General features: G+C 42.4%; 1 protein-coding gene across 1 annotated transcript; it reads left to right on the forward strand.

The window, feature by feature from the left end:
• The first annotated feature begins 8,689 nt into the window (after positions 1-8,689).
• LOC143982405 (pancreatic secretory granule membrane major glycoprotein GP2-like) lies at positions 8,690-25,886 on the forward strand. The gene is made up of 11 exons (XM_077481076.1): positions 8,690-8,836; positions 12,339-12,359; positions 13,531-13,719; positions 13,837-13,938; positions 16,925-17,145; positions 18,390-18,544; positions 18,672-18,914; positions 21,285-21,441; positions 21,583-21,646; positions 22,453-22,482; positions 25,465-25,886. Exons 1-11 carry the CDS (start codon positions 8,788-8,790, stop codon positions 25,524-25,526), a joined length of 1,293 nt encoding a protein of 430 aa, XP_077337202.1. The 5' UTR covers positions 8,690-8,787; the 3' UTR covers positions 25,527-25,886.
• Positions 25,887-72,089: the final 46,203 nt, after the last annotated feature.

Below are 72,089 nucleotides of genomic sequence, written 5' to 3' on the forward strand. Positions count from 1 at the left end.
CTTATTTAAGAACTGTCAAACAGCAGTGCAGGCATTTGGCTGTTAGCCGTCCTTAAGGGCGGATCTTTTTTTTTCTGGGTCCAGTGGTGCGGAAGGCATCGTGATTGATGATCGATCTACATCGGGAGACATTGTTTTTTATTTTTTTAATAAAGGAATTTTCAAAAACTCTTTTTGGTGAATCGGTAGGGGTACAATGTACCCCATACTCATTCACATAGGGAGGGGTCTGGGATCTGAGTGCACCCTTGTTGGCTTCCAGATTCCAATAAGCCCCCTGCCCACAGACCCCCACAACCATAGCTCAGGGTTGGTGGGAAGAGGCCCTTGTCACCATCAACATGGGGACAAGGTGCTTTGGGGTGGGGGGTGCAGAGCTCTCTCGTCCCCCCTTTCATGACCTACTGGGCTGCATGCTTGGATAAGGGTTTGGTAAGTATTTTGGGGGGCCCCAGTGCCATTTTTTAATTTTGGCAAAACTGAAAAAAAACAAAAAAAAAACGGCATAGGGTTCCCCCAATCCACACCAGGTCCTTTGGGTCTGGCATAGATTTTAATGGGAATCCCATGACATTTTTTTTGTACATTTTTGTATTGCCGGCAATTTTATTGCTGGAAATTGAAATGTCTTTTCTTTTTCCTTTATAATTGTCAGTTTTGCTGCAGCAGGTTCTATACACGGTACAGATGTGCCAATTTACAGGCAGACTAATGGGGCCCCCAGACACTATATTAAACCACTTAAGGACCAGGCCTAGTTAAAAAAAAAAAATTGTTTTGCTAGAAAATTGCTTACAACCCCCCAAACATTATATATTTTTTTCAGACACCCTAGAGAATGAAATGGAGGTCATTGCAATATTTTATGTCCCACCGTATTTGCACAGCGGGAGCACAGCAAAAAAAATCGTATTTATTTTTATTTTTACACTGTCCCTTTAACAAAAAAATTTTGGATCACTTTTATTCCTATTACAAGGAATGTAAACATACCTTGTAATAGAAAAAAAACATGACAGGACCTCTTTAATGTGAGATCTGGGGTCAAAAAGACCTCAGATCTCACATTTACACTTAAATGCAATAATTTTTTTTTTAAAAATTCCCCATTAAGGCTGTTGGGCAGAAGTGACGTTTGATGTCGCTTCCGTCATTCAACGTCATTCAGTCGAGTGGGGGCCATCATTCCCTCACTTGACTCACAGCCTCTGAGAGGAAAGGATCGTATTGTCTCTGCTGCTACTGGCAGCTCAGTTAAGCGGCAGAGACGGCGGTAACGCGGTAGGAGGGGGTGGGCACCTTTTGCGGCGCCGATAAAAGTGATCTTGCGAGGAATCCGCTGCGGAGACCATTTTTATCTTAAAGAGGACTGCCTGCCATTTTGGAAAATACTGGGGTTATGGCAGCTACATGCGGCCGTATTCTAGACCAAAATACCAACCTACAGCTATGGTGGGTTGCGGGAAGTGGTTAAAGGAATTTTTCATTTTTATTGTTTCACTTTAACCTTTAATTAAAATCACTGCTCCTGTAAAAACGATTTTTTAAAATAAGTTTTTGCATTGATACATTTACCCCAGTTCAGTACCTGGGTCCCCATACCCTTTTTTGGGAAATAACTTGCATACAGTGGTGTGAAAAACTGTTTGCCCCCTTCCTCATTTCCTGTTCCTTTGCATGTTTGTCACACTTAAGTGTTTCGGAACATCAAACCAATTTAAACAATAGTCAAGGACAACACAAGTAAACACAAAATGCAATTTGTAAATTAAGGTGTTTCTTATTAAAGGTGAAAAAAAATCCAAACCATCATGGCCCTGTGTGAAAAAGTGATTGCCCCCCTTGTTAAAACATACTATAACTGTGGTTGTCCACACCTGAGTTCAATTTCTCTAGCCACACCCAGGCCTGATTATTGCCACACCTGTTCACAATCAAGGCATCACTTAAATAGGAGCTGCTTGACACAGTAAGGTCCACCAGAAGATCCTTAAAAGCTACACTTCATGCCGAGACCCAAAGAAATTCAGGAACAATTGAGAAAGAAAGTAATTGAGATCTATCAGTCTGGAAAGGGTTATAAAGCCATTTCCAAAGCTTTGGGAATCCAGCGAACCACAGTGAGAGCCATTATCCACAAATGGCGAAGACATGGAACAGTGGTGAACCTTCCCAGGAGTGGCCGGCCGCCCAAAATTACCCCAAGAGCGCAGCGACGACTCATCCAAGAGGTCACAAAAGACCCCACAACAACTTCCAAGGAACTGCAGGCCTCACTTGCCTCAGTTAAGGTCAGCGTTCATGCCTCCACCATCAGGAAAAGACTGGGCAAAAATGGCCTGCATGGCAGAGTTCCAAGGAGAAAACCACTGCTGAGCAAAAACAACATCAAAGCTCGTCTCAATTTCTCCACAACACATCTTGATGATCCCCAAGACTTTTGGGACAACATTCTGTGGACCGATGAGACAAAAGTGGAACTCTTTGGAAGGTGTGTGTCCAAGTATATCTGGCGTAGAAGGAACACTGCATTTCATAAAAAGAACATTATACCAACAGTAAAATATGGTGGTGGTAGTGTGATGGTCTGGGGCTGTTTTGCTGCTTCAGGACCTGGAAGACTTGCCGTGATAAAAGGAACTATGAATTCTGCTGTCTACCAAGAGATCCTGAAGGAGAATGTCCGACCATCTGTTCGTGTACTCAAGCTGAAACGAACTTGGGTTCTGCAGCAGGACAATGATCCTAAACACACCAGCAAGTCCACCACCGAATGGCTGAAGAAAAACAAAATGAAGACTTTGGACTGGCCTAGCCAAAGTCCTGACCTGAATCCTATTGAGATGTTGTGGTATGACCTTAAAAAGGCCGTTCATGCTCGAAAACCCTCTAATGTAACTGAATTAGAACAATTCTGCAAAGATGAGTGGGCCAAAATTCCTCCAGGACACTGTAAAAGCCTCATTGCACGTTATCGCAAACGCTTGGTTGCAGTTGTTGCTGCTAAGGGTGGCCCAACCAGTTATTAGGTTTAGGGGGCAATCACTTTTTCACACAGGGCCATGATGGTTTGGATTTTTTTTCACCTTTAATAATAAACACCTTCATTTACAAATTGCATTTTGTGTTTACTTGTGTTGTCCTTGACTATTGTTTAAATTGGTTTGATGTTCCGAAACACTTAAGTGTGACAAACATGCAAAGGAACAGGAAATGAGGAAGAGGGCAAACACTTTTTCACACCACTGTATAAGCCTTCAAAATGGGGACTTTGGATGCCATAGACTTCTGGGCCCAAACTTTTGCTATGTTTAATGCCGCATACACACGACCGGACTTTCTGGCAAAAAAAGTCTGACGGTCTTCCTGACGGACTTTCGACTGAGTTATAACGGACTTCCGAGCGAACGGACTTGCCGATATCTGTGATTTGACACAGCAGATCACGTGATAAAGAGCCTACATCATAGGCTCTTTACCTAGATCAGAGATGCAGCGTGTCAGACTGACACACCACACCTCCGATCGCCATGCTGCGTGCTCCCATGGGCGCACTCTTGCGGCTTATCCTATTGGATGCCATATGACGTCCAGTCAGGATAATACAACCACTTTCCTGCCGTCATTTTGCTATATGGTGGGCAGGAAGTGGTTAAGGTCAGCATAAAAAACAAGCATGGCGGTGGCCAGCACCAGCCTGCTTGTGTGGGATTATGTCACAAATAGTGGCTCCACCCAATGCGTTTCCCCTTAACAGGCTTCAACTGGGAAAGAAGACTCCTTTCCCAGTTGAAGCCTGTTGCAGGGAAAAGTGTCAGCTGGAGCCACTATTTGTGATGTCATCCCTCATGAGCAGGCTGGTGCTGACCGCTGCCGTCTTTATTTTTTATGCTGACCTTAAGCTCCCTATTTGTAAGTATATACTTAATACTTTAATAAACGTTTTAAACGTATTACACTCTCCGCAAATACTAGGAGCACTGCTACCGGATTTTGTATGAATTGGCTTCTTTGGAGTCAATACCATCATCACCTGTGAATCTGATTTCTTCCCCAGCCTGACCACTGAGTTTCTTGGAATTTAAACAAGCGTATATGTCTCTATTATCTGAGATCCCCTATTTCTGAATTGGGTGATTATATTGCTAACTCTTTTTTTAAGAGTTCATTTTTTGGACTTATGTATGGACATTTTTTCCTTGAAAGACATTTGTTTGTGTTCATTAATCATGTAATCATGTATACTCACTTGTTTGTGAAATATTTTGTATACGTTTATTTAACTATGGTCAAGGCATTGAATTTTTCATTATTTATTTTTTTTGATTATTATAACATTTTTTTTTTTTTTATTTGGCATTACATTAGTGCACCTATTTTTAATGAATACACTTTGATACACTTCAGGACAAGCAGGTGTGAATTCATTACAGCTATTGCTGCTAGTTAACTGCACTGGATGACAAAAAGAGAAAAGTTGATAAAAGTGACAAAATAATAAAAACATCTTTAATTCAACATTGCAATGTGCTCCTAATATACCAGGGATGAATAACAGAAGAAGCCCTCTTCCTGCCTGGTTCACAAATGAAGTAGACTAGAAAGAGAACCAAATCTCTTGTTCTTGAGAAAAATGTGCAGCTAGAAGTGGTCGTGCACTGAGTGGTCTCCGCTGATTCAACCTCCACATTGGCTGTGCTGCCACTCACAACAGGTCAGGTAAACCCAAATAGAACTCTATAAAGAAAGGAACAGAGGGCACACCAGCCTAGCGCATTACCTTTGCGACAATTTATTGTTAAAAAAAGTATATAAAATTATACTCACAAACAAATGCATATATCAAGAAAAATAAAGATCACCTAGTACTCAACCCCAGTACGGTTCCGTGCATCAGAGGAGGCAGGGTCACCGGGTGGCCCCGCCCTCCGTTATATAAGACCTGTCAGAAGAAGAGAAGCATCGCACATTGGGAGCCTCCCATTGCGCAGAGCGGCCAGAGAACAAAGAAGAGACGCCATGGAGGAAAATGCCGGACGAGAGCATGAAGCAGAGGATCGGAGGAAGAAGCAGATGGAGGAAGAAACCGAAGGATGAAGAAAGGAAGAAGACCAGAAGAAAGAAGATGAAAGAAGATTTTAATAAATTATTTTAATTTTATACCCCCTTACCCTTTCACACAGGGGGGAGGCCCGGGATCTGGGGGTCCCCTTGTTAAAGGGGGCTTCCAGATTCCAATAAGCCCCCCGCCCGCAGACCCCCACAACCACCGGCCAGGGTTTTGGGGATGATGCCCTTGTCCTCATCAACATGGGGACAAGGTGCTTTGGGGGGGGACCACAAAGCATCCTCCCAATGTTAAGGGCATGTGGCCTGGTACGGGTCAGGATGGGGGGTGCTCTCTTGTGCCCCCTTTTTTCCTGCGCTCTGCCAGGTTGCTTGCTTGGATAAGGGTCTGGCATGGATTGTGAGGGGGACCCCACGCCATTTTTTTGGGGTGCGGGGTTCCCCTTGAAATCCATGCCAGATCTGAAGGGTCTGGTATGTATTTTGAGGGGGACCCCCACGCCATTTTTTGGGCACGGGGTTCCCCCTTAAAATCTATGCCAGACCTGAAAGGCCTCACGCATTTTTTTTTCTTCATTTTTTTTTCTTAATGCTAACCTGATGACCTGTGTGCAAATAGCCTTAAAAAACCCATAGACGTGAACCAGCGCAAAAAAAAGTCAAGTTGAGAGTTGCACCTGTTCAACTTATGTAAATGAACCTATGTGGCTTGACATTTACTAAGATTTTGCCGGCGCAGTGAACCAGAGCACTTGAACTGAAATGCCGATTGCGCATGCGCAGTGCATAAATTGACATAGCGCAGTTCCAAGTGTATTTGCAGGCGCAGCAGGCTTGCTTAGGCTGCTTTCACACTGGGGCGGTATTCAGGCATTACAGCGCTAAAAATAGCGCCTGTGTAACGCCTGAAAAAAACCGGCCCCTTTAACTCCAGTGTGAAAGCCGGAGGGCTTTTACACTGGAGCGATGCGCTGGCAGGACGGTGAAAAAAGTCCTGCTAGCCGCATCTTTGCAGCGGTGAAGGAGCGGTGTATTCACCGCTCCTAAACCGCTGCTACCCATTGAAATCAATGGGACACCGCGGCAATACCGCCGGCAAAGCGCCGCTGCAGCGGCGCTTTGCGGGCGGGTTTAACCCCTTTTCGGCCGCTAGCGGGGGTTAAAACCACCCCGCTAGCGCCCGCACACCGCCGCTAAAACGACGGTAAAGCGCCGCTAAAAATAGCGGCACTTTACCGCCGACGCCGCTCCCGCTGCAGTGTGAAAGCAGCCTTAGAGAAAGTAACTTTTCCATTCTATTTTGGGCATATTTGTTACTTAGACAGTCATATCTATACTTCCTCACATCACCCCACATCACTCCCATAATATTGGCACTTCCAGCTTCTTTTAATTCTGAGTTAAAGATACCATGCGCCAGGTCTATAGTGGCGCACAGATCACGGCCGCCCATGCACCAGCAGACTAATAGCAAATGGGGAATTGCGCTGTGTTACAGGCACAAATGCTTTGTGAACACGAAAACGGCCGCTGCGCGTCGGCGTGCACCGCAACTCATGTCGCAAATGCTTTGTAAATCAGCCCCAATGAGTCACTAATAATTTTGTAAGCAGATCACCTATTTTGTTGGGAAATTATAGTACCCATATCCTGGCTTAATGACATGGTTTTGGATTGTGGGAATTTGAAAAAGGGACCTACCTTGAAGTATTATCTTACTACTGCATTTTGCTTTTTGTGTGTTTGTGTTTTTAGGATTGTTTGGAAGTGTAACATCACGGTTAGTGATTACTAATATACATACATAATCTTTTAGATATAAAAGGGTAAATAGTTCATGCATCATAATTACCTGGATGGATAAAACAGAATTCTTTGTAGATCAGATATATATTTTCAAATATTCAGGATAATTAATGGGCTAGGTTTACTAAAAGAATAGAGACTGTTTACTGAGCTTAGCGAATAAAGTAAAGCTATGCAATTTCCCATGAGCATGACTGGAGATTAAAATTGACACGTTTTGTTTACTAAGCTAAATAAATGTAAAATTTATTTAGAATTACATTACAATTTAGATATAAAAAATACATTTAAAAAAGCAATCCAGGTGAGTTTTAAACTCTCCTGACTCAATCATCCATTGTTGCAGTATTAACATTTCCAAATTTTTGTTTGATGAAAAAAAAAAAATTATCACTTCTAAAGTGTTTCAATATTTTAAGTAAGATGTTATCTATAAATATGCCCCATTCATGCTGAAGGCTATTGTTTTATCCTGGTTGTTCAACACGTATTTTATTTTTCTCTTTACTAATTGTTCTGTGGTTTATCCTCTGCTTGGGGCATATTGTCTCTTAAGGAAACCTGGCCTCAGCCAAAAATATAAGCACTATAAAATGTTAAAATCCAATTCACATCTTACATTGCTCTTTAAAAATGCTTTTTTTAAATTTTGATTATAAATTGCTGTAAACCATCAGTCTTTGAAATAATTTCTGCATTCAGCCACAATTCCGCTAATGATCTGCCCGTTTTTCACTAATCTGTATGAACCATACTGAGTAAAATATGTAGACCATCATCACTGACATCTCCTGAAACTACTATTTGTCTGGACGTTAAAGTGCATGTTAAGACCTCTTCTTATATTTTTAGTTTTGGATTTCCCATTTATCAATTTTACATTACTTCATGTCCCATTGGCACAACTGTAAGTCAAAGGAAATCTATCCAAAAAGAGACCAACAGTAGTTCGCTACATTCAACTGGACTTGTTATAAATTGTTAAAGACATTTTGAAGCTTAACTAAGCTACTAAAATAATACCTAAAATGTATGCTGCAGATCCCCACCTGATATCTGGTAAGTATGTATTTTAATATAGGACACAGTTATATGCTATTCTTCAGCTCATCTATTAAATTACACGTATAATGTATGTATAAACTTTTACGAAAAAACACATACATTCTGTGTGTAACAGAATTTGTGACACCCCACTGATGACAAAAAGGTAGGTATGGCCCAGGTGTCATGCCAAAATCTGCTTAAAATCTTTGGTTAAAAAAAAAGCAAGGTTTGAAAATCAAAGTTCCAGCTTACACAACTACTGTATTTCCACACTTTAAAAAAAATCTACCCATCTTATTTTGATTTGAGAAATAGTTGGTAGAGCTGAATAAGTTTCATTCAATAAATTGGGATTTGACAAAATTTGCACACTTGCTAGTTAGACATTGATTTTTATTTATTTTTTTATGTCTATCTGGAGGGATATCAATGTTTGAATTCATCCAGGAGAAAATACAGTCAATTTATTAGTAATAATTCTATTACTGGAAGCCACATAAAGCCATATATAAGACTTTATTTTCAACTTCTTTATTTTAAGTGACATATCAGAATATCCATTTGTTGAATGACGGATACATCAACGTAACATTTCTGACCTCTATGTTACCTCATCGCTCCATACACTTCCTTTGAATTAATTTTGACGTACATGTTATTGTACGCTAACAAAACACACCACTCCTATTTTTAAAGTGTCCTTTTCTCCATAGAAATCCACTCTATTTAGATGTCAATCAGTACATGTATTGAATTGAAATTCCCTCCCACATGACACTATATATTTTCACAATATTAAGGCATGTTCTACTTGACTAGAACTGTTGTCCTAAGAGTGTCCCACCACCAGAAGAGACAACAGCCAACATGCTTGTCCTACATGTCTTATTGCTTGTAGCCGCTCTTATGCAGAAAGGTATGCTTTTTCAAACACTTTGTTATCTAATTTTATTCTGTACATTAGCTAGAGGATTGCAGTCCTCCAGCTGTTGATGAACTATATTTCCCAGCATGCTATATCAGCCGCTGACTTTCTGTTCCTCAACAATCAGAGGATACCAGACTTCATATGAAGGATTTGAACATAACTCTAGCTAACTAATTAAGCATTGGATTTGAGCTAGTTGTTGAGATCTCTATATCTAAATTTTGAATAGCTAATAATTCAGACTAAACAATTTATTTAAGTTACATTCCGTAGAATTATTGTGGTTCTTGGTAAAACCGATTGATCTAAAAATATGGCATAGCAAGCTTTATGCTAAATATGTCTTGCACATCAATGTAATGCTAAAATAGAAGCATCAACAGTCATTGTCACTGGGTGCACACATGCGCATTGTTATAAAGCGGAAAAATGTTGATGCTGACTTGCTGCAGGCTCCATCTTCATGCCTTTCTATGTGGCCAGAGTGCACCATCAAGTTAATGAAAGCTACAGTTAATACATATTTTCATTGCTTTACATGCTTGAAGTAATGAAAATAACTGTATCTCAAAGGTATATTTGTATTGAAATTTTAACTTTTTAAAAAGTTAATATTATTTTTATTATAATTGCTATGAGTAATATGAGTTATTTTATACACAGAATGGGTACACCATAGGTATATATAGATACTTATAAAGTTGTTAAATTAATAATGACACACGTTACCTATGCATGTTTATTAAGCTTTGTTTTAGTAACTGTGGTAAGCTCACCCTAAATGCATCCCCACTGATTGATGGCATGAGATATAAGTTTATCACTTTGACAGGGAGATGATTTCACCTTAAGGGGATTTATCACCTTAACAAGGCAACCTTAATATGAGACTCACCCTTAGCAAAGTCAGTAATACCCCCCCAGCAATGAGGTAAGTGGCCTCAATAATCTCCTCTTCATTGGTGGTCGCAGTGGTAGTAATGTCAAACCCTCCATTTGTGCTCAGTGGGAGGCTTAAGCTGTAATAGGACCACTCTCTTCCTTTCCCCACAGTATTGGTGGTCAGTGGCAGACTCACGCTGTAATAATAAACCCCCCAAAAAACAAAACAAATGTAGCATCCCCTCTGATCTGTTTAAAACTAGCAACAGGAAAAGTGCACATAGGCAGGGCAATATACAAAGCAGTATAAAAAGGGACCTCAACACATTTTTTAAACTAGCCATCAAAAAAAAAAAAAAAAAAGCACGTGTTTAGTTAGAATAAAAAATAAATTTTTGCTCGATACATTTCCAAACAGATGTGGAAGCCACATCAAGGTACCTCTAAAAAGTGTGGTCCCTAACTTTAAACTGATGCAAAAATAGACAGCAGGCTCACCTGAAGTCAGCTTACTTTAAAGGCAGCTATACATTTTCTGGATAGCTCAAAGGTATGCTGGGAACCCCTTTTGGATTGTTTTGTAATAAGAACTCCCAACATTGGTAGTCAGTGAAAGGCTCATGCTGTAATAAGAAAATTTCTCCCCCACAGCATTGGCGGTCAGTGTCAGGCTTAGGCTGCAATGATAACATTCCCAGCATTGGTGTTCAGTGGTTTACTTACCTGCTCATGTGCTGCAGTCCCTACCCCTTAGATGGAACTCTACTTCTGCTGTTGGGCAGAGGTCACTCCAGAGGTCACTCCACCTAACAGTTCCAACTTCTTTCAGTGAAGGGTGCTGGAATATAAAGAGCATTTCAGCACTCCATCAGTGCCACTCTTCATGCCACCAGGGCACCATCTAAAGCTTAGTGCTGACCACTGCCCCTGCCTCCTGGCTCTGTGTGCTAAAACAGAAAAAAACACCCATTATTCTTGCATGCCAACTTACAACTGTAACTGTCAGACAAGGTATCTTCACATCAAAACAATATCAACACAAATCTGCTACTCTATGACAATGATCATATTTCCATCATTCTAAAATAAAACTCAAGCCAACACTTTTTTGTTTTATATTGGATATGGTGGGTAAAGTACGAAACCTTTGTCAGCATTCTGTTAATTAGGGACATCCTGAAAGAAGTAACATAATTATTTCAAAACAGAAAACATGACCATCAGAACTTTAGTTTCCCCACTGATTAAAAGTATAGTTAAATCATTCAAACTACCGTTTTTAGCAGAGCAGAGATTTAGCACCTTGCACTTGTTTCAGTGGATTATATGAATTGTAAAACTAGTTAATCAGCTAGAAATATGTGTTGGTTGTTTTATTACTAGACACACTGAAAAGAGAATGGTCTTTACCCATAGTTTGCTTGAATCTGTTATATGAAATTAGAATAGTTTTTTTGATTTTCAGGTCCTGTGTTTTATCAAGTAGAATTAACAGTGGCAATTAAGAAGTATTGCATCTATTCAGGTTGCTGACATAGTTTGTGTTAAACCTAGTAAATTTTTTCTACAAGTTCAAATAAGCAAATATTAAACTTTTTATAAATTGGACACAAGTAGAATTCACAACTCAATTTTACATATTAATAATTATTTTTGAGTTAGTTATGTGTGAAATGGAACAATACAAAATGGAACAATACAAAAACCACAAAGAGCAACAAAGCACAAAGCTATGGACTTGAAAGAGATTAGAAAGTGTAGCTCTGCATTGTAGTGGTATATTTATAAGCAACAATCCATTGGAGTACAGACTGATGTGATGATGTCAGCGATCACAATGCCTTTTTTTTTTTTTGGTGAGCAGTGATCCATACAAAACCACTGTATTGGTTTCCGTCTCACCCTACCACACCCTGCACAGGTGCAATACTTGGTAGGTCAGCATTAATCCCAAGAAATCTCTTCTAAAGGTATAGCAAGAGTCAAATTGTCAAAGGTACTTAACATTTTTCATAGTTTTCAGTTTTTTTGATAGAACAATATTTGGAAATATGCAAAAATACAAAACCAGACTACTTATATATAATTAAATTAAGCAGGGCTGCAGTTTGCTCACCCTTTGTTATATAACGTTTAGACAATAGCGTCAAATGTTATTATCTATCTATCTATCTATATATATATATATATATATAGTAATATCATATACTTAATTTATCTACAGATATTATCTAAAAAGTATATATATATATATATATATATATATATGTATATATGGAGTGTTACATAGGATTTAAAAAAAAAACCCCTCTGGTTGTCAGAGAATAGACATGGAAAGTTGGATATTCGATGTCTTTTAAATTGGGCAAATATATAAATCATTTTTAAAGAGCACTAAACTCCATTATTCTATTATCTTTGGACTTAAAGTTGCAATAATTTATGATGATAGCAGTAGTTAATTTTAACATAGCCCACCTAATAGTTTAATATCTGGAAATAAAAATCTGATGTAGATAAACTGTTAACCATATACAATGTCAGGTAATGCTTATAAAAAATGTTATAAATGTTGTATTGATCTTAAGTTCTTTTTTCTTCCCTTTAGGAGAAGCTTACACATGCTACAGTAAGTATTCATTGTCCATATGTCCAATGCCTTTATATACACAATAGAGATATATCTGTAACCAAGCAGAAAGATAATGAAACTATATACTGTGTATCTTTGTTAACAAATAGTTGAAACATGACTTTCCTTTTGTACTGGCCACACTTGGGATGGCTCTTGCCCTTTCTTTGTGTGCTGGTGCTGGAGGGGGAGCTAAATCCCTGATTCTGAATCACATGTTATACTGAACACAGACATACCATATTAAGAAATGCTTAGAAAATAAGAATGTTAAACTAGATAGAAAGCATTTAAAGTGTAGTAATAATACAGACTGTTGCCCCCTTGGGCACATCAAATAGAGAAAAGCTTTGGTACATAATGTGCTAAGCAGTGGGCTAAAGAGGCATGGTTAAATAAAACACGAGCCTATTCACTATATACACTTATCCTTGCACCCATAAAATGTGCCTTCATTTCTGTACTACTAGGCAGACTCTCACAGACAAACATAAACAAGGCTGGATTTATAATGTTAGCATGCATTAGCATGCCTTGTGTAAAGCTGGCCATACATTATACTCTTTTCTTATTAAATTTATTTTAGACTTACCTTCAACTATGTAGTGCAAGGGCCGGCTTGATTGCATACAAATTTAAAGTGTTTAGGTTTGGCCTCATATTATGGTCCTGGTAAATCTGAAGGAAAATTATACAAGAATGTTGTATAATGTATGGCCATCCTAAAGACAGGCCATTTATTTGAATGGGATGCCTAATGCACCAAAACATGCCAAAAAGGTGCATTCACATTTTTTTCTAACATAGAGCACCACAATGCATGGTAGCGTATCACCATAAGTCGTGGTACACTGAAGAACAAGTGCATTGAAGTGCCATTAATAAAGAACATATTCACACTGACACCAGTATGAACACAGCCTTAAAGTTCATTTTAGGGACTAAATCAAGCAAAAAAAATTTTTTTTTAATAGACCGAGGAAAGGTTAGAACAAGAGTCAAGAGTTTTAATGGTTTCTGGATCTCTATTGTGGAGATTTTCCCTCACTTCCTTCATCAATGACAATTATAGGAATCAGAGGTGATATAGAGGAGAACACAATACTATTATGTGTAAAATATTGATTCTAAAGTAGTTAAACCCTGCTGCTTTTATTATTCTTTACAGCTGGTGCTGACCCAATCCTGTGTAGCGATGCTTCATGTGGTGGTGGATCTTGTACATTAGCCAATGGATGTGCATGTAATTCTGATGGAGCTACAACCTGTGTTCCGACAACTGAATGTGCCACCGTGGCCGATAATATTTGTTGCCCTACAGGCTATTATTGGTCACCATCAGACAACTGCTGTACAGGTAACTTGTGTTATTGAAAAAAAATATTATTTTTGGGTGCCTTCTCAGTAGAATCAACTATAGGAATCTGAAGTTCTACTTGTAGTAATTTTGACTTCTTTATTTTACCTATTACAGCCACTCTGATCTGCAACCCTGCTTGTACCAATGATAAGATTTGCACAAATGTCAGCTCTGTGGCCATATGCGACTGTAATACTACACTCTACAGTGGTCTGAGTAAGTCCCAGAAACTTAAAATATGGTATAATAACTGTTATTGTTGTTGTTAGGCCAATTGTTTTCACATTGTACAGGTTGTTATCACACATGAAACAAACTGCTGCATTAAAAGCTGAAACATGTTTTACTGACCTCTAGTTTAAATTAGTCGATTTGCTTTACTACTTTGGAACACTGGACATATAGGGGAAGATTTGGTAAAATTGGTGAACAAAGAATCTGGTGCATCTGTGCATAGTAACTAATCAGCTTCTAAGGTTTTAGCCCTTGTTCACATTGAATGCAGTTTTGAAATCGCGCAACTTCATCTGAAATTGCACAATTTAAAAGCCACATGTCAAGGCAACTTCAGAGACATATGTGCGGCTTCATGCACAGATATCTATGCAAGTTGCACCCGAAATCACCAAAAGTAGTGCAGGTACTACTTTTTCAAATTGATGCGGCACCGCAAAGTCAGTGTCACACTGATTTGAATGGTGCCATTGCTGACAGTAGGGCGTGACTTCTCATATGATTTGACCTGTCAAATCGCACAAGTCACTCCAATGTGAACAAGAGCTAACTGTCAAAGCTTAATTGAACAAGCAGAAGTTAGAAGCTGATTGGTTACTATGCACAGCTGTACCAGATTCCGTGAGCACCAGTTTTAGTAAATCTCCCCACAATGTTTATCAAAAGCTGAAGTTTGATCCCTTATTTTTTTACTTCCCTGGTATCATCTGCGTGTTTTGTTTCAATGCAGGTAAAATCTTTAAACTACTGTATGAATGGACTACCTTAATAAAGAGGGTTATTGTATAGTTATTACTACTGCAAAGTATCTATTTCATTATGTACTGAATTCAAAAACTTGATTTTGAGAATACTATTTTGGTTTCTTAATAGGTTTGATAGTCCTAAGCTTTTAAGTGTTTTATTTTTTTATAGTTTCTTATTCTAGGCCAGGGATCTCCAATGCTTTCATGGGTCACTTTGTATATTTTACAAACATTTGATGGCAGGAAAAAAACCTGCTTTATAAATGAATTAATACATTTTAAATAAACTAATAGGTACCCCCTTTACATTCAAAGAGTGCACAGCAGAATCCTCCCTTACATCCAGGAGCGCCCAGTAGAATACCCTTTATATGCAGGAGTTCCCATCAAAGCCCCCCTCCCATCCAGGAGTGCCCATCAAAGCCCCACTACATCTAGTCGTATCCACCAGAGCCCCCCCTTACATATAGGAGTGCCCATCAGTGCCCCACCCCTGCATCTAGTAGTACCCACCAGAGTCCCCTCTTACATATAGGAGTGCCCATCAGAGCCCCCCTGCATCTAGTAGTACCCACCAGAGTCCACCCTTACATCAAGGAGTGTCCATCAGAATGCCCCATTTACATCAAAGTGTGCACATCAGAGTCCCCCCTTACATTCAGGTGTGCCCATCAAAATCCTTCCAATACATAAAAGAGTGTTCATCAGAAACCCCCTTTACATCAAGGACTGCCCATCAGAATGTCTTCCTTACATCAAAGATTGTGCATTGGAATCCCCGTTACATCCAGGAGTACTCATTAAAACCCTCCTAATACATACTAGAGCGCCCATCAGAGTTCCCCCTTGCTGAACTGCAAACATATATAAATCAGTAAGTAAAGTAATTTACTCATGGATTTATATTTATATTTTAATGTAATTCACACTTAAAGGGGCAGCTGTCTCATTAATGCATGTAGGTTTACATGGTTGGCACCCTTTATAATTGGATTCTTGCAAACAGATATAGTAGACACAAATTAATGTAGCTATATGATTTTTTATTAATAATAAAAAAAACTATTTTCTTGTTTATTATAACTAGTATGAGTACCTGAATTCGACTTGGTTTCAACCTTTGGCAATTTCATGTACAGCAGCATTTAAGCAGCCCATCGATTATGCATTTTTTTCCCTTCCATCATGGTTGGAAGGAAAGAAAATTGCTTAATTACCCCCATCAACACAATCAGTGTTGATGACAGAATCCTTCCCACACTTTTGTTTTTCAGTTTTGGATAGTATGAGAAGGCTAAAACCACTGTATCTTTTTTAACAGGTAAAATACTGTCAGATATTTATTACTTTCTGGGTCTCCACTGGGGAGACTCACCTTATTTAAATGTGAGTGAAAATCTCAACTCTTGAATTGTCAAAAAATAAATAAAAAATAGAGGGGAATATATCAACGTCAAAGATCAAAGGCATTCTTTATGTGACAATGAACTTATTTTAGAGAGATTTTCTATTACTTCTGGTTGTGTTAATGAACCAGAAGTTTATTCTTCCCAATGAGACACAGATGCCAAATAGGAATTGCCAATGGTTTAACTCATTCCCCTACACTATCCAAAACTATTCAAAGGCCACTTTGTATTTCCCTAAAAGGTTTGGTAACTTGGGGTAATTAATTGTAAGAATAATAAAGAATATGTAAAGCCTCGCCTTGTAAAACAACCCATTCAGTTTAAAATAGAAATAAAAGGCAAAACATGTGTATAGGTATAAAACAATTCTAAACATAATTTTTCCCCGTTTTTTCTAAGTGATCACATAATCTCTGTTCTTAGTTGCATACGAGCTAGGAGTTAAGAAGCAGCACATTGGTCTTCCCAGTGAATGGCCATGCCATGGGGAGGGGGATTGTCAGGACAAGTCTGATCATTGGATGAGAGCAGGATGAGATTCCAGCATCGCTAGAGAACTGACCCCACTGTACTCTCCTGCCTAGTCTGGTCAATTTGTAATAGGAATGCAAAGGGACTGAAGGAACACCAGATATTTCACACAAAGGAAGCAATGCAAAGACAACAGGATAGTTTTTAAGGCAAGCCCATATCAGGAAAATGAAATGTTGGGTTTACATATTAAGATATCATTGAAGTAGACATGCTAAGTATGCATTGTCATACCCAACATTTGTAATAGTGAGCCGTCTTATATTTTCTGCTTTGGTTTAGACTCATCATCTCTGTCTCCAACAATAAATTGTGGATCAAGTGTCATATCAGTCTCCATTAGTGAATGCTTATTGGAGTCGCTTGGCTATGATTCCAATAGCCTCCAGTTAAACAACAACTCAGACTCCTGCACTAACACCTTCACACAGACCACCAACAACCAGACTATGGTGACAATCCAGGCTTTACCCCAGACAGGATGGTGTGGGAATGTCATGACTGTAAGTATATCTATAGAGATCTGTTTGTAAATATGTGATAGTATACTGACAATATAATATCAAACACAGATCAATAATCAGACAAGGTTAGTTCATTTTACACCATGTCAACATTCAGCTACAATGGCTGTTTGAATAAAGGACAGCTAGAATTGAAATTGACAACATATGTAGCCATTACCTACATTCGCATCCGAAATGCGGTGTTTTATGATTTGGCGATTTGAAGTGAGTATTTATTATAGGTACACCCAATATTTGGGTTAGTAGGTAGTGTACTCAGCAACTCAGTGTAATGCCCCGTACACACGATCGGACTTTCTGACAACAAAAGTGTGAAATTTTGTTCGAAGGTTGTTGGCTCCAACTTGTCTTACATACACACGGTCACAATTACGGCCAACAATTATGAACGTAGTGACGTACAAGACGTATAGCGAGCCAATAAAAAGGAAGTTTAATAGTCAGCATTGATTCCGAGCATGCGTGTTTGTACTTTGGACTTTTGTCCAATGGACTTGTGTACACACGATCAGAATATTCGACAACACACATTTGTTGGCGGAAAATTTGAGAGCATGCTAGCCAACATTTGTTGGCGGAAAGTCCAACAACAAATGTTCGATGGAGCATACACACGGTCGGACTTTCCACCAACAAGCTCACATCCAACATTTGTTGGCCAACTGGGTAAATGTTAAACTGCACACTTGTATTACTGTACACTTACTAGAAAGTATGTTACACATTGGATGCAATTTCAGAATGCTTCTACTTGATCTTAGAGAAGCACAATGCAAGTGGTGCTATTACATCCACAGAAGCCTTTTACAACCTGGGGGTGCCTTCAGGTTACTTCAGGGATGCCTTGGAAAAATGCCTAACAATTGTCCAAAAATTGTGTACAAGGTGTATCAAGTCTGCCTTTAAGTTAAACAAAGCCACAGGTTTTCATTGTGCACCATTACAGCCTTCCAGCCACAGCCGTCCTAACACTCAATGACGTCATCGGTTGATAAGAATAAGGATAAGGAGGACTGCATAGCATCCTTGTTTGACCTTCCCCTACCCCTCTGAAATGGGGTGCCTTGAGATTGTGCAGATTTTTAAAGTGCGCATTGACTGAAAACAGGTTGAGAAACACTGGTCTAATATAACTGAACATGTGATGTTATCAAGCACGTTGATCTTTCCATCTGCCAAAAAAGGATCCAGACATATTTCCAACATTTGTTGTTTTTCAGATGGACAGCTCAAAAGTTTATTATTCAAATGTCCTCCACATTGGAATTCAGAACAGACCTATAATTACCGTAAATCCTGTAAACCTCAGCTTTTCCTGTTCCTACAACTTGACGATACAGACAAGCTTGGCTGGCGGTTTTAACACTTCCACAAGGTACGAATACCTTTAAAACTATTACGTGCTAACATTTCACAGAAGAGGTCTAGAAATATTTTGGCCTCTTCCTGACATATACTGTATATACATTTTCATTTTTCTTCCTTCCTTTCTTGTCTGGTAGCACTGTCAACCTCACAGCAAGCGGGGTTGGCTCCGTGACCACTACAATGGCAGCCTACTGGGATGCACAATATACTCAACCTATACAAAACAGTGACACTGTACCTGTTGGATCAAGCGTCTATATTGGAGTAACTGCAAATGCTGGAGATGTCAACACATTTGTCCTAAGAACAGAGAGCTGCATTGCCACTCCTGATAATAATGTTGATAATGTCAATAAGGCAGTCATTTTGAGTGGAGGGTAGGTTGCGATTTCTATAATCATTTCTGTTTTTTTTTATTTTCATACTGTATTTCTGACTATCATATAGAGACAAAATCAATTGTATTAAAGTAAAACTCCAGGCAGTCATATACGCAAAGGAAATACAAATAAGTGAGCTGTATTAGCTGCCAAATTATTTGTATCTGTGTCCATCCAGTTCTTTCATTTATACATCTCAGAACACAGTTGTTGGGCAGAGCAGGAGACTTGATTTTTCTATGCTGCATTTAAATATAAAAGAAAACCTATTATATTGAAATTTACTGATTCTTAGATGTGGTGGCTGCATTAGTTTTCTTACTTTTATTTTCACCTGGTGATCCAGCCAGTGTGTCTGTTGTTTTTCAACAGAACAATTTGTCCTGCAGATGTAGCTTTTATAGGGTTAAGACAAACCATTTACTATTGACAGGCGTGCTTGCAATGGCCAACTTTTATTTATGTGAAACCTTTATCCCCAAAGAAACAAAACTGTTCTGTAACTGCTTATAATGTGTGAGCTAGAGTTTGGCTTCAATTTTTTAGTGTCTAATTCTGCTAGTACATCTAAAGCCCCATACACACTATCAGATTTTTGTCTTCAGATTTACCAAAACCATGCAGTGCAAGGGCCTGCCTGATTGTATACAGATTGAAACTCCTAAGGTTTGACCTCATATTATATGGTTTTGGTAAATCTGGAGACAAAAATCAGCAGAAAATCTGATAGTGTGTATGGGGCTTAACAGTCCCCTCCCCGCAGACTGACAACGATGCTGTCTAATTGTGCCTTCAATGCTCCTTCATTTAGAGTGGGAGCACTCTTATACAGGAGGTGTGTTACTGGCCAGATCACCATGTGAAAACAAAAAAAAAAGGCCTAAAAAAGAAAACTAATGCTGCCACCATATCTAAGGACTGGTAAATGGCAATATTTTAACAATTTTGGTTTTGGGTTTAGTACCACTTTGGGTAGAATTTACTAGTCTTGATTCTATCCTAACCATGGACTGCACAGTGAAAGGAGAAGCAGCAGATTGATAAGCTGAGCTCTCTTTCACTCAGCTCTGTCCTCATATCAGCATGTTCCTTGCACTGCAACACATCTATTGTCTCCTTGTGCTGCTTCTCCCTCCCCTGGTTTAAGCTTTGCTGTAACGAGACAGTGGATTCAGGTATTCATAATGCTTGCTTTTGCAAAAATACAGTCAAGGATTTATTAATGAATACAGAGCTGTATTAATGTGTGTATTTTTGTGTAAAGCTTTCACTTCAGTATTTTTGGTATGTTTAAACCTGATGCATTTTTTACCCATATCTAACATCATGTTAATTATTTATATACATTTTTTGAAGAATTAAAAATTGATAATGCAGCCATACACACCCAAGTCTACTGGAGATGCATTGTGAGATGTTAAAAATGTCACCAGACCTTAAGCTGGCAATACATTATACAATTTTCTTATTTCATTTCCTTTAGATTTATTTTACAGTATGTAGTACAAAATCCCGCCTGATTGCCTAGAAATTGTAAGTGTTTAGGTTTTACCCCATATTATATGGTTTTGGTAAATCTAAAGAGAAATTGTACAAGAAAATGATAAAATGTATGACCAGCCTCAGAGACAGGAAGGGCATCACGTAATCCAAATATGGCTTCCCTGAAATACAATTTACACAGGTAATGCAGACCAAATAGTATGTGGAACAATCAGAGCGCATAGCAACGCTGTCATGTTGTTATATTATGTTAAATTTGGATATATATTAATCCTTTTATGCTGGCCATGCAACATAAGATTTTATTTCAGTGTTAACTTGTCTCATTCACAAAAGGTACCAGGAACTTTGATGTGTGAGAGTCTAATGCCATGTACACACGCTTGGACATTCCGACAACAAATCCTGGGTTTTTTTCAGTTGGATGTTGGCTCAAACTTGTTTTGCCTACACGCGGTCACACAAATGTTGTTGGAAATTCCGAAACTTCAGCTTGATTCCGAGCATGTGTGGAATTTTGTGCATCGGAATTGTGTACACATGATCGGAATTGAGAACCAGCTATCAAATTTGTTGTTGGAAATTCCGACAGTAAATGTCCGATAGAGCATACACACCATCGGAATTTCTGATAACAAGCTCCCATCGAACATTTGTTGTTGGAAATTCCGTCCGTGTGTATGTGGCATTTCTGTGTATAATTTGAATGCATTGCTTAGGTAGGCCATCACACTACTTAGCCAAATAACCAAAATTCAAATGTGTGTAGACAATATTAGAGATTATTGACTGTGGACGATGTGTTAAACCAATCAGAAGAGAAAATCCATGTCCAATTATTAACAATGTTATGTTAACTCACAGGTGTCCTGCCAACCAGGGAATCACTGCACAGGTTAAGGATAATGGAGCTTCTCTTGAATCCAGATTCCAGTTTAGCTCATTTGCATTTCAAGGACAGCCATTAGTTTATATCACCTGCACTGTTCGACTATGCAACAAAAACACAACCTGCACAGGGGTAAGAGAATGTATATATACTCATGTCAACTCCACTAAATATTCTATTCCACATACTTATAATATTATCATCTGGTCTTATTGTTTTCTTTGGTATAGACATAGTATATAGATCATAACACATTGCACATCTCTATTACAGTGTAATGCTGCTCGTGATGCTGATACTGGACTAGGCGTGTTACAGCTGCCAATCAACTTCATAGGTATGTTTATCCTAAATGTTTTACAGCATTCCTGGGTCGTGTCTTACATGGGAATGTAGGCCACACCTCTTCCTCCCCCAATACCGTCAGTATTAATTTCTAATAAATAAAGACGCTCAACACTGAAGCTTGGTATATAATTGGCCACGGCACGTTTATTGGTGTAATATTTAAAAAAATTAAAATCCATTTAATCATTTTTAATAATACATACTTTTCTTAACTTGTAAATAATAAGTACAAAATAGCTCAGTCTTCAGGATTCCAGCAATACCGCGTATCAATAAACACAAGTCCTCCCTTTAAGGGTGACCAACCACATAACCTGCATTCCACAAGGGGTTGGGTGGGTGGAGAGCTCGTTGTTGACTTCTGCCAACAGTGGAATTTTCCTGCGGCGGGCCACCTTATATAGAGAGTCCCCTTTATAAAACACTCCAGCTGATCACCTGACCCTCTGGGAATTTCCCTGGCAGTCATGTGACATTCTGGGAAATTCCCCAATGTTACATGACCCCTTTTTTCCTGCCTAAGAATCAAATACATTTTTTTTAAAGTGACCCTAGTTGAAAGGGGGGCGGCCACCTGCTCATGTTGTTCGGGCCCAAATACTTAAGCCCTCTCAGTCCATTCTGATCTGTAACTATTATTCTCCTTTCCATATCTCCCTTACCATCTTATTGTTTGTTTAACAACTATTGTTACCCATTCATGTGTTAGATTTTTTTCATTAGCAGGCTGACTTATGATATTAATAATAATAATATTAATAATTAATATAATTGAATATATAATTTTACTTTCAGATGATTACGGAAATTCAGCATCCAGCACAGGTAAGAGAAGCAACGTGATGCTCAGCATTTCATACTATAATAAAGTATAACATTTCGAATCATGTGTACATTATGTAATGCAATGTTAATGCTAAGGTCACATGAAAGCTCTTGTTGGAGGTTTATTTAAATGAAAATCAGAGTAATCATTTTCTGATTGATGTGCAGATTGCTGTACGATTTCAATGGGGCTCATGTCAGGATCACAGAAGTGACATTGCAGTCAGGAGTGACATTGAGTGTCAGACAGATGATTGTACGTGCAATTAAAGCGCCATCCACGGATGAGCTACATTTGTCTAACATACAAATGAATGGGAATAGCCCATCACACATGTTGCTTTTGTTCCAGCAGATTGTTTCCCCAACGTTTGTGTGGCAGAAAGGAAGATTTATTATGTTTCAGCACTAAGAAATTAGGGGTTAATTTACTAAACCTGGAGAGTGCAAAATCTGGTGCAGATCTGCATGGTTGCTAATCAACTTCTAACTTCAGCTTGTTCAATTAAACTTTCTCGATAAAACTTGAAAGATGATTGGCTTCTATGCAGAGCTGCATCAGATTTTGCACTCTCCAGTTTTAGTAAATCAACCCCCCAGTGTCTGTAGTGTCCACTGCTAATACAATGGGAAAACTCCAGTTCCTTGCATATTCTTACTTTCATGTAACCCTTAGGGTTATATCACATAGAATCATCCAAGAGAGATTTCCACTTACTTCTATGGAAGTGATCCTTTGCTAGTCTGAAACACTGACAAATTCATATCACTAGCAAGGGGTCAGGGGTTAGCGTAGGAGCAGAAATAGGTAAGCAGTCTTTTGAGATCTTGTCACAGGCAAATTTTCCCCACTAAAACATAAGCTACAATAAATCTTTAGCACTTAACCTCTCCTAACACTTAACCCAAAAAGTGTATCTAAACCCAAGACCAAAGTTGTAATATATTCCAGTTTACCAGTCCTTACATGTGGTGGTTGCATTAGTTATTTATTTATTTTTTTCTGATTTCATCTGGTGATCCAGTCAGTGGGAGGATTTCTGGCGTTTAATCACTTTCTGTCCGGGTACAGAGGTACTGGGGTTGATTTACTAAAACTAGAGTGCTCAGAATCTGGTGCATCCATGCATGGGGGTGGCTAAGCAGCTCACAACTTCAGCTTGTTCAATTAAGCTTTGACAAAAAAAATCTGGGAGCTGATTGGTTACCATGCACAGCTGCACCAGATTTTGCACTCTCCGGTTTTAGTAAATAAACCACACTGTGTCAAAACCTCCACCTTGCCTCATCTCTTCATCATATAGGAACAAAAAAATAAACTTTACTGTTCATTTAAGACAGATCATGATGTGTGGTTAGTCTTGAACACCTGAGTGGTTCTCTATAAACATAAAAAAAGAAAAGTTGACTATGCAAAGCCCTTAAAATTAATATTATTATCAACCTCCTGTGGCAATTCATACTGTTTAGTCTTTTCACCTCTTGTTTGTCAGAATACCTTTTGCTCACTCTACAGTGTGTGTAGTGTGAAAAAATCCTAATAGGATACTATAGCCTCATTATTAAAAACAAAATGTTGATCTCCTTCAGAGTCTTTTATCTCACTAATGTTACATTGTTGGTAACGGTAAGGATGGGCTTAGACTTAGGAAAACTCAGAAACCCTCACAGCACCAGTTCTGATCCACAGTACTCCTTAAATTATTGCAACAAATCAGCAAAGTGAGAAGGCGTTGTCTCTAACGCTCCAATTGCAAAGCCGTAGTAAGGTCAGGGGCTTGCAAGGAGTCAATACAGTGTCAGGCATTTTAACAGACGCTGTCTATTTAACACATAAAGGGTATATTTAGTTCAAACTTTTTTTTTATAATTATGGATAGACTAGGGAAAGATTACAACTCTTGTAAGGTTTTATTTATTTTTGTGTCCCATTGGGGAGTTTGTGTTTGTGTCCCATTGGGGAGTCCTCCATTTACTTCCTGTCCTAAATACATTATCACTTCAAGATCTTCTTGAAATATTTATTGGTTAAGAACATCAAATACATGTCAAGGGAAAGGCTTCTACCTTAGTCAGGGCTTGAGCAATGGAACTTATTAGAATCATGATGAGATGCAATAAAAGAGCTATGTTAGGGCTTGTTAAATCGGTCCTCCACCCTGAAGTGGAAGTTCCGCTCATCTGATCCCTCCCCCCCTCCGGTGCCACAATCGGCACCTTTCAGGGGGGAGGGGGATGCAGTTACCTGGATAATCCAGGTATCTGCAACTACTTCAGGGACAAGACCCCTGCAGACCGCCGCAGATGCCCTCCCCCCCCCCCCCGTTGTGTTCTGGGAAACACACAGCTCCCAGGACACAGCGGGGGCCAGCAGAGACGCGCAACGCGATTCGCGCATGCGCAGTAGGGAACCGGGCAGTGAGGCCGCAATGCTTCACTTCCCAATTCCCTGACAGAGGATGGCAGCGGGGGCAGCAGAGAGACGAGCGATTGCTCGTCATCTGCCGCCGACATCGCTGGACTCTGGGACAGGTAAGTGTGAATTTATTAAAAGTCAGCAGCTGCAATATTTGTAGCTGCTGGCTTTTAATATTTTTTTTAAAGGTGCAGAACCACTTTAAAGACTTTAATCTCTTTGAACTGCAGTACAAACTTCCAGCAGGCAGACAGCAATACAAACCTGACAAAGGTTGTATGACTTCCCTGCTCAAAACTAGAAAAAGGGTTTTGGCTATAGATGTAGTATAAATGCTGATGGCTAGATGTTATTGAAGTAATCATTTAAAATCTTCTATTGTTGGACTGTTATTGAGACTTGATGGCAGCCCATAAACCTAATATATATATATATATATATATATATATATATATATACATATATATATATATATATATATATATATATATATATATATATATATATATATAGCACATTACTAAGGTTATTTCTATTTTATATAACCTCTCTTGTTCTCTTTTTAGCTGTGTCCTGGACTCTGCTGACCAGCTCCCTTCTTGTCTTCGTCTCCATGAAATTCTTCTGAGGAGGATCCTGCTGCTGTGTGGGCTATAAATAAAAAATGGTCTTGGGATATACTTGTATTTAAAGCTGTTTTCTGAGGGACTATAAGCTATTTATTTTTCTTTACCATTCTGATGACAACACATAGTTGAAGGGCTTTGATATGTTTTTTTGACCTTATAACTACCCATATGAGGTCATTTGAATATATTCCAACTATCCATCACAGACCACATAACCCCTATTATTTTGAGAAACTACCCCCACCAAGTGCTCAGGATGTATTCTCTGAAAATCAACTTTAATTTAAGTATTAAAAAATCTGCATATACTGAATTTTCTGATTTTTATTCCTGCATCAAATAAATATATTTATAATATATCATCTTGGTGGCTTGCTCATTGATATCAGTGTGTATATGGATATCTATATATTGGTAAAATAATAAGATTTTCTTAGGTCATTAGGATAATATAACTTGCATCACAAGTGTACAGTAGTTTAAAAATCCTGTGGGCATATTCATGCATGTAACTGGTTACTGGATGATATAGCAGGTACTCCTAAATGCTTACACATGTGCATTGTTCAATTACAGAACAACACTCTATTCTGAATACTAGCACTTTGCTGGTTGCATGGTGGCCTGTCACCTTCTGCTCCCTTCTTCTCTCTATTGACCAGTGTGGTCACTAATTACACTCTGTGACTAATAGGGAGGCAAAGTGTGTGGTATTGGGTAAACCACAGTGCAACCCAATGCAATCTCATACAATAGTTAGGATACAGGCTCGGAAATATAATTTACAGTTGTAAATAAGTTAAGTCATTTATGATGCTGCCATCTATTCAGGCCATAAAATGATTCGAAAGGAATCTGTCGTACTGCATATAAATAATTGTTGCAATGGAGTGAACTCATGAAGACTTCCTTTGCAACTGGTAAATACACTTAGGGAGTCTATGTCATGGAGGAAAAAAAAAACGAATACTGGCACAGGTAAAAAACTGCAAATACTTAGAGGTAAGTGACCTACCAAACCTCCCTGTCACAGATGATTGCCAGGCTGTTATTTCAGGCAAAGCTTCAACATTCCCTGCTAATGCTTATGTTTGGCAACTTCTTCCTTCCACATTTCTATTGATCATTTAGGCAGCCCATCACAGTAATCACCCAAAAGGAATGAATGGGGGGTGGGGCTTAGCAATGCGCTCCAACATTACCCAAAGGTCTGTGACCTTAAACTGTAAGAGTAGTCTAGAATTTAGTAGATCAGGAGTGTAGCCACTCTGTGAAAACTAAAGGCAAAACCGTTTTTTTTTTTTTTTTAGTTTTGGTTAGAGTGGAGATGGAGTAGAACACCTATCACTTTATAATACTGTCTGTGCTTTCGTTAAGGAGATTCGCCCTTTTTATTTGTCCTGTTTACCATTATCATTGAAAGTGAAAGTAAAAGAAAATCCCCAAGTTTGGATTTTCCCGAGAAACATAATAGAGGGGACATCTTCCAATGGGGACACTAGTTCTGGTGACCTAGGGGTCCCCAAGGAATTCCCTTAATTTGCAGGGATTTCTTCTCACTTCCTGTTTCGCAATGGGACAGGATGTGAAGGAAAATCTCCCCAATGGGACACAGATGGTGAGAAAAAAATTAAGCTGTCCAAAATGAATTAAAATGTTTTGTCCATAGTTCTACTTTAAGCGGGAGTGCCTCGCCAAATTTAGCACTGCCTGGCAGTATCCAGTTGATGTTTAATTGATAGATGGTGCTGTTTTCCTTGGTTTCCCTATTTCCAGCCTGACTGCTTACTCGTCCCTGCTATCAAGGAGTGCCTCTGGTAACAGAGAGGGAAGAAGCAATAGGGCTGAAGTATGAATATTTGTGTCCTTCTTTGGCCAACCACTAGAAGTTTTTGTTGTCAGTGGTACATGCTAGGAAAGGATATAAATATTTGAGCTAGCATTGAGAAGGTGCTTTTCCCCCAGGCTTATGTCTAGGGAGAAGTGCTGTCAGTGTGGCTGTCCTTCTAGGCCTGTGGCCTAGGCAGGGATATGCATGTTTGGAGGTCAGGACTTGGTCAAGGTTTGTAGCTGTCCAGCTTGAAACAGAGGAAGCCCTACTCAAGCTAGATCACCAGGGGGAAAGATCTCTCTTAGAGAAGATGTCCTGGATAGTTGTAAGCAACTGAAGCCTCTCACAGGACTGTAAACTTCTTTAAAGAATAGATAGAGTCCCTTACTCATCAGCCAAGGTACTTGCCAATAACAGAAATAATGCCAAATTAAAGAAATGAGAAAGGCACTTATTATATTCAGCTGGGAGGGGAGGCTGGGGAATGTGCAGAACTTTGCTCTGGTTATCTGATACCCTAAACACTCTCCCCCTTTGCTAAATTGCTTGCAAATAAATACAGTTTATCAGTGATTGGCACCCAATGTCTTATAGCCACTATTCAATGTGTACTCTGGGGTGTAATTCTAACCCACTCTGTTTATGGGAGTCCCTAATTTGCCTCTGGGGGTTAGGAGGGTGCAACAGGAGGGTGTGGGACCTTGCTGCAGGTGCCCACAGATTCCTCTAGGGGCCTTTAACTTTATATTTGTATATCCTTTTTTTTCCCTCATGAAAAGGGTTACTTTAAATATTTAGGTATAATTTTCTTGCATTCCCCTTCATTTTATGTTAAAATATTTCACATTTTGTAAAACATGTTACACATAAAACAACAAAACATAACAAAATAAAAATACAGCCCTATTTAAGATATAACTACTTTTTCACAAAATACCGTAAAGGAAACCTGTATTGAGAGAAATATGTAGCCTGCTATTTCTTACCACCCAAAATGTAGGCAATAAACACTCATAATGCAGTTAAATTTTCTAAGTTATTGACTTAAAAACATGTAGCACCCTCTAGCTTAATGTACTAGCTGTAAATAGTTTTTTGCTAGTGTAGGAAAATTTAGCCTGGCTAAGAGCCAGGCTGGGTTGAATCTGGGTCAGGGTGAGTGACTCAGGAAGGCTGGATAACTCATCAGGCAGCACTTCTGGTACCTCCCCCTGCTTGCTGGAACCTTGGAGAAGCTTCCAGAAGAATGGGAGGGAAGTTAGGAGGAGCTGTCTGGAGTATTGAGGAGGGCCCCCAGCGAGTAGGAGCCCCTAAATTACAATGTGGACCTGCAGTCAGGACTCTGCACTATACAGCCGCGGAAGTCCTCAAAAGGCTGGAATGGGCCTGGAAAAATTTGCTCAAGGCAGTGTTGAGTCTGAGGCTGACGACTCCCCTATAAAAATAACAAACATCGGGGAAGAGAATTGGCAGTCTGCCACAGCCTGCAGCCCAGTCAGGGATCTGTGACTGCTGCCCAGCAGGAGCTAGATGACATCCCTGAAGTGTTGACCGGGCCGTTGACCCTGCCAGCACCACTAGGAAGAAGCCTTTGCAGGAAGACAACTCATCTTCAGGTGAGCCAGTGGGAAGTTGTAGAGGTTGGTGCATAGACTGGGGGTCGCCTAGACTGTAGGCAGAATTCAGGCCCTTAGATAGTGAGTTTGTGGACTGGTCATCACACAATACCTTGGAGAAAGAGTGGGAGTGGGGAGACTCTTAGGAACATGTGGAAGTATTGCCCGAGGTGTTTAATGTGCCAAATCTAGCTGAAGGGACCAGAGGAGCCATGCAGATCTCAGTCAGTGTCAGACCGACATACTTTAACAGACCCTCTACCACCCAGTCCAGAGCTGCTGAGTACAATGCCTGTGTTCTTCCTGGGAAGGGAAAGCCAAGAGAACTGCCCAGGTTTTCCAGATTCCACTGGGAAGTGCAGCGCAAAACAGCTCTGGAGTGGGGTTTGGCCTATCCCTATGTCCCTTCTGACATCATTGGGGACTCCCAGGCAGAGTGGGAGGATCACCTGGTATGGGAGTACATGCATATCCCCAAGCCTCTGCAGGTGCCAGATTGTGAGCAGACCTAGGCCTGGTTTCAGGACATTCGACAGGAATGGAGGCTGGAGAGGGAAATCTACAAAGACAGGGTGGTGGTTGTGAAAGAAGGACAGCCTGCCAGAAGCCACTCTGTTGCTGTCAGAAGAGCTGATGGCAACTTATTGCCAAATCCTTATTTCTACCTGTGAAGGACGATTGGGGAGTGTTCAGTTTGCAGGTAGAGATTTTCACATGGACAGCGTGGAAGAGATTTACTGCCTGAATTTCTTGCTTTAATGGACTAGGCCGGCCTAACAACCTGCCTGTTCCAGATGGATGTCCCATTCCCAACTGAAGAACTTTGGGTTAGCCCTAGTACAGTAACACAACGTTTTTGAAAAGAGCCTGCCAACAAAGGGAGGGGCTCCTTCCATCAGAGACTCTAAAAAATTTTTTGTGTGTGCTACAATTTGTTTATTTCTGCCAGCAGGTCAATAACACCCTCCTGTTAAACTGGAAGTAAACTCCCCTATCGTTTTCAGCCAAGGAAGCTGCCATCTTTGCCTCTGTTTAATCTTCAACTGCTATGTTGCTGCACATGTGATTCGTTATGACACCAGCCATTGGATGCTTTGATAGTTTGGCTGAGAGCACAGCCAATGTGCAGTTAGCATTCCCGGCATGCCTTTTTTTTTTAACTGTTTAAATCGATGGATTTACTTCCACTTTTAGTAGTAAGTAAGAAGTACTAAATAAATAGAGGTGATATTTGATCACCTCTGCGGTTTTTATTTTTTGCGCTATAAACAAAAAAAGAGCAACAATTTTGAAAAAAATGCATTATTTTTAACTTTTTGCTGTAATAAATATCCCCCAAAAATATATAATAATATATAAAAAAAATTGCAAAAAGCGTTTATTGATTGGTTTGCACAAAAGTTGCACAAGCGTCTACAAAATAGGGAATAGTTTTGTGGCATTATTATTAATAATTTTTTTTTTTACTAGTAATGGCTGCGATCAGCGATTTATATCATGACTGGGACATTATTGCAAACACATCGGACAATTTTGACACATTTTTGGGATCACTGGCATTAATACAGCGATCAATGCTATAAAATTGCATTGATTACTGTAAAAATTTCACTGGCAGTGAAGGGGTTAACCACTAGGGGGCGGGGAGGGGTTAAGTGTGTCCTGGGCAGTGGTCCTAACTGTCTGGGGGATGGGCTAGCAGTAACACGACACTGATCACTGCTCCCAATGACAGGGAGCAGACGATCAGTGTCCTGTCACTAGGCAGAACAGGGAGATGCTGTTTACATCGCCATCTCCCCATTCTTCAGCTCCATTACATGATCGCTGGGTATCCCAGCGGCGATCGAGTCCGCGGGTATGGTCACAGAGCTTGCGGCAGGTACGCTGGGAAATTCAAAGTAACGTACGTTACTTTGCTCAGCTGTGCCATTCTGCCTGTAATGTGCATATGTGATTTAGAGAAATGTCTATTTTTATGCCTGCTAACTTATTTGTTGTATAGCCCCATCCAAGTTGCCATGGGGACAGACTGGTCTCTTTAGGGAGGAGGGGTGGGGGGTGAGTTTAGCTAGATTGAATCTGGGTCAGGATGAGTGGCTCAGGGAGGCTGGATTACTCTTTAGGCAGTACCTCTGGTACCTCCCCCTACTTGCTGGAACCTTGGAGAAGTTTCCAGAAGAATGGAAGTGAGGTTAGAAGGAGCTTCTGGAGTATTGAGGAGGGCCCCAGCCAATACCCAGAAAATTAGCTGGCAGGGGGTAGGCCCCACTTAAATACTCAGGGTCAGGCTAGCAGGGGCAGTGAGTTTGGGTGAAAGCTGGAGAAGGAGTTGTGATGAGGCTGTTGGTGGCCCTTGAAGGTAACTCCCTAGTCTGGGGGGGGGGGGGTGATCTCATGCCTGGGGCTCGGGTGCTGGAGGGATCCTCTTACAACACATGGAGGAGTCATGTCTAGAGGCACGGGAGCAAAAGTGAGGACAGCAGGAGCCAGTTAGCACTTCCGGGAGATCTCCAGAGGAAGTCAACTGCCAGGTGGCTGGTGAGTTTGGCAGTATGGGAGGACTGTGGGAAGTAGCCAGGAGGGCTAGTGAGAGAGGCAGCTGCAGCCAGGCAGGCTAGCAGCGCCTGCAGAGGCGGTGCTGTGATCAGTAGCCACTGAACTTTTCTCTACGCAACCAAAGGGGCCCGAGATCCCTGCCTGTAAAGGGCTTATGCTTGATCTGGCTGAGTGCCTTGCCAGTATCACCAGTGTTCCAGCTGGGTCTATGTTGTTTTCTGCAAGCAAGTGATGTCCTGGCGGAAGATGAGTGTATATAGACTGTGTACATAGTTGAAGAGGTTTGTCCCTCTCTAGTGGGCATCCCATAATACCCCTATCCCTATCCAAGTTTATTAAATATAACACAAAAACAAAGTTACTGGACTGTTTCCTGTCTCAAGTGCGCCTGTGGAAATTCGGTGTGTCGGGCTGTGTATTGTAGGTGATCCCTCCTCACCACTTACAGAGGATGCACTACAAATATCAAAGCCACTGTAATAGCAACACACAAAGCAACTCGCAGTAGGAGAGGTCAGCAGTGGAAGCATCTTGCTGAACTTGTCATATGTATTGCTGTCAGGAGGATTTCCTTTGGAACATTACTCTCAGTTGTTCAGAAGTAATTGACAGCCCTCAGAAGAGTTGCTACTGTAGTTGATGAGCAAAATAAGACACATTTTATTCCAGCTCCTAGAGATCAGAATTGTAAGCTTTTAGTATAGACGCTTCGAGGATTCAGCATCCCTGTTCCTGGCAAAGGGCAAGAGGATGATATTATGCAAATAGGAATATTTTTTTGTTAGAAATTATCTAAATTTTTATATTAGATTTGTTTTAGGAATAAGGTGCTTTAGTTCTACTGTTAAGCTTATCATAGATTACACAATTTTGTTGTACAATTTTCCAAAACTATATAATATGAGGTAAAACCTAAACTCAGAAAATTGTATAATTGTATAATGTATAATTGTATAATGTATAATTGTATAATGCATTGCCAGCTTTAGGCAGGCCATGCATAATTCATTTTCTTTCCTTCAAACAGCAGGCTGAACAAAGGAAAATGATTTGATTCCCCCACGACCCCTAAATATGAGTACCTTAAGAGCCTCTATAGAGCCCAGCATCGTTGCTTCAAGCCGGGTGCAGGAGTTGGATAAAACGAAACTCAACCACCATATGGCTGTGACAAGCTGAGTGGCCAAAAAAATGTGTATAGATCTGGGAATGCTAAACCACCTTGGTCCCAAGAATGCATCAGGGTGGTTCATTTATAGCTGGGGTTCTTTGATCCCCATATGAATCCCATAGGAATCTCTCCCACAAAGCTATTGCATTATGACAGTGGGTAGACATCCCCACCATCAGAATATGCTCAGCAGCACCACTAGCTACAGGCGGCAGCACTAATCAAACAAACATTTTCAAACAAGCTCTTTATACAGAAGTTAATTAACCACTTGCTTACTGGGCACTTAAACCCCCCTCAGTCCCAGACCAATTTTCAGCTTTCAGCGCTGATGCACTTTGAGTGACAATTACGCGGTCATACAACACTGTACCCAAATGAAATTTTTATCATTTTTTTCCCACAAATAGAGCTTTCTTTTGGTGGTATTTAGTTACAGCTCGGAGTTTTATTTTTTGCTAAACAAACAAAAAAAGATGCAAAAAAAAAAAAAAAAAAAATCATGTTTTAATAGTTTGTTATAAAATTTTGCAAACGGGTCATTTTTCTCCTTCATTGAAGTGCGCTGATTAGGCGGCACTGATAGGCTGCATTGGTGGGCACTGATGGGCTGCATTGGTGGGCACTGATGGGCTGCATTGGTGGGCACTGATAGGCTGCACTGGTGGGCACTGATAGGCATAGTTAAGGCGGCACTAATAGGCACAGATAAGGCGGCACCGATGGGCACAGATAAGGCGGCACTGATGGGCAAAGATGGGCACAGATAAGATGGCACGGATGGGTGGCACGGATAAGTGGCACGGATGGGTGGCACGGATGGGCACTGATAGGTACCACAGATAGATGGGACTGATGGGCACTGATAGGTGGCACTGATAGGTGGCTCTGATAGGTGGCACTGCTGGGCACTGATGGGCGGCACTGCTGGGCGGCACTGCTGGGCACTGATGGGCGGCACTGGGGTGCAGCACCTGAGGCAGATTTTGGGTGGCACTGTGGGTGGCACTGCTGGGTGGCACTGTGGGTGGCACTGTGGGCACTGCTGGGTGGCACTGTGGGCACTGCTGGGTGGCACTGTGGGCACTATGGGCACTGCTGGGTGGCACTGACAGGGGGGCACTTACTTTATTTCAGGATGGCACTGCGGGTGGCAGGTGGGCACTGGCAGGGGGCAGGTGTCCTTTTAAATTGCTGGCCGTGATCGGGACTGATGTCCCGAACACGGCCGCCGGCGATCGGCTTTTTTTTTTTCTCCTCGCGCTGTCAGCGCGAGGAGGAATACTAGCCGATTGCCGGCTCCGTTTTATCACATGATCAGCTGTCATTGGCTGACAGCTGATCACGTGATAAGGGGTCGGGATCGACCCCTTACACGGATCGGTGATCAGGCGAGTCTCACGGACTCGCCGATCACAGAGCGCGCCGCGCGCGCCCCTCAGGGGGCGCGCAGGCCGCTCGTAACCGGGACTACGTCAATAGACGTAGTCCCGAAAATGTGGGTCCGCGCTATTGCCGTCATTTTGCAATAGCGCGGATCCCAAGTGGTTAAGAGATCAAGCACAAAACCTCTCCCTGCTCCTAGTGTGAAGCCACCCCACCCCTCCATCCCAGTGTAAATTGTCCTCTCCCTTCCTCAAAACCCTGCAGGAAAAACCCACCATCCTCAAATCCCCCCCCCCCCCAGCAAATCTCTTCTCCCCACTTCTAGCACAGATCCTCTCTTCCAAGTCCTCCCTTCCAGCCACCTATCTGTTGTCTTCTATAATGTAAATGGTTCTAGTCTGGCTTGCCATAGCTTCTAAGAGTCTTTCACCCATTGTTGTTTGTGCCAATTAACCCTGCAATTGTACGAAGGAGTTCTGTGTTGAGGTTAGGGAGTCACATTGGCTGCTTTAAAGCTCATGTTAATTAGGTTTCTGGTTACAGTTGTATTGTTAGAGTAATATGTGCAGGAGGGGGGACCTCCTCTTCTACTGTATATAAGACTTGTATTTTCGTTCTAATAAAAGAGTCCATATTCAGCAACAAAACAAGTATCATCTTGTTTTGTGCTTGTGAGCGGTTGGAATATCTGATATCTAGATTCAGACTGGGAGGAAGTGGTATATGACGAAACCACTCAAGCGGAGTGTGTGACAATTCATTACATTGGTAGCAAGCAGTGGGACGCTTCCTGCAGTCTGGGGCATCCAAACTTCCACCTGGATCCAGGGTCCAGATAGCAGGAGAGGAGAGGAGAGGTACAGATACCAGCCACCATGGAAGAGGAATTAAGAAGGAGGTTGTGAGAGATGCAGATACAGCACAGAAGACTTATATCAGAGCAGGTCCTGCTGGAATGGTTTGATTCTATCCGCTACAAACTCTGGAAGGAAGCGCTAGCCCGTGAGCAGCGACACCAGGGTAAAGTTCTCCCCTCCATTCAGGAAAGGTACCGGTCACAGTATGGATTGAGGGTGCTGTTTTTGGGAGAAAAAACACACATGGAGCAGACAGCTGAATTAAGCAGGCTGGTCTGGGCAGAGATGTGGCTGGATGAGAGCTACAGAGCCCTCCGGTGGAATGTTTCCCAAGCATGCCCGTGGATAGCGGATTACAGACCAACGGAAGACTTTGGCTATGGATACAGGGGGAGAAGGGAGAGGAGGTGTTTGTCGTACCTCCCCAACAGTTGGCCAGGGTGGAGAAATCGTTTTTTCCTGCCCAGCAAAGATCCATGCACCTGGCAGACAGTCCCACAGACATGTCGTCCCAGCAGCCAGATGAGGGAATGGAAAAGGAAGCAGCCAGCTCACCTACCCATTGGCAGCTACACAGTTTCAGAGTGGAGGAATCCAGCCTCCTGCACCAACAGTTAGCGAAAGGGATGATGCAGAGTCGCCAGCAGAAGTGCTGGCAACAGGACTGAGTGCTACCAAACTCTGCCCAGCACCAGTAACAACTGTGGAGTTTCAGGGAGCTGGGGCAGTCGGCCCATCTCCCAAGCAACAAGCGGATGACATGGAGATCCCAGCAGAAGTGCTGGCAACAGGGCAGAGTGCTAATAAATTCTGCCCAGCACGGCAATGACTGTGGAGTTCTAGGGAGCTGGGGCAGTCGGCCCATCTCCCCAGCAACAAGTGGATGTAGTGCAGCTTCTACTCCCAGCTGAATTGCTGGCAACAGGAAAGAGTACCGCTGGCCTTTGCCTAGCACCTACAGTTTCTTCTCAGCTTCAGGGAACTGGGCCAGTAGGCGTCTCTGCCCAGCAACAGGCCAAGCCATGGGATGGTAAACACCACCCAGCTGAAGTGCTGACAGCCAGACCATTGCCCCACACCTACTGAGGTCAACTATTTCTTGCAGCCAAGATTGGAGATCATGCAGACTGACTATGTGAGTTCACTTTGCCCAACTAAAGCATGTCCAGACCAGGTGGAGGTCTGGGACCTTGTTAGTCAACCTTTGATGAGGGAGAAATGTGACAGACCTAGCCAGGACAGGGGCTTTTGGAGGGGACTGAATGCTACCCTTTGCCTACCGATCATATGCCCTGGTATTTGGGGGAAGGGTGCTATTTGTGAGCTGTATACCTCGGGACCCTTGCGGTGGTGTTACTTTGGATTCAGGTCCATGTCCATCAAGACACACAGACTCTGGGAACCCTGTATATGCCATATCAGAAATAGTGACTGATTCATACTGTTTTGGACACATACTGTTTGATTCTAATGTCATCAACTCCAGCCACCTGTTTGTTGTCTTCTATAATGTAAATGATTCTAGTCTGGCTTGCCACAGCTTCTAAAGATCTTTCACCCATTGTTGTTTGTGCTAATTAACCCTGCAATTGTATGAAGGAGTTCTGCGTTGAGATGTATGATAATTGGCTTCTTTAAGGGATTAGTTAATTAGCTCATGTTAATTAGGTTTCTGGTTACAGTTGTATTGTTAGAGTAACATGAGCAGGAGGGGGATCTCCTCTTCTACTGTATATAAGACTTGTATTTTGGTTCTAATAAAAGAGTTGTAAGCAGTTTATCTGATATCTATATTCAGACTGGGAGGAAGTGGTATATGACGAAAGCACTCAAGCGGAGTGTGTGACATTTCGTTACAGACCCTAAAAACACAAATCAACTCTCCTTCTAAATTAAATCCATGCTTCCCAATTATGGTGGGACTTTCCCGAGATATGAACAAAATCTCACAAATCCGGACAAAGTGCCCGTTCGCACCAGAATGAGCAGTGGGAAACCTGTGTTCCATGCTCATGTCCCGCACAGCATTAAAAATGTACTGCAGTTGCGATCTGCACTGGGTGTCAGTGTTAACTTTAACTGCATTAACTTTAATGGCACCCCAAATGTAGGTCATAAATGCAGTGTGTTTGCCTGCACCAGATCACATGGTTTAGTAATACCATGCTATCCACTTGCTGTGCATTTTTTAAAGTAGTGCATGCAGTACTTTTGGGGCGGTCTTGCGCAGTTTCAGCTTATGCAAATGAATGGGTTGAAATCGCACTGCACCTGGATTGCATATGAATCACACAGGAATGAAGTTGGGCATCCTTACATATCAGAAACTAAGGAGTGCGCTACGTAGAGAGTGCAGCGTTCAGGAGTACACTAAATACAGAGTGCAGAGTTGAGGGGTGCGCTAACTTACAGAGTGCAGGGTTGAAGAGTGTGCTACATACAAAGGGCAGGGTTGAGGACTGCGCTACATACAGAGCATAGAGTTCAAGAGTGTGCTACATACAGAGTGCCGGATTGAAGTGAACGCTACATACAGAGTGCAGGGTTGAGGGGTACGCTGTGTACAGAATGCAGAGTTGAAGGGTGTACTACATACAGAGTGTAGGGTTGAGGGGCACATTGTGTACAGAGTGAATGGTTCAAGAGTTCACTACACAAAGAGTGCGGGGTTGAGGGGTGAGCTATGTACTGAGTGCAGGGTTGAGAGGTGTGCTACATAAAGAGTGCAGGGTCGAGGGGTGTGCTACATAAAGGGTGCAGGGTTGAGGGGTGCGCTATGTACTGAGTGCAAGGTTGAGGGGTGTGCTATATAAAGAGTGCAGGGTTGAGGGGTGCGCTATATAAAAAGTGCAGGGTTGAGAGATATGCTGTGTACAGAGTGCAGGGTTGAGGGGTGCACTACGTACAGAGTGCTGGGTTGAGGGGTGCACCACATAGGGTGCATGTTTGATTGGTGCGCTAAATACAGAGTGCAGGGTTCAGGGGTGTGCTACATAAAGTGTGCAGGGTTGAAAGTTCTCCCCTGGATTCCAGTACAGAGCTCACCCCCATTACAATACAGAGCTAAACCCCCTTTCTCCATTTCAGTACAGAGCTCTCTTCCTGCCACAAATCTTCTCCCAGGAAAGCATCAAAGAGTGGGGCTGCTGCAAAAGAGCAGGTACAAACTATAGCATATCTGTGCAGGCGTGAGTATCTGGAGGAACTTCTGCAGTGGGGCTAAGAGCTGCTGTGTAGATTCCCCACTCCCTCTTTCCTCTGTTCTCCTAGATGTGATGGGGGTTCTGTGCAGCGCTTCCCTATTTACAAGTGACAGTAATGAGCAGGGAGAAGTGAGCAACAACGGGTGATGGCGGAACATTCTGGCTGAAAAAAGCCCTGCTGGAGCCTGTGTCAGCACGCCCCTGCCAGGAAAGTCAATTGAAAGTCAATTGAGCCAAGTGATGGAACTTGTTCTGGCACTGGGCTCCACTCCAGGATGTTACGACTTACATCAAATCTGGGGACAGTCCCAACGCATCTGTGACAGTAGAGAGGTATGCATCCTCATGCGGGTAAACACAGGCATATGCTGTAGTACAAGGCCTTAGGGTTTAAGCTCATTTGTAACTGAAATAGATTCGCATCAAGGCTGGCATTTTACCAATAACATACATTTTCATAATCTTTGGTTTTTCTTTTACAGAAACAGTATAAATTATCTATCTATATGACCGGTAACAGGGTTAAACTGGCCATACACATACAATTTTATCTTAATTTATGGGATGAATTTAAACAATTTAATGAAATCTAACAGATTCCTCCATCCACACCACACAGAGTCCACTGCGGCTACTGTAACAATTGGATGCAGCCACTGTACAGCTAAAAACTTTCAGCTTGGCTCTTTCGATTTTTTAACCGAGGGATGTTATGCAGGAGGTGACTGATAGGACCACATACTGAGTGAATTTTAGCCAAATTAGCTTGGTCAGTGTATGGTGAGTTTACACCCAGTGCTCTCAGTAATTAGCACTCAGTAACAGACCTTATCAGAGACCAACACTAGACTTTTTGAGGAAGTTTGTGCTGAGGAGTGTGGCTGTTGCTCAAACTGATGCCCCATACACACGAGTGGAATTTTTCCATCGGAATTCAGCCCAAAGTTTGGCTTGCACACACATGGTCACACAAAAGTCAAGAACGCGGTGACGTACAACACTACGACGAACTGAGAAAATGAAGTTCAATGCTTCAGAGCATGCTTTGAATTGTTTCCGAGGAATTTTGCACGTCGGAATTGGTACAGATGATCGTAATTTCCGATTGGAACTTTTTCCAACTGAAAAATTGAGGACCTGCTCTCAATCTTTTGCTGGCGGGAATTCCACCAGCAAAAGTCCGATGGAGTGTATACACAGTTGGAATTTCCAACCAAAAGCTCACATCGGACTTTTGCTGGTGGAATTTCCGATCGTGTGTACGGGGCATTAGAGTACTGGGATGTAAAAACAGAAAGTAGAATTTTCATTGAAAGAAAATGGTATTTCAACATATTTCGAAGCAAAAGTCAGTCACAATTCATAACGTGAAAAGAATAGCCAATCACATGCAAGGAAAATAAAAAAAAACAGCATTATTGCTTGCACATGATAGGATGATGGAAGTCAATAGAGCTTCTCCTCATGTACTAAGCTCTGGAGCAACTGCGCTTGCAAAGTATACAGTTTAGTTGACTTTAGTAAATCACCCCCATTCCCTACTTAATTACAGTATATGCTGCTCTTTAACTTTCCAGTAAGCAGACTGGGGGTGGAAAGAGAAAACCACTGTACTCCTCCTACAGTCTGTAACTATAACAGAGAAAGTGTTCTCATCTGCCTAGCTGCGCCATGTGGCAGAGCTGTGAAATCTTAGGGAACAATGAAATAAAAAAGTTTTGGCAGGTAAAATGGCTCCCTCATAGATACATTTAATTTGCACATTTAGCCTAGAGTTCAGCTTTAAAGTGGAAATCCGGGATATACCTAACTAATCTTTAAAATACTACCCCCCCCCCCCTTTCCTAGCACCAATACTAACTAACCTGCATAAGAAAGATCGACATACTTAACTGTTAGCAGATCCATGGGCGAAGTACTGAGGTGGCCTCCTTTCCCCTAGTGTGTGACAGAGGAACTGCGTAGAAACACTTGAAGTGGCACTAAGGAAGCACTCTCCATCACCTTCTCACCAGCTTCTCTCTTTATGACACTCCGGGCAGGCGCCTTCTTCCCTGTTCATGATCAGATTGTGTGATTGTGAGGTGGTGGGGCAGAGCATGTACCAGACTCCACCAGCCTAGGACGCGTCCTTCTCCCTAGTGACCCAGTTGACATACACTTGACTCCATACTCCACAGTATTCTGGCTTCGGTGACCTGAGAAGCTACCACTGTGCTTGTTTGTCTCGAGCCTTCATGCCCATGACCCACAGGCCAGGCCCTAGGACAGGGTTTCTCAACTCCAGTCCTCAAGGCGCCCTAACAGGTCATGTTTTCAGGCTTTCCGTTATTTTGCACAGGTGATTTGATCCGTTTCACTGCCTTAGTAATTACCACAGCTGTTTCATCTGAGGGAAATCCTGAAAACATGACCTTCTGGGGCGCCCTGAGGACTGGAGCTGAGAAACACTGCCCTAGGACACCCTTTGCTGTAGCCAAACCAAAGTTGGGCGTACTGGCTGCTAGGGAAAGAACCCAGCACACTGACCCCTTCATTACCGTTGGCCTTCGTCACCACTGCCATGTCACCCACTTCCCGACCGGCTGGATGCGATCTTATAGACACTTGTACCTTTGTATACCATCAGCCGCAACACCAGGTACATGTTTTTGTTTTTTTACTTTATCCTAGAAATTTACTGGTTCTACCATTATTTCATGTATTAACACTGTGCATACACCACTAAATGACCTTCAATAAATTCAGAGTAGGCAAAAGACACTTCAACAATGGAATTATTTACATACGTTGATCCAATACCCCTCTACAAGAGTCAGTCCAGTTACGTCCCCCCCCCCCCCATTTTTCCCCCTCCTGGGAAACCCCATGAAGATTTTTATCCCATTTTTTTTGTATGTATTTAGTATGTGTAATATATCTATTTTCATAATTTTTTTGTTTCTATAATGTTTTCTCTGTATTATTCATCAACTGAAACATCACAAAGATTGAAAAACTAAGTGGATCCTGAGGAAGCTTTCTTTTCCAATTAACCTTCATTACTGTTTGACATATTGATGTCCCTATTATGTGCTTAAAGCTTTGACTACGTGTTTTTAGATAATCTTTTTTTACTATGTATAAATAAAAAAAAAATGTTTTAATTAATATTATGTGCTTTTGGGTGTATTATTAGGCATCTAAAGATCCTCATTTCCCATAATCTCTCGGTTGGAGAGATATGGGGATATTTCTTTACTAAATTTAATTATTTACTGAAGAACTTTTCATAACATAAAAATAATACATCTTCTCAGTTAATAGAAGCTTGTGGTGCCTCTGGTACCCTGGTGCCCCATACCCTGCCCCATTATTTGAGATGAACCCTGAGACCTGAACCTGTAGCTCTTCTCCAGCTTGTGTCTATTTTCCTCATATTAGTGATATATCCACTTTTGTATTTGTATTTTGCAGAACAGGTTAGGCATTGGCCATAGAGGGATTCATTTGAAGAACTTGGCCAGGCTAAACATGTATTTCAATATGTGTGAACTAAAAACCCCTGTTTTTTCATTGCAAAGTTTGCTAGAAGGGTATATGTGCAGCGGTTTCATCCAGAATTTCTAGTGTTAACATGTGGTCACAGTCCTTTAACACCTGATGTAACATGTACAAGTTAATGGGACTCGAGCACAGGCATATCTTATTTCTTAGCTAATTTCTGCCCTGTTATTTGGTCCATACCTGATTAGTAAAGTTCAACATAGGCACAATTGTCTATATTCTGGAACCCCAACTAGGTCCCACCAAGGGGCTGCTGAAACCAGTGTTAATTTAGTCGACTAAAATGACTAAAACATTTTAGTGGACTAAATGAATACTATTTTAGTGGACTAAAATACGACTAAAACTAAAACAATTAAGATGACTAAAATACGACTAAAACTAAAATGGCATTTTAATCAAAAGACTAAAATGGGACTAAAACTAAAATGGCATTTTAGCCAAAAGACTAAGACTAAAACTAAATTTAAATTTGACTATAAAATTAACATTGGTTTGTAGTGCATGTTCATACCTCAATACCATAAATAATAACATATGAGATTTTTCACTCCAGCAGTATATAATGCGTTTGGAAATTGTAGAGAAATGTTAACTAATGCATTACAATTTAAATACACCCATTGGATTTTAGCCCACTAAAATTAGTTTTAGTCAACTAAAATGTACTAGAGATTTTAGTCGACTAAAACGTAGGACATTTAAGTTGACTAAAATGTACTGGAGATTTAGTTGACTAAATACGACTAAAACTAAAACAATTGCAGAAGACTAAAATGAGACTAAAGCCCCATTCACACTATCAGTTTTTCTGCTGAGTTTTTCCTTGAGGTTTACCAAAACCATATAGTGCAAGGGCCTGCCTGATTGCTTACAAATTGAAACTCCTAAGGTTTGACCTCATATTATATGGTTTTGGTAAATCTGAAGGAAAAACTCAGCAGAAAAACTGATAGTGTGTATGGGGCTTAAGACTAAAATGGCACTAAAACTAAAAGTCCTAAGACTAAGACTAAAACTAAATCGAAATTTGCTGCCAAAATTAACGCTGGCTGAAACTCAAAGTCCTCTTTATATCCTCAGTCCTCTGAGCATTCCCATAGATGGACCTATCTCTCTAGAGACCCACTGTAAGGCTCACCTTTACCTTTAACCACTAGTCTTGACTATTATCTAATTATAATTACTTAATCGTCAGCCGGTTCTGTTGCTCTCATACCCAAATATCTCTGTGCAGAGGGATAGCATATACAGCATATAGCATATATACAGCATATATAAATGATTGACACAACACAGGTTGATCTACAATACACCATTCCACTTTATTATGGCTCAGATTGGGTGTTAAGTATAAATTAAAAATCAGTGTTACCAACCATTTTCCACCAATAAGGGGTACATGTTCAAATGGAATATTTCCTATAACATGCATTCAACATAATGTCATATATATTAACTCTTTACATCTCTGTATCCAAACTCATTATGTCACATTATGTCACCTAAAAACTCCAGACAGGCCATCTCATGACAAACACGTAAGTTCCCTATTTCTGGTTTTGATTTTAACACAAGTTCACTTCTTAAACAACAACATATTTAGAGCCGGTTCACACAGCGGGCGATGCGAGGCGACACGACTCGCCTCGCCTCGCTCTCGCAAGTCGCCCCCGTTCTGTACAATGGAACCGTTCTGAGAGGAGCGACTCGAGTCGCTCCGACTCAGAAAAAAGGTTCCTGTACTACTTTTGGGCGACCTCGGGGCGACTTGCATTGACTTCTATACAGAAGTCATCTGCAAGTTGCCGCTGAGGTCGCGGCAGGTCGCGGCGAGGCAAGTCGGAGTCGCCTCGCCTCGCCTGCAGTGTGAACCGGCCCTTACTTGATCAGAAAAATGATAAACTTAAAAGGCGCAGTCGAGTCTTAGATTGCAAAACATAATATTAACATAAGGGGGCCTTTTTACATGCCCCTTTCACCCACCTGCCCTGATATTTCTATGCCAGCACAAGGGGATGATATTATGACCAACAAGTAGTCAGCTGCCACAAGTACTTAGACTGTTTCTAACCAGTGCATCAGCCATTACAGACAGTTACAATGCACAACACGGTACAAGGTCAGAACATAAAGAACATGGCACAGTGAGGTAGTAGACTTTTGTAGTCACTTGCCTACATACCTATTTTCAGTCCGCTCTGGTGCAGTCACGTGATCTGACTCTCCTGTTTCAGCCAACGCTTCAGGCGAGAGAGGGGAGTGCCAACAACGGATGGGCCTTAGTAAGCCTATGGGTGATGTCATGCTCCCAGGTATTACTAGCCGTTGGCTAGCACTCTCTCCATATCCCAGTAGGCTGACACAGTAAAGATCACATGACTAGACCAGAGAAGCCTGAAAATAAGTATACAGATCTTTCTTACACAGATTAGTTAGTATATGTGTAACACCCTCTAGTGTGCTATGTGTGAAAGTTTTTGCCAGTGTAGGCAAACTTATGCAGGCCCTGCTTGTTTTGTTTCCTGGGTTGGCAGAAATCCAGAGCTGTATGACTCACAGGCAGCATAACTGAGACTTCCCACTTATTTCCAGAATGTGCTGATACCTTCTGGAAAGATAGAAGGAGAGGTGAGGTGGAGCTGTCTGAAGTGTTCTGAGGGCCTTGACCAATTCCCAACTTGGATTGGCAGGGAGCAGGCCTCCACAAATGCTCAGGGTCAGCCCAGCTGGGGAGGAGTTGTTCGGGTGGAAGCTGGAGATGCAGTGTTAGATTGTCAGGGCCTTTGAGGGAGCTCCCCAGATTGGGGGGGGGGGACCTTGGGCCTGGCTGCAATCAAGTGGGCATACCATAAGTACCCTATCTCCATCCAAGTTAAATCCCCTAAATAAAAAAAATTAAAGAAACCATTACAAGGACTATTTGATTGTTGGATGGCTGGGAATTTGTGTGCCTGGCTGTGCAGGGTGAGAGACAGACCACAACTACCAGCAGCCCCTAAGGGAGTACCGCTACATAAATGTTAGGACGGGGGGGGGGGGGGGGTGGAACGCTTTTAACTGTAGTTAGGTATATTTTAGAATTTGACTTTATGTATAAATGGAGAGTTTAAGTGTTGGGGAAGATTAGACAAGATGTTAAGGGTTCCCTGTTATGGGCAAAGCTAAACATGTACACATTTTGTGAAACAAAAAATGCACTTTTTTTGAGCCAATAACTAACAGCGTTGTGCATCCGCCACCAAAAACTAAAGTACCAAAACACATAGCATAGATCATTTTACAATGGCATTGTTTAGTGAATACCACCCTGGCTTTAGTTCTACCTTTATTAAGCCTGTATTTTCAAAAGAAACAAGGTACTTCAAGGCCAACTCCATCATATACTCACACACAAGAACACAATAAAGTTGTCATCCTCTTGCAACTGGATTCTTTAATTACCCATTTAGTCTGTGTTAGGCCGCGTACACACGGGCGGATTGTCTGGCCAACTAAGTTCGTCAGACAATCCGACAGACAGTCCGTCCTACTTTTGAATGAACGGACTTGACCACACACGATGAACAGACAGTCCGCTGAAAGCTTGCGCGTTGACGTGTACAGCACGTACGACGGGACTAGAAATACGACGTCCAATACACTGCAATGCAACCTTCGGCCGTGTAAATCCTTTCTGAGCATGCGCCATACTTAGTCCGTCCAACTTGCCTACTCACGAGCGGACTGTCCGCTGAAACCAAGTTTGGACGGACTGTATTACGGAAATTCCGAAAGACTTAGTCCGCCAGACTGTCCGCTGAAAAAGTCAGCTGAAGCCCACACACGAGCGGATTGTCCGCTGAAACACGTTTCAGCGGACTAAGTTGGACAGACAGTCCGCCCGTGTGTACGCGGCCTTACAGACAATCAGGAAGAATGTGACATCCTCACCTAACATAATGGCTGAGACAATGGGGTAGAGTTGGGGAGACCTTTCTGATAGAGTCCTCTAGAGTCATGTGGTTTAGGTTGCCAGCAGACACCCAAGACTTATATAATTACATTGGTAATTGCATAAGTTCATTAATTGAATGAGTAAATATTAGATAACCATTCGCTGACCTCCCTATAGCACTTTTACTGCTACAGGGCAGCAGCTTGTACAGGATCATGTATAAATACATGATCCTGCACTTCCGCCTGCAAGGGACACGTGCGTAGCCAGCGGGCTGCTTCTGCTGTGATAATTCCCAGAAGAAGCCAATCTATGGGTCCAGGGGACAAAATGTCCTTCAGCACCCGCAAACACAGATAACTGAGATACGCCAATGTAAACAAGGCATATCTCAGTTCTGATTCAGGGGAAGGGATGTATTCTGTGCCTCTGCAAAGTAAGGACTAGAATCAATCTCTTCCCCTAGTGAAAGCAGCACACTGTGTACACAAAAACACTGGCTAGGCAACCCAATCGTTAACCCTTTGATCACCCTAGATGTTTAACCTCTTCCCAGCCAGTGTCATTAGCACAGTGACAGTGCATATTTTTTTAGCAATGATCACTGTATTAGTGTCAATGGGTTCCCGCAAAGTGTCAAAAATGTCAGTGTCCAATTTCCGCCACAATATCGTAGTCTTGCTATAAGTTGCTGATTTCTGCCATTACTAGTATAAAAATAAATAAATAAAAATTCCATAAATATATCCCATAGTTTGTGGGACGCTATAACGTTTGTGTAAAGAAATCAATATGCCCTTATTGGGATTTTGTTTTTACCAAAACATGTAGCAGAATACATATTGACCTACATTTATGAAGAAGTTAGATTTTTTATTTTTTTTATTGAATATGTTTTATAGAAGAATGTAAAAAGATTGTATGTAGCACTGACCCCCGAAAGGAGCTGCTGATTATTTTTGGGCTTACCGTTACCTTCTTCACCTCGTGTGCGTCTAGGGGTTTCCCGAGGTTGATGGCCCAATAAACTGTAGAGACCGACACTTGAATCCACTTTAGGGATTTTTATTTTGCAAAACGTTAAACAGAACACAGTCTCTCAATAAGGGATAGAAAGTATGGGTAGTAAAGCTCAGGTACTCTTGGAACCGCTGACACTTGAATGTCTCTCTCTATAGAATCCAGGGAATAGCCGTTCTCAACTGGATGTTACAGCTATCGGATAAATCCCCTTTTTGTGGATTTAGCTACCGGCAGGTGATTCAAACAAAGCATAGTCTCTGCCACAGACTTGGTTGTAGAACTTTAGAATAAGAAAAGTCTCTGCCACAGACTTGGTTGTAACTGAAGGATGAAATTAGGAACTTTCATACGGTACCAGTATCTTGCAGTATCTTGTATCTTACGGCGACACCATAAGAGTGTGGATTCCCCTTGGTGTCCTTTCCAGCTTAGCTTCCAGGCTCTTACCGAGCAGCCAGTCCTGTGTGTGGCCCTCTTCCGAAGAGACCTCCCCTGGTTGCGCTTTCAGTTGCTGGGCCTCTCCCAAAACCAAGATGGCACCGGACCACCTTGGAACCCTCCTTCCAGTTACTGTGCCTCGGGCTAGCCAGCCCCGAGATTTGGAAACGGAGGGATCCACACCCCAGGCCATGAGGGCCTCTGGGTGCTGGTCAGTAGGACCAGGACCAGGGAGTCAGAACATACTTCTGGACTGGAACCTTGAACCATGTGACCTCAGCACCTTAAGTACCCTTTCCGGGAATACACAGCGAGACAACGCACCCACCGATTGGCTCAGAGAGAGAGATTGGTACCCAATGTGTCCAACCAGACTGCATTCCAATGCCTGCCAAAGGTGACACCCACACCTATGTCCAGGCAGAACATAATACAGTCCAGCCAACCTGATGCTGAGACCATAATTTACCACAATTAACACTAAAACATAACTATGGTCTTAGGAACTTTTAAATTGACAAAACTCTTCAGGAGTCCGGCGCTACATAAAAAATATATATTTTTTAATTGTCTGCCTTTTTTTGTTTGTAGCGCAAAAAATAAATAATGTAGTGGTGATGAAATACTACCAAAAGAAAGCTCTATTTGTGGAGGAAAAAAATCCCATAAATGTATTTGGATACAGCATCACACAATTGCATAACTGTCAGTTAAAGTAACATGGTACCGTATCGCAAAAAATGGCCTGCTCATGGGGGGGTAAATATTCCAGAGGTCAAGTGATTAAAGGCTTACTACTGGTACCACTGTATGAAAAGGGTGCTAGCCATGACATGAAATGAGTAAATGTGACAGTTGAGGTTCTGGTATTTCACATATGTACAATTCCTCAAGGTAAGCAGCATGTCGTATTGTGTTTCAGTGGCACGTGATGCCCTTAAGACATATAGTACATAACATACTGTTTCAAGTAAATAGTTTTATTTTATTCATTGTAATAAAACCTTGTGACGTCCATGTTGCCTTTTACTCCTGTTTTTCTGAGACATTTTTTCAATGCGCTGTAATTTTGAAGAAAGAAATAGACAATAGCATAAACATGGTGTTTGCTTGTGAGGCTACTATTGAAATTTTTGGGGTATGAATAAAATAACAAGAATCACTATTACCAACCTCAGTTCTTGAACTTTAATATTAGCATAAAAACAATGGCATTCATTAATTAGTCACAATCTATAGTGGTTGCTACATTCATCAACCCACCCCCTGGCCAGTTTAAAAGCATACTCAAACACAAAAGCCTTTAGATATAGTTTCTGCAAAATCTAAGGGCTATATCATGTGAAAAAGAACTACCTAACCTTAAAACTTAAAGAGTAACTTTCAGCTATCAATCAGCTGCTGTACTTACAGGGCTCTAATGAGGAAAGTGGCAGGGTGTGCATCCATTTAGACGCAATTGCCGCAATTAGACGCAAATGCCCAAAATCTAACTTGTATCTTAGTGTAGACTTCTGGGAAAATCAATAAGTCAACCACACAAGCAGGAAATTACATTAATGGGGGTGGGGGGGGGGGACTTTCTGTACACCATCTGTGTACAGAGCTCCTCCAAGTTGCCATAATGCATTACATTTTACAGAAAATCACCGCACTGCAGATTGAAAAGGAAAGGTCATTTTTATTAACATTCAATTTCATGGCTTGTGTAGCAATTGTATATGCTACATATAATATTTTTCTTGCTTGATATTTTTTTTCCATGCAAGTTGAATTAACCTTTAACTCCAGTTCCCCTCTCCTATCTTTCCTGAATCAATAACTTTACCACAACACTTAACCCATAAAGGGGTTGTAAACCCTCAAGGATTTTCACCTTAATGTAGACATGTGCACACTGCAATATTTTGTTTTGGAATTACATTTTCGTCCGAAAAATACATTTATTTAGTTACTCCCGAAATTCATGTTTTTATTAATTTTGTTTCATTAAAAAAATGCAATAATTATATTTATTAATTATTACTAGTCAACCAACATTAGAATTCTTCTATAGCCTATGGGCAGAGCATTTGACCATAAATGTCCACTTACGGCGGCTGCTTCGTCGAATCGTCAAATCTTTTCTCTCTGTGTCGAATAATCTTGGACTAATAGAGTTAGATTAGGCACATTCGATATTTTTTGCTATTGTCTCTATAATGTCAAATCTTTTTTCTTTATGTCGAATCTTTTCTCTATGTAGAATAATCCTGGAACACAGGTTCAATGGACACAGATCGCTATTGTTACCGTCATGTCGAATCTCCTATCTATATCGAACTGTTGTCACAACGAAAACGAAAATAAAGCATTTGTTTATGTCGGACCTTTCGGTTTTTGGATTTGGGAATGCATTCGGATGAAAACGAATGCACATGTCTACCTTAATGCTTTCTAAACCCTTTCATGCCTAAGCCTATATCTGACATTTGTTGCTTACACGTTAAAATCCGTATTTTTGGCTAGAAAATTACTTAGTACCCCCAAATGTTATATATATATATATATATATATATATATATATATATATATATATTTTAGCAAAGACCCCAGAGAATAAAATTGTGATTGTTGCAAATTTTTTATGTCACATGATATTTGTGCAGCGGTCTTTCAAACGCAATTTTTTGGGAAAATAGACACGTTCATGAATAAAAACAAAACAATAAAGTTAACCCAATTTTTTTGTATAATGTAAAAGATGATGTTATGCCGGAGTAAATAAATACCTAACATGTCATGCTTTGAAATTGCACACACTCGTGGAAAGGCGACAAACTATGGCACTTAAGAATCTCCCATAGGCAAGCATGTAAGGCAGGCATGTCCAAAGTCCGACCCGCGGTCCGGTTTTGAACAGCCCGCCTGGTCTTTCTCAATTTATTGTGCTGCGGGATCAGGGCTGTCAGATCAGCCGATCCCCGGCACTGTGAGAAGCTCTGTGAGCTTCAAAAGTGAAAGTAAAGTGCAGAGGATTGTGCTGTGCTCTCTGCTTCCCCCTACAATGCAGTACCCGGCTGAATGAGGAAGCTGCAAAGGTACTGTACTACAAGCTAGATTAGTGTTAAAAAGGCCTTTATTCATGTGTGTGTATGTATGTATGTGTATGCATGTGTCTGTATTTGTGTGCACATGTGTCTGTATGTGTGTGTGTGCACATGTGTCTGTATGTGTGTGTGTGCACATGTGTCTGTATGTGTGTGTGTGTGTGCACATGTGTCTGTATGTGTGTGTGTGTGTGTGCACATGTGTCTGTATGTGTGTGTGTGTGTGCACATGTGTCTGTATGTGTGTGTGTGTGTGCACATGTGTCTGCATGTGTCTGTATTTGTGTGCACATGTGTCTGTATGTGTGTGTGTGCACATGTGTCTGTATGTGTGTGTGTGCACATGTGTCTGTATGTGTGTGTGTGTGTGCACATTTGTCTGTATGTGTGTGTGTGTGTGCACATGTGTCTGTATGTGTGTGCGCACATGTGTCTGTATGTGTGTGTGTGCACATGTGTCTGTATGTGTGTGTGTGCACATGTGTCTGTATGTGTGTGTGTGTGTGTGTGTGCACATGTGTCTGTATGTGTGTGTGTGTGTGTGCACATGTGTCTGTATGTGTGTGCACATGTGTCTGTATGTGTGTGTGTGCACATGTGTCTGTATGTGTGTGTGTGTGTGCACATGTGTCTGTATGTGTGTGTGTGCACATGTGTCTGTATGTGTGTGTGTGCACATGTGTCTGTATGTGTGTGTGTGTGCACATGTGTATGTATGTATGTATGTATGTGTGTGTGTGTGTGTGTGTGTGTGTGTGTGTGTACATGTGTCTGTATGTGTGTGTGTGTGTGTGTGTGTGTGTATGTGCACATGTGTATGTTTGTGTGTGTGCACATGTGTCTGTATGTGTGTGTGTGCACATGTGTCTGTATGTGTGTGTGTGCACGTGTCTGTATGTGTGTGTGTGCACATGTGTCTGTATGTGTGTGTGTGTGTGTGTGCACATGTGCCTGTATGTGTGTGTGTGTGCACATGTGTCTGTATGTGTGTGTGTGTGCACATGTGTCTGTATGTGTGTGTGCACATGTGTCTGTGTGTCTGTGTGTGTGTGGGTGGGTGCATATGTGTCTGTATGTGTGTGTGTGTGTGTGTGTGTGCACATGTGTATGTGTGTGTGTGTGTGTGTGTGTGCACATGTGTCTGTATGTGTGTGTGCACATGTGTCTGTGTGTGTGTGTGTGTGTGCACATGTGTCTGTATGTATTTCTGTATGTGTATGTGTATGTGTATGGATGTGTCTGTATGTATTTCTGTATGTGTATGCATGTGTCTGTATGTATGTCTGTATGTGTGTGTGTGTGTGTGTATGTGTGTGTGCACGTGTGCTTGCATATATGTCTGTATGTATGTGTATGCATGTGTCTGTATGTGTGCCTGCATTTGTGTGCTTGTGTGTATGTTACTTTTAATCCGGACCCCCCTCCCCCCATTCTTATACCATCAAAACTGCTTTTGTAGGGCTTGTGTGTGATATTAGCCAGGACTCCTGCTCCTCTGAAAAGCAATCCATGCACAGATCTCTTTGCAGAGGCATTTGAATGGCGGTAAAGAGGCATTATGTTGCCTCCTCACCACCTGTTTTAAGCCCGTAAATGCAACATCTGTGTGGCTGCGTACTGTGTGTAGGGCAGCCCATTAATTTCAATGGACTTCCCTACTCACAAAAATGCAGGGAAAGAAGTTCCCGAGCTTTTTTATTTTTTATTTTTTTTTATTGCACTGCACCAAAAGCACCCTACATTTTCCAATGTGTGGGGTACCATTAAGAATTAACGGTGCCCCCTAAAGTGCAGAGCATTCGTCTGTGTGTTGGGAACGAGCACGACAAAGGCAAGATAATTCTTGTTGGGCCGTGTATTAGTGCTCGGATGGACACACTTAGACCGAATTTTCAGTGGTTCAAAGAATGTCAGGCAAAATGGTCGGCCCTCAGGCATGTTCACTTCATCAAATCTGGCCCTCTTTGAAAAAAGTTTGGACACCCCTGATGTAAGGCAACCAGTTTAGAGTTACAGAGGAGGTCTAGTGCTAGAATTATTGCTCTCGCTCTAATGATCACAGCGATACTTCACATGTATGGACCTAATTGGAAGCTCTAGGAAAGTCTATGCAGGCAAATGTATACAGACGTATGTCCATTTAAGTCTGTGTACCTCCAAGTTTGTCTGGACCTAATCTGAAGTAGCCTGATGTAATTCATTGTTCATTAAGACAGCCATAAATCCAGCAAGGGTCCATAAAGGTCTGCTCTCAAAATGTGTACAAAAAATGAATAAGTATGGATGTCACAAAGGGGTTGATTTCCTTAAACTGTCGTGCAGCTGTGCATGGTAGCCAATCTGGTGGCTAAAATCTGGTGTAGCTGTACACAGTAGCCAATCAGCTTCTAACTTCAGTGTGTTCAGTTAGCCACTTAAGCCCGGACCATTTGGCTGGCCAAAGACCAGAGCACTTTTTGCGATCCGGCACTGCGTCGCTTTAACTGACAATTGCGCAGTCATGCGATGTGGCTCCCAAACAAAATGTACATACTTTTTTTCTCCCACAAATAGAGCTTTCTTTTGGGGGTATTTGATCACCTCTGTGGTTTTTTTTTTGCCCAAAAAAAATAGCGTAAATTTTGAAAAAAAAATCATTATTCTTAACTTTTTGCTATACTAAATATCCCCAAAAAATATATAAAAAAAAACATTTTTTTTACTCAGTTTAGGCCGAAACTTATTCTTCTACATATGTTTGGTAAAAAAAAAATCGAAATAAGCCTTTATTGATTGGTTTGCGCAAAAGTTATAGCGTTTACAAAATAGAGCAGGGATATGCAATTAGCGAACCTCCAGCTGTTGCAGAACTACAAATCCCATAAGGCATAGCAAGACTCTGACAGCCACAAGCATGACACCCAAAGGCAGAGGCATGATGGGACTTGTAGTTTTGCAACAGCTGGAGGTCCGCTAATTGCAGATCCCTGAAATAGGGGATAGTTTTATGGCATTTTTATTAATAATTTTTTTTTTTATTAATAGTGGCGGCGATCATCGATTTTTATCGTGACTGCGACATATGGAGAGATCAAATGCTTTTGGAGCAATTTTTGGACCATTCACATTTATACAGCGGCGATCAGTGAAATAAAAAATGCATTGATTACTGTGTAAATTTTACTGGCAGTGTAGGGGTTAACCAGTAGGTGGCACTCTAGGGGTTAAGTGTGTCCTAGGGAGTGATTCTAACTGTAGGGGGAGGGGCTGTGTGTGACTCAACATTGATCACCACGCCCAATTACAGGGAGCTGTGATCAGTGACAGTGTCACTAGGCAGAATGGTGAAATACTTGTTTATATTAGCATTTCCACGCTCTATAGCCGAAAGACGGCTGCAGAGCGGATGCCAATTGCCGGGAGGCCGTCCCTGGACGTCCTCCTGTTTACTTCCGCAATGCGCACTCCTGCGAGCGCGCATTGAGGAAGTTCTGTGCTGGCCGTGTCCCCAGGACAATCACAGCGGCCATTTATAGCAAGATTGGCGTGCTCTCCCTCCTCACACAGACAGCGTGTGAGGCGGGAGAGATTAGTGGCTGTAGCGGCCATAAGTAATCTGTCCCCAGTGTGCCATCTGTCCCCAGTGTGCCACCCGTCAGTGCCATCTGTCCCCAGTGTGCCACCTGTCAGTGCCATCTGTCCCCAGTATGTCACCTGTCAGTGCCATCTCTCCCCAGTGCCACCTGTCAGTGCCATATGTCCCCAGTTCCATTTGCCCCAGTGCCACCTGTCAGTGCCATTTGCCCCAATGCCACCTGTCAGTGCCATCTGTCCCCAGTGCCACATATAAGTGCCATCTGTCATCAGTGCCACGTATAGTGCCACGTGTCATCAGTGCCACATAGTGCCATCTGTCATCAGTGCCATATCGCTGTCACGTGTCATCAGTGCCACATATTAGTGCCATCTGTCATCAGTGCCATGTTTCAGTGCCATCTGTCATCAGTGCCACCTGTCAGTGTCACGTGCCATCTGTTATCAGTGTCACGTGTCATCAATGCCACGTATCAGTGCCATCTGTCATCAGTGCCACGTATTAGTGCCATCTGTCAGTGCCACGTTTTAGTGCCACGTGTCATCAGTGTCACATATTAGTGCCATCTGTCATCAGTGTCACATGTAACCGCACATGTATTAGTGGCATCTGTCATCAGTGCCACATCAGTGTCACGTGTCATCAGTGCCACGTATCAGGGGCATCTGTCATCAGTGCCACGTCAGTGTCACTGTCCTGGTGCCTCCAGGGCCTTCAAAAGTGTAATAGTTAGTCAACAATTTAGATGTGTAATTTATGCTCCTAGAACACGTGACGGTGTTCCCTGCATGTTGGGCCTCTCTAAGTGGCCAGGCTGTGGAAAAGTCCCACACATGTGGTATTGCAATACTCAGGAGTAGCAGAATTTATTTTGGGGTGTCATCTGTGGTATACACATTCCATGTGAGAGAAATTACCTATTGCAATGACAATTTTGTGAAAAATAATTTTTTTTTTTTTAAATCTTCATTTTGCAAAGAATTGTGGGAAAGAAAATGACAACACCAAAAAGCTCACCATGCCTCTTACTAAATACCTTGGAATGTCTACTTTCAAAAAAGGGGTCATTTGGGGGGTATTTGTACTTTCCTGGCTTGTTCACGTCAAAAGAAATGCAGGAAACAGAGACACTGCACATTATAAGGAGAATTAACACCGTATACAGACATTGTTGCTGGTTGTCATCTTGCTAACCCTTGCAGTGCCACAGGGATAAGGCTATCCATTTCTGGGACACTGTATACAGACATCATTGTCCTCTCACCTTGCTGAGGAAGATCCTGCCTGTCTCACTTGTAAAGCTGGGCCAGTTGTGTTTTTTGGCCCCCTATACAGGAGTTTAAGTGCACCAAGAGTAGTTAGCTAAAGACACCAAACATATCTTTTAAGGACTGAAGCTACTAGTGCCATATGGATCCACACACACACATGCTAAGGGCTCTGCATATGCACTGGGTGTGTGGGAAAGTTTATCTAGAAAGTTAAGCCATTACTTGTTGACTTGAATAAGTGTTTAAAGTTGGTGTCAGGGGACAGAAGAGAGAGGACTGACACAAAGGGAGTCATTCCTCTGCTCTCCTCCTGCCTGGACTCAGCCAATCTAAGGAAAGGTAGTAAATCAAATTTAAAGATGTTGTAAACCCTTACAAACCACTTTGACCTACAGGTAAGCCTAGATTAAGGCTTACCTGTAGGTCCAAGAAATATCTCCTAAACCTATACGGTTTAGGAGATATTTACCCGAAGACAGCGGGGCGCAGGCGCACTGGACAGGCCTCAGATCGCGGCGATATGCGGCGAGTGTCGGCTCCCGTGCGCATGCGCGCGAGTGACGTCATCACTGCTCTGGCAAAACACAGCGCCGGAGCAGCGAGACCCACCAAGAAGATGGATGCTCGGAATTACAGGGGACATCGGTGACTTCGCTGGCTCCTGTGTCAGGTAAGTGACACATAATGGACTACTATGCGATGCATAGTTGTCCATTATGCTTTACCTTTGCAGGAAATCAAAGAGGAAGTAAACTCATCAGGGTTTACTTCCTCTTTAAAGTGTCATATTGTGCTTTATTTACCATTAAAGTGTGCCTCTGCTCTTGGGGACATCTCAGGTTCGCAATCCCCAGCTTGAATATAGGATTGAGAGCTACATTGTTCTTAAATCTCAGTTATTGCTTTCTGATTTCTTGAATATATATTGTTACTGTCTGTTATTCTTACACAGAAGGCTGAGGCTGTTATTAGGGTTGAGAGGCAGAGTAGCAGAATGAACAAAAAAAGCAGCTCCCCCGGGGGTATCGCTACACTACCTATAAAATATACCACTTTCTAGATGTTGCCTTATATTTGCTGAATACAATTTATAATAAATCTGTGAAAATACCCTTTCACAATATTTTTCCAAGCGGACATGTGATTGCATTGCTCTGGAAAGTGTGTCTGTCTGTAAATCCTTAGCGCAGTTACATCATCTCACAGGTGTCTATAGCTCCAGGGTGTTGTTGGCTCTCAAAGAGTTGAGGCCCACCAGCCCCACAGAAAGGCACACTTGCTGCCCATACAGTAAAGTAAGCACCATATGACCGGTGCTGAGCCTTTCACAATTAGCTGTAGTACACCGATTATTGCAGGTCACTCATTCAGCACCTCCTCCATTCAGAAAAGACTTTACATGCTTTTCACAAAGTAGAATCTGTGGTTGAAGGAGGCTTGAATGAACGTCACAATCTCCCCACCCCCCCTCCAACCATAAAATTCCTTGTATTTTGCGAAAAGAATGCAAGGCGTTTTCTGAATGGGAGAATTGCAGAGTAAGCAACCTGCTATGAGCTGTATACTGCAACTGGGTCTATATGCTTCAGTGCCAGTGCTTACTAAACTGCTGAATGAAAGTAAAAGTTTCCCAAAACAGTTACAGCCACACATTGGACACACTTCTGTAGCGGTACCCCCAGAAGAGTTGCTGAGTATTTTAGACCATCTCTCACCCTGCCCAGCCAGGCACACAGTTTTCATTCAACCTCAGGCAGAAAACCAGTCCTTGAGCTCTGGTCACAGCAGGCGCAGTAGCTCTGTCTCCTCAATCATCTCAAGGGCGAATCCCCTGCGATGCTAAAACCAGACACCGGTGTCCACCAGCATCTGCTCCTGCAGATCAGGCAACCAGGTCAGCCCTGGAAACACACAAGCACACTCCGCCATCTTGCTCCTCTGCCTCATGGTGTCTGCTAGCAGGAAACACTGGGTCTACTCTAGGGTGTGCCATGACCCCTCCACTTCCAGACTGGCTGGCGTTTGCGAAACTGATAGGCAGACCCCCTCCCTCGGTGTGCTGTTGTAACCCCTTTCTAGATGAACTGAAGTTTGCAAGCACACTATAACTAGCAGGACTGGTCTGGGCATGTTGCTCGGCACCGACTGTGCCCGAGCAACTGAGAGCACATGACCACTGACTTTTCCAGTGGTTGCTGGTAGCAACAATAAAGTTTATAGTCCATGCCTCACTGAAGGTAACACTTTTGGCTGACCCCGCAGGCTGACCCCGAACACCCCATGCAACATTAGGCATCTCCAGGCATACTTTACTGTAATAAGCAGGAATTTGAAGCAGAAGTTCAAGATGCCCAGCAATAGCAGATCGCTGGACATATTTGTAATCCATGGGCGTGATCGTCCACCATGGTTGCCACGGGTGGCAGCACATTGTAAAAGTAACTGATTTGCAGGATTTTGCACAAGTGTCCATCCCAGTTGCAGTTGGGCAACTGGGTAAGCAGGCAGCAATAAGTTGACAGGCAGCTCCTATTGGTTGCTATGGGCAAGGTCACTTGTAACTGTAGTACTGAATAGCAAGCAGAGCACATAAGTCCTTCCCTGGTTCAATCCCTCAATAGTGGTGAAACCAAGTACAGTTCCCCCGGCTCAGTCAACTTCGGTTGCTAGGGGCAATGGCTGGCAGGTTACCCTTGAACAAACGATCCCGGACAAGCCCCCAAATGTAGCAGTACCCCGTAAGGGCTTTGGGTATTGTAGCCCGTCTGTCACCCTGCCCAGCCAGGCACACAGTTCTCATTAACCCTCAGGCAGAAAACCAGTCCTTGCAGTGATTTTTAAGGGGTATTAAACTAGGATGGGGTATGGGAGTATGGGATGCCCACTTGATTGAAGAATGTATATGGGACACAACTATATACACTTCTTGTATATTATATTTGGACACATCAACACCAGCACATCACTTGCTTGCAGACTATCTTTCCTCAACACCTCCAGCACACCCCTTGCTTATTCATTTGCTTGCAAAATGTAGATAGTCTCATTTCTATCTGTGTTGGTCTGAGCACAACTATGGAGAAGAGGTGGTCATTCCCCATATTCAAGACATGGGTGCCAGCTGTTAGAATACAATAGTTGGCAGTGGATATTTGTCCATTCACGCTGTTTAATATGGAAGAGGGAATCAAGCTGCTTTTCCTCATTCAACCTATTATTAAATGGAAGTTATTAAATTAATGAAATAGACATTCAAACCATGTGGAACAGCCTTTCTCAACCCTATAACCCTGAGGAACCCTTGAAATAACTTTAGGTACCCCTGCTAAAAATGATTATATCTACAGCTCAGAGATGGTACTTATGGGTAGATATTACATCCATGGCAGTTTATTTTTTAATATCTATCATGTTAAACATGCGTTGTTGTTTGTTTGCATTTAAATAATTTTGCCCCTTCTTCCCTTCATAGCTATGAGATTATCTGTATAGCTAGTGTGGCCCTCTTTTCAATGTGTCTTTAGTTTCTGAGCCCATGTAATTACCGGAGCTAGACATTCAAATACTGACAAACTGGCTAACTAGTCATTAGTATATCAAATATTACCAATCCCAGGGATGGGACAATGGCTGAAGTACTAGTACCTTCCATTTGCCATTACCGAGGTGTCTCTGATTGGTCCAAACTGCACATCATATCTTTGAAAGCATTTGGCTGGAACTCAAGTCCAGTTTAAATGTGATGATTATCCAATAATAAGATTCCTCCTTACTATTCGGTGACGTGACATCTGTCTAGCTACCATCACACCTGGACATTTGGATAAACAGTCCTTGACTTAGCATACCAAAGCCGTGTCTATTACCTGGCTTGCACCTTTATTCCCTAGCCCACAAAAGGGCCATCTTAATTACATTGCATAACATCTGGCTTATGCCTACTAGCAAAGACACAGCAGCAGCAGACTTTGTTCTCTGAGAGACAGGAGACAGTATTGACAGGCTTGTAAATACGTTATACTAACCAGGCCCATATCTCATAATAATCCCTTCAAAAACATATTACTATATATATATATATATATATATATATATATATATCAAATTATTATTTATTAATTGTATATATTTCTTACCAATATATGTTTTATTGGGCAATGCCATTTCTTACATCACTTTTATACAGACAGAAAGATAGTGGTGGGATGCATAAACAACCAAACAGTTCTAAGCATATCTCAGTAACAGAGTTTAATGCATCAGAGGAACCTCCAATCCCAATCAATGGCAATAACTCTTCCCCTCTAATTGTAAAAGTCTGCATAAAGCCTGAATCTAGGGCACACATATTTCCCATCCTGGATACATCCACGTGACTTTACCTGCGTGCTGCCACATACCCCCCCCTCTTGTTTCAACCTTGGGGTTGTAACACAAGCATTCAGACACGCATGTATCCGAGACAAAGCATCCACATTCCCCATTTTAACACCAGGGCGATGCTTAACTGTAAAGTTAAAATCTTGTAGGGCCAGGAACCACCTATTTACCCTTCTATTGGTCTCCTTGTTCTGAGCCATCCACTTTAAAGGAGCGTGATCAGTCACCAGGTCAAAGTGCCTACCTAGCAGATAGTACCAAAGGGAATCTAGAGCCCACTTCACTGCTAAACATTCCTTCTCAATCGTGGCGTAATTTACCTCATGGGACTTCAACTTCCTGCTGAGGTAAATGACTGGGTGCTCTTCCCCGTTCCAGACCTGGGATAACACTGCTCCTAACCCAACGTCTGATGCATCAGTTTGTACAACAAAGTCCTTAGAGAAGTCTGGTGAGTACAACACTGGCTGGCTACATAAGGCTGTTTTTAAGGACTGAAATGCTTCTTCAGCCTCTGGGGACCATTTAGCCATAACAGACTCTTTCCCTTTTGTCAGGTTGGTGAGGGGCACAGCCTGAGAAGCAAAATGGGGAATGAATCGTCGATAATAGCCAGCGATTCCCAGAAAGGCTCGTACCTGTTTCTTGCTGTTGGGACGTGGCCAACTCTGTATGGCCTCGACTTTATTGACTTGGGGTTTTATCACCCCCCTCCCAATAGTGTACCCAAGATATTTGGCCTCCTCCTGTCCAATGGTACACTTCTTTGGATTGGCCGTAAACCCAGCTTCCCGGATAGAGTCTAGGACTGCTTGTACTTTTGGCAAATGTGAGACCCAGTCTGTGCTATGGATAATCACATCATCCAGGTAAGCTGCAGCATATTTCTGATGGGGCCTCAGAATCTTATCCATTTTCTGCTGGAATGTTGACGGTGCATTCTGTAACCCAAACGGCATTCTCTTATATTGGAATGCCCCATCTGGGGTTACAAACGCAGTTTTCTCCTTGGCCGACTCGGCCAGGGGAATTTGCCAATACCCTTTCGTGAGATCAAGAGTTGTCATATATCGGGCTGTTCCCAGCCGGTCAATCAACTCATCTATACGCGGCATGGGGTAGGTGTCAAATTTTGTAACTTTATTTAATTGTCGAAAATCGTTACAAAACCGCCAGCTCCCATCAGGTTTGGGCACTAGTACGATAGGACTGGACCAGTCACTCTGGCACTCCTCTATCACACCCAATTCCAGCATCCTTTGAACCTCCCCACATATTGCCTCCCGTCGGGCCTCTGGTATTCTATAAGGTTTTAGTTTTACCCTTTCTCCTGGCGGGGTGATAATGTCATGCTCTACGCCAGATGTTTGTCCCGGAAACTGAGAGAAAATCTCTTTGTTACGAAGTACAAACTCTTTAACCTCCTGTTGTTGGGTTTTCGATAAGGTGTCTGCTATTCCAACCTCAGGAACTAAGCAATCAGGCTGTACTTGTGACAAAGTCTCTGCGACTAGGGATTCCCTATCCCTCCAGGCTTTCAGCAGATTGACGTGATAGATCTGCTCCGGCTTTCGCCTTCCTGGCTGTCTAACCCTGTAGTTCACCTCACTAATTTTTTCAATTACTTCATATGGACCTTGCCATTTGGCCAGAAATTTGCTTTCAACCGTAGGGACTAGCACCAAGACCCTATCCCCCGGGGAAAAAGTACGGGTCTTGGCCCCACGGTTGTACACTCTCTGCTGTGCTAACTGCGCTTGGGTTAAATGTTCCTTTACAATTGGCATTACCTGTGCAATTCTATCTTGCATCAGGGCGACATGCTCAATCACACTCCTGTGAGAACTCTCATTTTCCCAAGTGTCCTTGGCGATATCCAGCAGCCCTCTTGGGTGTCTCCCATAGAGCAACTCGAAGGGTGAGAAACCCATAGAGGATTGGGGTACCTCCCTAATGGCATACATCAGATAGGGTATTAGACAGTCCCAATTCTTTCCATCTCTATCCACCACCTTCTTTAACATTTGTTTTAGGGTTTTGTTGAATCTTTCAACCAACCCATCTGTTTGGGGGTGATACACAGATGTACGCAATTGCGTCACTTTGTACAACTTGCATAATTCTTTCATAACCCGGGACATAAAGGGTGTACCTTGGTCCTTAAGCAGTTCCTTACAAATACCCACGCGGCTAAAAACAAGAGATAGCTCTTTGGCTATGGTTTTGGCCGAGGCATTTCGAAGAGGAATTGCTTCCGGATAACGGGTGGCATAGTCCAATATAACCAAAATGTACTGATGCACCCTGGCGGACTTCATTATCGGACCTACCAAATCCATTGCGATCCTTTCAAAGGGGACCTCAATGATAGGAAGAGGTACCAGCGCGTTACGGAAATGTGGCATAGGTGCCGACTTTTGACACACAAGGCAGGAGGAACAATAATTTTCTATTTCCTTCATGACCCCAGGCCAATAGAATCTCTGCAATATCCTCTCTCTGGTTTTCTCTGTCCCCAGATGACCTCCCAGAATGTGCCCATGGGCCAATTCTAACACCAACTTCCTGTAAGGTTTGGGCACTACAAGTTGCTCAATGGTTTCTTCTGCCCTTTGAGCCACTCGATACAGCAGGTCCCTTTCCATAGAGAAGTAAGGATAAGTGCAAGTCTTATCTGGGTTCACTAACTCGCCATCTATTTTCACCACATTTTCCCGTGCCTTTATTAGGGTGGGGTCTTTTAACTGTTCTGTGGCAAAATTTTCCCTGTGAACCTCAAGATCCGAAAACTCCACAGACGGCATGTTTTCATCTGAGGATGTTGGCTCCTCCCCAGTTTCTCGAGTTTCCCCCGCCAATACCGACAAGGGAAATTCAGGAGAGTCCTTACCACTCCCAGAGGAATTCTGGTCATCTTCCTGGTTTATAGGGGCACCAGTGGGGGGCTCAGGACAATCCCAGAGTTCCCAGAATTTTGGAAAATCCCTTTCCACAATAGCATCATGTGGTAAGTGAGACACTAATCCCACCTGATGAGAGAGGTTACCTTTGGGGGTCTCAAAAAACACTGAAGTTACAGGATACTCTCGGGTGTCCCCATGCACACAAATAACAGCCACCCTGTTCTTCCCAGAGACCTCTGTAGTAACTAATTTAGCTTTTATCAATGTTACCAGGCTACCTGAATCCAGCAACACATCAACATTTCTACCATTAATACACATTTTACATAAATGTTTCTCAGGTCCCCGAATGGCAGTGCATGCAACTGTCGCAAACAGCGACTGAGGTCTCTCCCTTATAAAGTCACATTGCATAGGCTCATCCACAACTGGGCAATTGGCTGCAATATGTCCCTCTTGGCGGCAGCGGTAGCAAATAATCTTTTTCGCTGCCTCTTGCAGCATGGGCTTCCTGGGCTGCTTCCGCCAGACCTTAGGTAGAACTCCCACCCTCTCACTCTCTCCACCCTCACCCCTTGGAGTCATCTTACCCGCCACTGGGGATGATCTGGTCTTAGGGTAGAAAGTCTGTGAGTCCCTGGAAGAGGTGGTCAGGTTCTCTGTAGCCAAGTACCTCTCAACCAGATCCACAAGTTTATCTGCATTTTCTGGGTCTCCATGGCTTACCCATTTTTGGATGGCAGTAGGAAGAGCTCTCAGGAAACGATCCATGACAACACGTTCCACAATGTTTGATGCGGTCAAAGTCTCTGGCTGCAGCCACTTCCTGCTCAGGTGAATGAGATCATACATTTGAGACCTGGGAGGTTTTCCAACCTGAAAAGTCCAATTATGCACACGCTGAGCCCGGACGGCCAGGGGGACACCCAGCCGTGCCAATATTTCTGTTTTTAGCACCACATAGTCTTTTGCTTGGTCAGGCTCTAGGTCATAATAAGCTTTCTGCGATTCCCCAGTTAACAGTGGGGCCACCAGTCCAGCCCATTGCTCCTTAGGCCACTTTTCCCTTTCAGCAGTCCTTTCAAATGTGGTCAAAAACACCTCCGGATCATCCTCTCCAGTCATTTTTGTCAGTAAACGGCTCACACCAAAGGATGCGGTATTATTGTAACCACTTGCTTCATTGGTCTGCGGACGTTGCTGTATTAGGCCTCATGCACACGAGACGCAGATGCAAACGCTGCTGGACACATGTTGAAACCGGCGTTTAGAAACGCGCGTTTTGCCGCGATTTTTACCGCGATTTAGCGGCGTTTTACCGCGTTTGCGTCTAGAAGCGTTTAGTTAAGCTAACATCATAGACCCTCCCCAGCTCAAAAAAACAGTATTATTAACTATTTCAGCAATTTTGTGAGACCAGAGTGAGTAGCAGCAGCTGTGAGAGCTGCAGTGTACTTGTATTTAGCGTGTCACTTGCCACGGCACCTGCCACAAGTTGTGGATTGTCCACTTGCCACGTCACTTGCCACGTCACTTGCCACGTCATCTGCCACAAGTTGTGGATTGTCCAACTGCCACGTCACCTGCCACAAGTTGTGGATTGTCCACTTGCCACGTGACTTGCCACATCACCTGCCACGTCACTTGCCACGTCACCTGCCACAAGTTTTGGATTGTCCACTTGCCACGTCACTTGCCACGTTATTTGCCACAAGTTGGGGATTGTCCACTTGCCACATCACCTGCCACGTCACCTGCCACAAGTTGTGGATTGTCCACTTGCCACGTCACTTGCCACATCACCTGCCACGTCACTTGCCACAAGATGTGGATTGTCCACTTTCCACGTCACCTGCCATGCCACCTGCCACAAGTTGTGGATTGTCCACTTGCCACATCACCAGCCACATCACCTGCCACAAGTTGTGGATTGTCCACTTGCCACACCACTTTCCACGTCACCTGCCACGTCACCTGCCACAAGATGTGGATTGTCCACTTGCCACGTCACCAGCCACATCACCTGCCACAAGTTGTGGATTGTCCACTTGCCACATCACTTTCCACGTCACCTGCCACGTCACCTGCCACAAGTTGTGGATTGTCCACTTGCCACGTCCCTTGCCACGTCACCTGCCACAAGTGGATTGTCCACTTGCCACATCACCTGCCACATCACCTGCCACAAGTTGTGGATTGTCCACTTGCCACGTCACCTGACACAAGTTGTGGATTGTCCACTCGCCACGTCACTTGCCACATCCCCTGCCACAAGTGGATTGTCCACTTGCCACGTCCCCTGCCACAAGTGGATTGTCCACTTGCCACGTCACCTGCCACAAGTTATGGATTGTCCACTTGCCACGTCACATGCCAGTCACCTGCCACAAGTTGTTGATTTTCCACTTGCCACGTCACCTGCCAGGTCACTTGCCGCGTCACCTGCCAGGTCACTTGCCGCGTCACCTGCCACAAGTTGTGGATTGTCCACTTGCCACATCACTTGCCACCTGCCATGTCACTTGCCACAAGTTGTGGATTGTCCACTTGCCACGTCACTTGCCACCTGCCATGTCACTTGCCACAAGTTGTGGATTGTCCACTTGCAATTGCAATTGTTTAAAATATTTTTCTAATGGTTTTTCATCATTTGCAATCATTTTTGAGATTTTTAATGTAAAAAAAAAGGTCACCTTTAAAAACGCATATAAACGCAAACGCGGCTAAACGCGGTAGCGGCGTTTTGCCGCGTTTTACCGCGTTTTGCGTCTGAAACGTGGAAATTTTTGCTTCTGAACGCATTTTTTTGCTTCTGGAAAAACGAGATTAAACGCAACTGCATAAAAACGGAAAAAAACAAGACTGTATGCATGGACACATAGGATAACATTTAATGAGTTCAGGGGCAGTTGAAAAAACTGTCCAACTGCATCTGAACGCGCGTTTACCTGCGTCTCGTGTGCATGAGGCCTTAATGTCTCTATTTTCTGTTGAAAATTCTGCTCTTGCTTCTGCAACAGGTCTATGAAGCGGGCTTCAGATTGCTGCTGGGCTTGTTGCTGAGCTTCCAGACTCTGCTGCAAAGTTGCATTTGTCTGCTGCTGGGCTGCAAGGCTCCTTTGTAAACCCGCATTTGTTTGCTGCTGATTGGCATTTGCTAGAGCCAGCTGTCTCAGTATCTCCTCCATGCTGGCCTTAAAATTTTTTTTAAAAAAACTGCCAAAATTCTCCACCAACTGTGAGGGGTTAGCTCGGCAGCGGGTGTGTGTGACCCCCTGGATGGGTTCACAACACAAAATCAGGCACAGCAGACAGCGTTGTAGTTGCAAAAAAAAAAAAAAAAGATGCAGTTTATTTATGCTACATGCAGTGAAACATATAACAGCCAAACAAAAATAAAACATGAAAATAAATCCTGGTCAACTTGACCTCTAATTACACACTTAGATTCCCTGTCTAACAACTGAGTGCAGCCTTGTGCTGCACCAGTCCCTGTCTCTGTTGTAGAGGTTTGCCACACAGGCGTTAACTCACCGCACAGAACAGGTATCACACTCCCCAGTCTATACACACAAAACTGGTTCCAGGATGGAGCATCTCCCTAAGCATGCTGGGGCTTTTTGTAGAGGTCTTAATGAGCCCACTTACTTCAGCTGGGCTCATTAACTCTTCCCCTCTAATTGTAAAAGTCTGCATAAAGCCTGAATCTAGGGCACACATATTTCCCATCCTGGATACAACCAGGTGACTTTACCTGCGTGCTGCCACAATATATATATATATATTTATATATATATATATATATACATACATATATATATATATATATATATACACACATACATACATATATATATATACACACATACATACATATATATATATACACATACATGCATATACATATACACATACATGCATATACATATACACATACATACATATACACATACATACATATACATACATATATACACACACACACACACACACACACACATATATATTATATATATATATATATATATATATATATATATATATATATATATATATATATATATATATATATATATATATATATATATATATATATATGAGAGAGATATAGATATATATATTTATTTTTTCATTAAATTTTTTCATTTCATTTATTAACACTTTATTGGACTTACATTTTTTTTTTTATTGTGGCACATATTTATATTTATATATGGTTTGTTGTTTTTATTTTGGTGGATTTTTTGAAATGTCTCAGCATTTATTATCTCACTACCTCACATGGTTTATAAGTGTAATTTAAGATAATTGTACTATTAGATGGTGGGAGGTTCACTTTCTCACGTTCACTATTAATTTGACACTAGTATCACATATTATTGCTTTATTTTTAAAGTTTGTTGTACTTATCTGTATGGTACATAGGGTGGAGTAGTTTTAGTACTACTGTATACATTAAGCATATCATGTATACATATATATATAGGATCATATTGTGTTGATTGGAGGGAGCGCCGTTTCACCCCCTTTAATTTATTTTTTATTCCTTTAGCCCTCTTGGGGGTCTAATTAGGGGAGGAAGCACACCTTCTGTCCTAAGCGCAGATTTTACGTTATCATTTATTTTTTGCCTAAAGATGATGTTACGCTGAGTAAATAGATACCAAACATGTCACGCTTTATAATTGCACGCACTCGTGGAATGATGACAAACTACGGTACCTAAAAATCTCCATAGGCGACGGTTTAATTCTTTTTTTACGGTTACCAGGTTGGAGTTACAGAGGAGTTACAGAGGAGATCTACTGCGAGAATTATTGCTCTCACTGACGATTGTGGCAATACCTCACATGTGTCATTTGAACAACGTTTACATATACGGGCGCGACTTCCGTATGCATTTTTTTTTGCTGCGCGAGCTCGCGGTGATGGAGGCGCTTTAAAAACTTTTTTTTTCTTATTTATTTTATTTATTTAAAAATTAATAAATGGTTTTAAAAGATCACTTTTATTGCTGTCACAAGGAATGTAAACATCCCTTGTGACAGTAATCGGGGGTCTAAAAGACCTCCAATCTCTCCTTTGCACTTCAAAGTATTCAGATCGCCATTTTCTGACTTTCTGAATACTGTATAGTTTTTTAAAACCGGTGCCATTGGCATGACGTCGCTTCCGTGTTTACAATCAGGAGATTGGAATGAAGCCACTTACGACTTCAAGCCAGTCTGTCCCTAGCTGCCAGAAGCGGCAGCCCCGGAAAGAGCAGTGGGAGGCGGCGGGAGGGGGGGTTCCCTCCCACTCCTCCGGTATAATAGCCTATAGTGGCTTTTAGCCGCATCGGTTGTTATTGCTGGAAAGGCATTTGCCAGCTCTAAAAAATGGTCCCGGATGATGCCCGCAGCTGCAGGCATCATCCTGACTTACGGCTTCAAGCCAGTCTGTTTCTAGCTGCCAGAAGCGGCAGATTGTTGGATCGGGGCTCCCGGTGGAACGGGAGCCCCGGAAAGAGCAGTGGGAGGTGGCGGGAGGGGGGTTCCCTCCGCTCTTCCAGTATAATAGCTGAGCGGCTTTTAGCTGCATCGGTTGTTATCGCTGAAAAGCCGATTGCCAGCTCTAAAAATTGGTACCGGGATGATGCTTGCAGCTGCAGGCATCATCCCGGTATTACCCCCGAAAGCCGAGTACGCACATCTGCATACGCTCGGCGGCAAGGGGTTAAGGCCACCCATGCTCCATCCCTTTCCGACAATCTCATGAAAATCTTTCCACTGGTAAGATATATGTGTGTTATATAAAAGATAATTCATCTTCACTTTGTATTGGAAGTTACTCAAGCGCCTGTGTACCATGCCCATATAGCCTAGAGAATGTACATCTTTTTACATTGTAATACATCTATTGTGGCCATATTTTGATCTTCATACTGTCACTGTATAGGCTGTTTTCATCAAGATCAAAATATGGCCACAACAGATGTATTGCAATGTAAAAAGATGTACATTTTCTAGGCTACATGGGCATGGTACGCAGCCGCCTGAGTAACCTTGCGGATGCCCATGCTTTCAAGCCAATACAAAGTGATAGGTGAAGATGAATTATCTCCTAAACTGTACACACTTTTTTGTCTGTGATGATGATAGGCCCAGGGCAGGACTGGCAGGCGGCAGCATATCACGAACTCTGACTTGGCCACTTGAGTGGGTGGGGCCAGCGCCGCGCTCGACAGATCTACACAAGCAGGTTGGCAGCCAATGACTGGAGTGGAGGGGCCGCGGCGAGCATCGCATTGGATGATAGGGCCGGGATGAGGGGGGGGTGTCAGATGTTAGATGCCAGAGTCTCAGAGACACAGACAGCAGCCAGCGGACTCAGAAAGAATGCAGCGTGTCGGCGGTCGCGGCGGGCCTTGCTGACTGCTGCAACACCTTGACAATTCCAGGAGGGGCACTTGACCCCTCCTGCGGACGCCCATGCTGGTGACCCCACAATAGGGATAAAACTTTTTTGCGGAAGGGAGTTTAACAAGACACGTTGCCACTCATTAAAATTAGAAGAAAAGAGGTTTAACCTTAAACTACGTAGAGAGATCTTTACTGTAAGAGTGGCAAGGATGTGGAATTCCCTTCCACAGGTGGTGTCTCAGCGGGGAGGCATCGATAGTTTCAAAAAACTGATAGATAAGCACCTGAACGACCGAAGCATACAGGGATATACAAGAAAATACTGACATATAATCAGACACGTACGTTGGACTTGATGGGCTTGTGTCTTTTTTCAACCTCACTTACTATGTAACATGCAGCCGAAGACCCTTGCCACAAGAAGCCATTTAAAATGTTGGATATTTGTAGAGGTTTTATGTTTTTAAGTTTGGATGAATGGTGAGAAAAGCATGATATGTTTCTGGAAACAACATTAACAAGTATAATTTAACCACTTGCCTACTGGGCACCTTCACCCCCTTCATGCCAAGTCCACTCTTCAGCTTTCAGTGCTGTAGCACTTTGAATGACAATTGTATGATCATGCAACAGTGTACTCATATTTAATGTGTATCTTTTTTTCACACAAATAGAGCTTTCTTTTGGTGGTATTTAATCCCCACTAGGTTTTTTTATTTTTTGCTAAACAAACAAACAACAAAAAAGGCCAAATATTTTGGGGAAAAATATGTTTTTCTTAGTTTCTGTTATAAAATTTTGAAAACAGGTACTTTACTGATGTGCGCTGATGAGGCTGCTCTGATGGGCACTGATAGGCTTCACTGGTGGGCACTGATGAGCTAGCACTGATGTGGTGGCACTGATGGGCACTGATGAAGCTGCACTTATATGTAGCACTGATGGGAACTTATATGTGGCACTGATAGGTGGTACTGACGGGCACTAATAGGCAGCACTGAGGCAACTAATAGGTGGCACTGATGAGAAGTCACTGATTGGCGGCACTGTGAGCACTGATTGGCCGCAGTGATGGTCACTGTTGGGGCTGCACTGATCATCATGACACTAATGATCAGTGCCCTGATTATCAGTGTAGTTATCCCTTTTCACACTTTCCGGTGTGACAGCACAAGGAAAGGAATGCAAGGGTGTTTACATTGTGATCATTGTGATTGGACACAGCTGATCACATCGTAAAGGGCTGCTGTGATTGGCCCTTTACCTCGATCTGTGATGAGCTGTGTCCATCACAGAGCACACCATATATACACAGCTGTCGTTCAGTTATAGCACAGTCGGCAAGTAGTTAATTGAGAATTGGTAGAGAGATGAGTATGATGTTTACAAAATGGGCATGCACACTATTTTTATGCCAAGCTTTTTCAAACAATTGGTGGTCCTATAGTGGGTTAAAGCATATCTATGGTCACAATTAGGGATGGGCCAAACCCCTCCCGATTCGATTCGCACCAGAACACACGAACAGGCAAAAAGTTATAGTGAACATTCAAACCCTAGTAAAGTCTAATGCCGCGTACACACGATCAGACTATCCGGCGGACTTAGTCCGGCGGACCATCCGCCGGACTTTGCAGCGGAGGTCCGTCTGACTTTCTGAACGAGCGGACTTGCCCACACGCGCCCACACACGACTGGACTTTTCTGGCGGACTAGGTCCGGTGGACAATCCGGAGGTCCGCCAGACTTTTCAAATGAACGGACTCTGTGAACCCACACAGAGTAAAGTCTGTTCATTTTGAACATGACTCCAGGTAGACGGGACTAGCAAAGGAAGTCAACGTCACCACCTCCATCTGCGAGATTGACACCTTGCTAGCCCCGTCGCCTGATATGGATTAAAAGGGGAACGACTACGCTGAAAAAACGATGTGGGGGTCCCCCCAAAGTCTATACCACACCCTTGTCCGAGCACGCAGCCCGGCCAGTCAGGAAAGGGGGTGGGGACGAGCGAGCGCCCCCCTCCTAAGCCATACCAGGCTGCATGCCCTCAACATGGGGGGGTGGGCGCTTTGGGGAAGGGGGGCGCCCTGTGGCCCCCTCACCCCAAAGCACCTTGTCCCCATGTTGATGAGGACAAGGGCCTCTTCCAGACAACCCTGGCCGTTGGTTGTTGGGGTCTACGGGCGGGGGGATTATCGGAATCTGGGAGCCCCCTTTAATAAGGGGGCCCCCAGACTCCGGCCCCCCACCCTATGTGAGTGAGTATGGGGTATGATGTACCCCTACCCATTCACCTGAGGGAAAAAAGTGTAAATAAAAAAACACACAACACAGGTTTTTAAAGTAGTTTATTAGTCAGCTCCGGGGGTCTTCTTCTGAATTCGGGGTCTTCTCGCCGGGCTCCTCCCCTATTTTCTGCTCTTTTGCCGCTCTTTTTCTAGCGGAGTAGCTCGGCTTTCTCGTTCTTCACCGTCGCCGACTTTGGTGGTCTTCTTCCGACTTCTCCCGCTCTTCGGTTCTTCTGCCAGGCTCCAACCCTATCTTCTTCCAGCTCTTTTACTAGTGTTGGCCCTGTCTTCTCATCCGTCACTGTTGCTGTCGCCCCCACGCCTTCTTCTTCCCTTCTTGTCTTCTTCTCTACTTCCGAAGTTGACAGGACGCTCTCTCCGCCTGTAATGCCAGGGGCGCGTTGCGCAGCGACTTATGTAGGCATTAGGGGCGGGGTCAAATACTCACCCCTGAGGAAGGAGACGTGGGCGCTCCGAAATGCGTAGGGTACAAAAGTATCATAAATCACTGTACTGTACAACTGTTGCTGATGATTCTGTATAAAAAATGATTTTGTTTTATGTTTTTATGATATTTACAAATTTAATAAATTCTTTATATACTTTATATTTTTCTACTCATTGTACGTGCCTCAAAAGTCCACCACTAGCGGTCTTTTTGCTTTTTGATTTAATATTGGATGCGGCACACAAAATTGCAAGAAACTGCTGTTCCATACATATTGTCTTTTGACATATTTTTGGGACCATTGGCATTTATACAGCGATCAGTGCTATAAAAATGCATTTATTACTGTAAAAATGTCACTGGCATATACATTATATGTGACATTATACGTAGAGGCATGCACATATATATATATATATATATATATATATATATATATATATAGTGCCTTGCGAAAGTATTCAGCCCCCTTGAACTTTTCAACCTTTTACAACATTTCAGGCTTTAAACATAAAGATAGAAAATTTTTATTTTTTGTGAAGAATCACCAACAAGTGGGACACAATTGTGAAGTGGAACGAAATCTATTGGATTTTTGAAACTTTTTTAACTAATAAAAAAATGAAAAGTGGGGCGTG

This window comes from Lithobates pipiens, unplaced genomic scaffold (genome assembly GCF_037356315.1).
Source record: "Lithobates pipiens isolate NorthernLeopardFrog02 unplaced genomic scaffold, aLitPip1_a1.2 Scaffold_16, whole genome shotgun sequence".
NCBI lineage: Eukaryota > Metazoa > Chordata > Amphibia > Anura > Ranidae > Lithobates > Lithobates pipiens.

Coding starts and splice junctions, on each gene's coding strand:
- LOC143982405 (XM_077481076.1), top strand. CDS start 8,788: ATGCTTGTCCTACATGTCTTATTGCTTGTAGCCGCTCTTATGCAGAAA. Junction 8,837..12,338: donor AGCCGCTCTTATGCAGAAAG/GTATGCTTTTTC, acceptor TCTTCCCTTTAG/GAGAAGCTTACACATGCTAC. Junction 21,442..21,582: donor AAAACACAACCTGCACAGGG/GTAAGAGAATGT, acceptor TCTCTATTACAG/TGTAATGCTGCTCGTGATGC.